The 72,089-nt window shown below is 43.0% G+C and overlaps 1 protein-coding gene across 1 annotated transcript; it reads left to right on the top strand.

Annotated features, from left to right (window-relative positions):
• Nucleotides 1-17,977: 17,977 nt before the first annotated feature.
• Nucleotides 17,978-65,500, top strand: LOC126235218 (uncharacterized). Its single transcript, XM_049943949.1, has 2 exons — nucleotides 17,978-18,622; nucleotides 64,307-65,500. The coding sequence occupies exons 1-2, from the start codon at nucleotides 17,978-17,980 to the stop codon at nucleotides 65,498-65,500; spliced, it is 1,839 nt and encodes a 612-aa protein (XP_049799906.1).
• Nucleotides 65,501-72,089: the final 6,589 nt, after the last annotated feature.

Below are 72,089 nucleotides of genomic sequence, written 5' to 3'. Positions count from 1 at the left end.
AAAGCGCGCTTTCTCAGCAACGAGTATCTCCGATTTCGTGACTTCCATATGTTTAAGAAATGAAAGATGAAATTACTGTATGTGAAACAACTGACAATGACATTTATATTACTTCTTGTCACGAATAATTCATCATTTTTTTCGGGATACGTATGTAGCGATTTCCGATAGTGTGGTCAGACAGCAATCTAAGAGCACAACGTAAATTACTGCGAATGAAACTAGCAGCAATCGTCTTTATACTCTAGTTTGTCACAAGTATTTATGTGTGATCGAATCCTTAACAACAGTAGAGAGAAAAGAAAGGTTCCTGCCACAGTATTTTCAGACTATACCACCATATATGAAACATTTTGATTCGTCAGACGCATGTTATAAACTACAACGAACTTCTATGGCTGCACATTTTATTTTTATGAACCAAGTCGTTGATGTATCGGACAGGGAAGTGGGCTACTTCATCAGTTGGATCTCTAGAAGCGAGCTACAACCACATTCTATGCATCTTCTTATTCTTTGACACTCTCTTAAAAGAATTTTTCGGGTTCATGGATATGTGTTCCGTCTATGTAACTAATTGAAGGCAGTTTATTCCCATACGCGTTTCGCTTCTTTTATTTGTGATGCATCACACGAATAAAGGAAGCGAAATGTGTATGGCAATAAACAAACTGCCTTCAATTAGTTGCATAGACGGAACGTACCTCCATGAATTTTGAAGCAACTAAGGAACGACGGAAAACAGAAAAAATAACGAATTTTTCTGGTGTTTCATTAGATGTATTTGTACAATGAGGTAGTACACTCCATTCCTAACTCATATTCCGAAACGTAAAATCCAAAACAAGACGTCGATGTAAATGAGAATAAAATGACATAATGTGACATTTACGACAGTTCCCAGAACACAGTCAATATTCTATCATTATCATGCATTCATGAAAGCCCATGGTCAGCGAAATTTGAACAGTATTACATACTCTAACCACACTTTTCGGTACTGTAGCCTCACAATATATATATACTCACTTATGAAATTTGTTATTAACAATCCGAACGAATTCAAAAGTAATAGCAGTGTACATGGCTACAACACTACGAGAAAGGATGATCTTCACTACTCAACGTTAAATCTAACTTTGGCTCAGAAGGGGGTAAAATATAATGCCACAAAAGTCTTTGGTCACTTACCTAATAGCATCAAAAGTCTGATAGATAGCCATATAGCATTTAAAAGGAAACTAAAACAATTTCTTAATGGCAACTCCTCCTACTCATTAGATGAATTTTTGGATATAGTAAGTGGGTAATTTCCCAACCACCACAAAAAAAAAAAGAAATTTAGTGTCATATAATATTTTGTCTAATGTAATATCTTGTATAGACACCTTTTATTAACCTGACACGTTCCACATCATTACGAAAAGTCGTATTCACAAGCACTAATCTAATCTAATCTCCACTCTGAAGAATGGCATGCCTGTGTCGGCTGTTAGCCGCTTCAAGTTCGTGCCGCTGTGGCACTGCAGTGCGCATGCACAGATCTGAGGAAGATTGATTCTCATTAGTTGGCGCGAGAACTGACAACAGCGTTTCGGTTCGCTAGGACCGTTCGCCATCGCTTTCGAAATCGTTACTGAATAATGTTGGCGCTCTGTTTCGAAAACAAGACTGTTCGGTGTGCTCGCGTGCCGAAACAATCGGCAAAATGGCGGAAAGATACAGAATAGGGCCCCTGGAGGAGGAGGACCAGAGAGTACCCTAACGAAGTCTTCTGACCTCGATAACCTCTTTGACATCGTTTGTTGTAGCTGGAGGAGGTTCTGACTTGTCAGTGATCTTTATTGCTGCTTGTGTCTCGGTGCTCGTCGCAATTGCTGGCTTTTTGTTGCACTTCAATGACAGTGTTGGGGTCTGGCCACTGCTATTGCTGCACTTCTGTTTCTCGTGCTTCGTAGCGGGACAATAGGTGAATCCCGATGCAGAATGACCCCTGACTTTTAAATTATAACTTCTGGTGCGGAGATTGAAGCTGGGTATTTCCTACTTTGTACAGGCTGGGGTGGGAGGAGTTCAGACAACTAAGTTCATTTCCTTTTCAGATTGATTTGTATGCCATATCAGAGGAGGCAGTCGACCACTGTCCTTTTATATATCAATCATGAACATCATGGTGGGCTCTTGTCGTTTGTCTGGGAAATGCTCCAGGTGCAATGAAAGTCAACCCCTGTTGTTGCAGTTTCACCTTCAGCAAGTCTTCACTTATTTTGTGTGAGACAGCCTTGATGATGGCACTAAAGATGATTTTTGGACTTTGGATGCGAGGAGATTTGAGTTTCACATGGGGTACCAAGGTAGGGGGTATGGGATACTGTTATGGCAGTAATAAACTTTACCTAAGGGTTCCTGTAGTTGTAACAATAGCCCTGATTCCATTATTTTCATAATAGCTACTGAACTTTCCACCTTCGCCGTGAGATCCATAATGAACTTCCAGATTGCCTCTTCCATGTAGGTTTTTAGGACAGTCACTAGATTTCGCTAGCTGGTACCCGCTGGGAGACTTTTAATCCTGTAGATGGTGGTCCTTCTTGCCATGTACCTGAGTGTAAGGGTAGCAGGACATCTTTCTGCTGATGTTGGTAATGGTGATGCGAAAGCTGACCCACATGAGTAGGAGCTATCATCATACATTTGATTTAGTGGGGGAAGGGGGGGGGGGGAGTGCACTAGAGGACCATACATCATCATCTTATCAGGGATTTCTACTGCCTTGGAGCCACTCATTTGGTTTCACCAGTCTTGTTCTTGGATGTCACCTTGAATCAGAGCTACAAGTCACTGTGAAAGTATCCACACAGCATTCTGATCCTAGTGTACATGCATGCAGGTGATGGGGCAGTGCTGCTGGCCCAGATGTGGATGATGACCTGCACTAGTGGGCAGGAGACAGAAACTGCTCACCTGAGCAAGTTCTAGATGTTGGCGGACCAACAGTAGTGCTAGCAACTACTATGTGTCATGTTGTGAGTCCACTGACCAAAGGTTCAAGAGGATTTTCACGACAAATTTTGGTGTGACAATTTTGCTATTACAGATTACCTTTCAGACGCTTTCCAACTATCACTTTTGGGGCACTGAGCTCACTTCTGCACTGCTGCCCGTAACTCCTGGTCATAGGTGCTGCAGATGGATGCATCATTGAGTGTTCTGTGTCTGTTCTCCTTAGCTGCTGTGGTGTTACTAGTGCACTGATGCAGCATCACACTGAAGAGCCCTCAGTGGCTTCGTGATGGGGAAAACTGCTGCTGCTCCTTGCTTTCGCTCTGTTGACTGTTCCCAAACACCTCTGCGCCACTTGTATAATTTTATTACCATATCACTTGCTCGCAGCTCCACCAGGCGACATTCAGTCTCATGGTGGACAGTATTTATTTTGGTATGGTTCATCAGTTTATGTCCAGAAGCAGCAGTTAACAACAGTGCATCAAAGTTATAGAGGCTAACACCTGCAACTAGGCTGCCCCTTCACCAACACACTTGAATTTGGACGTTGATGAACCACAAGTGGAACTTCTTACAATGGATCTGGCAGCATTTAGCACAGGAGATGGCACTGAATGTGTGCACTTCTGTCACAACCACCCTGTAAGCAAGGAGCTCCTTGTGGGGTGGGGGAGCGGCCATGTACGTAAAAAAGATTATTCCACTTGAGTCCATAGATGTCTCACAATACTGCACTAAACAGATATTTGAATGTTGTGCAGGGGCAGTTGAATTTAGTGGAACTAAACTTCTAATTATTGTTTATAGTTACTGTAAATCTGACTTCAGAGCATTTCTGCTCAAGCTAGAAAGGGTTCTTGTTCACTTTATAGAAGGTACCAGAAATTAGTTGTATATGGTGACTTCAATATTTATTTTGTAGATGATGGTGTAAAAAAAAAAAGATGTTGGTAGATCTCCTAAATTCATATGATTGGATGCATACTGTGTTTTTACCAACTGTGTTGCAGGGGAACAGTAGTACAGCCATAGACAATATTTCATTCATTCTTCATTACTAGATGGGCATTCTGTTAGTAAAATGGTGAATGGCTTTTCAGACCATGATGCACAAATTTTAACACTAAAAGGCTTTTGTACTCAAACAAATGTCACATATAATTACAAACTATGTAGGAAACTTAATCCAACAGCAGTAGAGAGTTTTTTAAACCTTGCAAAAGAACAACATTGGCAGGATGTTTATAGTGAAGATAACATAGATGACAAATATAATGCTTTTCTTAACACATTTCTCATGCTCTTTGAGTGTTGCTTTCGATCAGAACATTCATGGGGTACTAGCAGTAAAAGGCAGTCCGGGTGGCAGACTAGTGGGATAAGGATATCATGTAGAACAAAGCAGGAATTATATCAAATGGTTAGAAGTAGTCCCAATCAAACTACAGTAGCCCATTCCAAACAATACTCTAAGATGCTTAAAAATGTTATTAGGAAGGCAATGAGTATGTGGTATGCAAATAGAATAGCTAATTAACAGGATAAAATTAAAACTGTAAGGTCAGTTGTGAAGGAAGTGTTTGGTCAGCAGCACAAGGTCGACAATATAAAGTCAGTTCATAGTAAAAATATTTCTGTTAATGATAAATCAGATATATGTAAATTATTTAACAATCATTTTCTTAGCATGGCTGGTAAATTAAATAAAAATTTAGTTTCTACAAGGAGTCATCTAACTCTCTTGGCAAATGCCTTTGCGAGAGTGATGTCTGAAATACTCCTCTGTGATACTAACAAGGGAGAGATTGAGTCAATAATTAAATCACTGAAAACTAAGGACTCTTATGGATATGATGGAGTGCTTAGCAGAATATTTAAGTATTGTGCTGCACATGTTAGCCCTGTATGTAGCCATGTTTGTAACTTTTTCCTTTAGGAATGGTCAGTTTCCTGAACGATTAAAGTACTCAGCAGTAAAGCAGCTTTATAAAAAGGGAGAAAGGGATGATGTAGACAATTTTAGACATATTTCTATGCCATCAGTGTTTGCTAAAGTTATTGAAAAGGTTGTATATGTAAAGATAATTGATAATTTTATACCACATGATTTGCTATCAAATGTACAGTTCAGCTTTAGAAGTCGTTTAACAACTGAAAATGGTATATTCTCTTTTCTCTGTGAGGTACCGGATGGGTTAAACAAAAGATTTCGAACACTAGGCATATTTTTTTTTTTTTTAATTTAACTAAGGTCTTTGTGTTGTTACAAAATATTGCTCCAGAAGTTGAACCATTACGGAATATGGGGAGTAGCTCACAACTGGTTCACCTCTTACTTTAGCAACAGACAGCAAAAGGTAATTATTCACAGTGTTGAGAATGGCCATGATGTGGAGTCTGAGTGGGGTACAGTCAAGTAGGGGGTGTCCCAGGGATCAGTGTTGGAGCCACTCCTGTTCCTTATTTATATTAATGATATGCCCTCTAGTATTATGGGTAACTCTAAAATATTTATGTTTGCTGATGACACTAGCTTGCTAGTAAAGGATGTTGTGTGCAACACTGGCTCGGTTTCAAATATTGCAGTTAATGACATAAGTTCATGGCTTGTACAAAATAAACTAATGCCAAATCACAGTAAGACTCAGTTTTTACAGTTTCTAACACACAATTCAACAAAACCTGACATTTTAATTTCACAGGATGGGCATATGATTAGTGAAACTGGACAGTTCAAATTTCTAGGTGTTCAGATAAATAGTCAACTGTCGTGGAAAGCCTATGTTCAGGATGACATTCGAAGACCTAATGCTGCCATTTTTACTATTCGAATGGTATCTGAAGTGAGTGATCATTCAACACGAAAATTAGTCTACTTTGCGTGTTTTCATTTGCTTATGTTGTATAGTATATATTTTGGGGTGACTCTTTCCATTCTAAAAGAATATTTTTGACTCATATATATATATATATATATATATATATATATATATATATATATATATATATACTGAACGAAAGTGCTGGCAGGTCGATACACACACAAACATACACATGAAATTCAAGCTTTCGCAACAAACTGTTGCTTCATCAGGAAAGAGGGAAGGAGTGGGAAAGACGAAAGGATGTGGGTTTTAATCCTATATATATATATATATATATATATATATTCCCTACTGTAATTTCTTGTTAACAATATTAGCTTCTTCCCAAGAATAAGCAGCTTTCACTCAGTCAATACTCAGCAGAAATCAAACCTGCTTTTGGTTCAGGCTTCCTCAAATCTTGTGCAGAAAGGTGTGTATCCATTTTCAATAAATTACCACTACAATTCAAAAATCTTAGCAGTAATCCACACACTTTCAAATCGAAACTGAAGAGTTTTCTCATGAGTCACTCCTCCTATTCTATTGAAGAGTTCCTTGAAAAATTAAGCTGATTCTTGTTGTATTGTTTGTTGACTGCGTTTACTTAAACTTATGGCTTGAATTTTTTCTGGTTCATAAAAATGTTACTTTTATCTGTTATTACTTTTATGTTGTACTTTCATGTACTGACACGTTCCATGACCTTGGAGATTTGCTCCTCAATTTGGTCCTACAGAATTTGATGTGTAAATAAATAAATAAATAAATAAATAAATAAACTGCCAAAAGGATGACCTAATGCTAGGAGTTTGCCTCTATTGCTTCAATGCTCTGTAGTGATGTTGAGTAATATATCTGGACATGGGTTTCTAACCTCAGTTTGTTCCTACAGGCTTTCTCTACAGCACCTCGAAATTTTTCGGTATCTTTTTTTGACACCCAAGATTTTTCTATAATCATGTCTGGTTGTCCATGGCTACAGGTAAAAGAAAATTAATGGATGCAATATTATTATGGATAGATGTCATTTTGTTGTGTGGCAATGTAAATTATCAAGAGAAACTGTGATAGCACAGTTTGAAAATGTGGAGTGGCAGCATGAAACATCAATAGATGCTGTTCTCTTTGAAATAAGTATCAATAAGTGACAGTACAAACAGAGGTACTGTTGTCCCCATCCAAGGGTATAAGATCTATTCACATGCACACTGGAAATTCCTCCAGTTTTGTATTTAACTGTCTCCTGGTATCCAAGTCAAAGAAAACAAACAACTGGATAGTAGTGGTACACAACAAATAAGTACAGGTGCGGATTTGGGGAATTCATGTAAATTTCGCACAGTTATGGCTGGAAGGCAGTAAGTAGTTAAGGGACCATTCGGCACATTGGATGACAGGCATGGGCTGTATTGGTATTTTGCAAACAAATGTGTAAGGCAGGTTTAAGACACCGCTTGAAGGCTAGAAGGCATGGCCAGGCAGGCACTGTATACAAATGTCACGTAATCAGAGCAGCATAGAGCACCAACATGCTGTGAAGAACCCATATGTTGCAGTTACAATAGCGCCTAGTGACCTGTGAATGGGGGCCAAAGCAGGCCAAGGAAAGCTGACGCTGTAATTACCAAGGAGCACTCCACTTGTCCCCTCCATAGAAACTATGTCAGAGGTGTAGAAAAACATGTATAAATAATTGAGCCCAGTGGCTCAAAGCAAACAGTCGTGTCGTCATTTTGTCCTTATTTAGAACTGGAGAGAAAGACGATTGTTTAGGTGTAGGCCAACCACGACGACCGTTTGGTGATGGAGATCGGTGGCCAACTGGCCTGTTGAAGCTACCTCCAACCTTTACTGCAAGGACGCGTCATTGCTGTGATGGGGCACGTCGCACCCTAGAGCTGCGTGGTGCCATCACCAAGTTCAGTGCAAGGCTGGCTGTGTACCTTCGATGCAATAATGACACACCTGCCTAAGTTTCTCTGCACTCTTCAGTGAGAGTCATCCCTCTCTCCTGAACCACATCTTTCAGTTGTTCTGACATTACAACCCCTGAGCTCTGCGGGGTGTAACACTACAAATTTTTGTGACATATTCCATAATTTTGTGCCACACAGTAAAACATCATGTCACATCATTTCCAAACGCCAGATCTGCTTCGTGCTATGTGGTGGATGCTAAAAGCCTAACACTGAGACAACTAGCAGGAGAGAATGAGAACCATGAAATATCTGTATGGGTCAAATATTAAATCACACATAAGAACTGTACGAAAATGTGTTAAAACATGGTAGAAGATGAACACACTGTAGCACTAAGTCAGTTAGGCAATCACTAGCCTTCATTCAAAAGAACTGTGAGCACATCAGTCCCCTATGCTGCCCTGATTATTGACAATTGTTTACAGTGGCCACTAGGCCCTGCCTTCTAGCCTGTAAGCAGTGTCTTAAACCTGCCTTACACAATCGTTTACAAAATACCAGTATCACCTGCGTCTGCCGTCCAATGTGTCAAATGGTCCCTTAACTGCCTTCCAGCCACATCCGCGTGAAATTTACAAGAACTCCCCAAATCCATGCCTGTACTTATTTGTGGTGCAGCACTATCATACTGTTTTGCTTTTTAATACCAGGAGACAGTTAAATATAAAACTGGAGGAAGTGGCAGTGTGCACGTGATTAGCTCTTATACCCTTGGATGTTGTTCCCATCAGCACAACAACAGTACCTCTGTATGTACTGTCACTTGTTCAGACTTACCTCAAAGAGAATAGCATCTACTGATGTTTCATGCTGCCGCTCAACATCTCCAAACTGTGCTGCCACAGTTTCTCTTCATAATTTACATTTCCCCATAACAATATGACATCCTTCCATAATAATACTGCACCCACCAGTTTTCTTGTATCTGTAACTATGGATTGCCAGATATGGGAGTACTGGTTTTTGGCTGTTTCACTGAGTGACATATGTCATCTGGAGTAAGTGCGTATAAGTATCGATTTTGAGGACACAAATAATTTCTGTGGATAATATTGTGGCACAAGTTCATAATGATACACAACAGATCACAGTGTAAGAGACCATGCAAATTAAACTCTTATACCAAATTATTAATATGTAAAATTCAGTTCAGTTAAGTAGATTTATGGCGAATGTCTTCATATCCTCAAAAATACACATAAATCTATGTCACTGAAATTTATGTCACTGATCTGTTATTTCCATTGCTTTAAAAGTACTGAGTTATATGAGTAAACTGCCTCTGCAATGTACAGCTAATGACAAATTTAAATAAGTCATCTGTACTGCATGGGTACTGCACCATAGCACTCAATTACTAAAGATAAAACTCTGACAATGGCAACAAGCAGAACATGACCACAATGAGTGATGGACTAATGTTACATTCACACATAAAAGAAATGTTCAAGACGCGTGAAAAGGGAAGTGAGGACAGAAAGTTTGGTATCTGCACAGCCGTGACCATGTTTTACACTACACTGTCGGTCCATGTACTTCATAGACCAACAGTGGCTTGATAACAACTGGAGAACAGAATCCCATGAGTGAAAACGAAACTCACCCTACAAGTCAATCTGAGGGAAGCAGAAAAACTGAAACCACTTAGAGACCTGCAGCACACAAAACTCAACGGGCGGCTGGCACAGGCTGCTGATGACTATGCACCTGGCAACAATGCTCGGCAGGAAGGGCAAGATGAGGTTCACAGTGGCTGAACTCAGTGTAAGCACAGGTCCATTCGGCTTACTTCCACCCACAGTTAAACACTTCTGTCAGCGAGTATGCCCATAGCATGTCACATGTACCCTTCATGGGAATTTCCACACTATTCTTCTGCATGACCATGCCACCTCAGCTGCCTCCATTGCAATGTCCACTGATAGGGATACTAAATCCGTCCTGTCTGAAATGGCCAAATAAAGCTGAAAATGGACGGACTTGGGTCACAACCTTCGTGCAGAACTGAAGAGAACACCAGAGAACCCGGCAGCAGACTAGCCACTGAAGGAGGCAAGTCAAACCTAATGGCTCCACCAGAAGAGGGAAGGACATGCAAGCCGAGGCAATGGCAGGTCCACATAAGGCAGTGGGGTCAATGCCACCTTCATCAGCAAAGCTGGGGGAGGAGGCGGAGGGTGGTTTGAAATCCATGAGCTAATCAGCAGGCAAGGGTATGAGCATCACTAGGGCCCAAGGCAGAGGGCACGGAATGAGAGGCAATTGGGAGGTGTGCTGTTGCAAGTGAGAGCCCATCCTTGAAACACTGTCGTGACCAACCCTGCAGCTCAGCTGACTGGAAAGCTATGGCGGCAATGCTCCAAGAGGATATGTACACAACTGCTTTGCATGACAGGTCAGCTACACCCTTGCGACATCCATTACAAATAATGGCCGACCTTTGTTGCCCACCACGACAGGCATCTGCCACCCATGCTGCCAGCCAATGTACTGGACACATGCAGTTGCCCCAAGAAGAAAAATGCAGTGGACCAAAGTGGTCTGGGGCACATGAGTCACAGTGCAGCAGATCCCACAGACCCCATAGCTGGTGCCCTTGCAGACATTCTGCCAGACTGTACCCAATGACTGGTGTTGCCCAGTTTGTACATCTTCATTTGGGTCTTGGATGTATGCACAAAGCACACCACCTCTGAGTTGGAGGCCAGGTGAAAAGGAGCAGTGGTCTGATGGTGAATACCTTTGTGAACACAAAAGCCTTGAAACTCCCATGACACAAACTGCCTACTGTTATTGGACAGGAGGGTCCTGAGGAGTCCCTCAATCACAAAAATGACCAACAATGAGTGAACAGCAGCAGTCAACAAGTGGAAGGAGAACTTGGCAATGTATGGTAAATTAGACAATGTGTCAACCACCAGCAGCCACATGCTGCCCAAGAACAGACTTGCAAAAATCGAAATTCAGTAAGTCCCAAGTATGCTTCTGGACCAATCAAGGGCAAAACTGGCACAGCGATGCAACCTGGTCCTGTTCACGTGCGCCACAAGCCTGCGGCATATGTTCAGTGTCATAATCAATCACCAGCCAGTAAACATGATGTCACACCAGTGCCCTCAGACAAGTCATACTCCAGAGGGACGCATAGAGCAAGTGGAGTATGCAAGGACACAATACTGAGGGAACAACCACTCAATAGCATTGCTCCTCTGTGGCAAGCATGACAACCTCCTGGACATCACAGAGTCCATAATGAAGGAGAAAAAATTATGCCTTGCTGGAACCATCCTCCCAAGTAACGCACTCCATTCAACCCATCTGGACAGCTGAAACAATTTTCCAGAAAAGCAGTTCAGCAGCCATTGTGGTCACAATCTTTCAAGATGTCAACAGAAAATCCAAAATGTTTGCTGCAAGGTGTCATCAAAGACGAAAATCAGAGCTTCAGATCAGGCCCCCCTGGTAACCCTGGAAGTGCATCAGCATTTTCATGAGGGGCAGTGGAGTGCTAAGGAATGTTACAGCAATAGCTACTGAGAAAGAGAGTCCACCTCTGTAATTGATGGGCAGTCCTATCTGGCAGCTTGGAATGAGTGCCAAATAAGGAAATCGACTGCTTGTGATCGATGATGAGGAGTAACCTCGAACCTTACAGGAAAATTTGACACTTTTTAAATCTGAAAATAATAGCAGTGCCTCCTTTTCCACCTGTGAATAATTACACTGTGCAGTAGAAAGCGTTGTTAATGCATTAAGTGATGGGTTGTTTGGTGCCATCCAGTTCCAATGGAACAGGACCATACCAATGCCATACTAGGATGCATTGCAGACAGGAGTTAAAGGTTTATCTAGCATAAAAGAAGCCAGACAGTGAGTAGAGCACCGACACTGCTTGAGAGACTGGAAAGCCCCTTGAAAATCTGCAGACCAGACAAATTTAATGACCTTTTGACAAAGCCCATTAAGACGATGGCAGATGTGTGCTGCCCAGGGAATGAACTTAGCATAACAAGAAATCTTCCCCAAATAAGACTGGAGCTCCTTCCATTTCTTGGATGCCAGCAGTTTGATGATGGCTTTGATGTTGTCATCCCTAGGGACAAGGACATCTTTGCTAAGCACATCCTCCAAAAAATGCACCTTTGGAGAGAAAAACTCGAATTTTCCAGCTGGCAACAAAGGCAATTCTCCAGGATGTGTTGGAAAGCCCACTGCACATTTAGTAAATGCCCCCCCCCCCCCCTTGTAGAGTCCATTACCCAGACATCATTGAGGTAATTGACACAACAGGAAATGTCCTGAACCACCTGCATCAAATACTGTTGATAGATTCCCAGTACAGATGAGATTCCAAAAGGCAACAATTAACCTTGTAAAACCTAAAGTGGATGTTGAGGACCAAGAAAGTCCAAGAAACTGCATCCAATGGCAACTGCAAGTGGGTATCGTGCACTTTGATGTGTGGAAAAAACTGAACCTCGTCACAACTTCACCAACAGCTCTGCCAGCCATGGAATCAGATGGGAAACTGCGAAGCAGTGCACATTAATCAGCTGTTTAAAATCACTGCAAAGGCACATAGCACCATTCGGCTTCTGAATCACCACCACCAAGGTGGCCCGTTGACCCATCGAAATAGGAAAAACAACGTCTTGGTCCTGACAATGCTGCAGCTCAGTCTTTAGCTTGGAGAATCACCCCCACAAAGGAATGCACTGTTTATTGCAGGACACAATCTGATGTAGTGACTGTTGCAACTCCAGGCACCCCAGGAGCCTGCAGTATCTAAATTAATAAATCTGACTGTTGCTCCTATGCCTATTTGAAATTCGATCACTGGCCCATCCACAACCAAGTCAGAAAAATACACTGGGACAGCACATGCTGGTTGTTGAAGATCACCCCAGCATCCAGGGAAAACACAGAGATGTCTGATGGCTAATTCGTGGCTCACTGACTGTCACCAACAGTTGCCAAATGGCCTATCTGATAGATTACCCCATACATAGCCTCCACATCTGGGCAATCTCGTCAAACAAGCAACAATTGACAATCGCGGCAGGACTGCTAGCTTGCCCAATAAATGAAAGGAGAACAACATTGAGGACATGAAAACCATTGTGGGTGGGAATGGCAATGCTCCAGCCAATGTGAACCTGCCAAGCTCAGTGTGGGTGAAGACTGACAGGACCGCAATGCCACTGCACCAGAATCATCAACAGCATCAACACATGGCTACTTGTCATGAGGCAATGCCACGTTAAGTACCCCGAGGGCACCAGGAGCTGTTTAACATGGACACCGAATTGAACCACCTGCCAGTTATCAGAAAGGACTTCCCTTGCCACCGCCATCAATTCATGCGATTTTGCAATCTGCACTATGTCAGCTAAAGAAGATCAGTAAAGGTCAATGTCCTAGCCTGAACTTCAGGATGAGGTGTTAACCAGACAATCAACTACCACTTTAAGGAGTCTACATGACAGGTATGCACATCTGGGATACTTAAAATGACAGTTGCACGAGAGGTGCTATAAACTGGCGAACCAGGTCACATGTGACTGCCCAGGAAGCTTGTGGTACTGGTTAAACTGCAACTTTCCTATCACTACATGGGTCTGATGTCTGAAATGCTGCATCAGTGACCAATAAAGTTCATCAAAGGCAAGTTTCTCGTGATGAGCGGAGGGCTTCAGATCTTGGACAACCCCATATAAACCTGCACTGCTGGACAACAACAAGACAGCCTTATCAACTGGATCGATAATAATTCGTTATCACGCAATGCAGCAAGAATCAGCACAGGTAACTCTCACATCTTTCTGTAGACTCGTCAAAACTGGCAAATGGCAGCAGCGACAAAGAAGAAACTGTGCAATGGGCACTTGGCCCATCACTGGTGGGGGAAGGGCATGAAGCAACACTATTCTCCTTCATCAGCATCTACATTTAATTCTGCTGCTGTTGCTGCTGCTTTTCCTTTCGTAGGTGCAACTGTTCATCCCAGCATTGCAGAGATGTTGGGTCCATATGGCGGCCCAAAATTAATGCTAGGAAAAGGGAAACACAAAGAAAGTGGGCATTGCATGCATAAGAACATCCTTCATCACTACTCTAGCACCTGCAATGGAGTGACAAACGCCACTACACTACACTATCAGCCCACTTCATGGGCCATTGGTGGCTTGATAATAACTGGGGAACAGAACGCCAGTTGTGGAAACGAAAACTTGTCAAGTGACTCAACCTATGGGAAACAGAAGGTCTGTACCTACATAGAGACAAGCACAGGCATAACTCAGGATGTGGCTGGCGTGACTGGCAGGAGAATGAGCCCTTGGTAATAACACATGGGCGATTTGCAAGGTGAGGTCCATGGTAATTGAATACTGCAGAAACGCTATCCTCTTTGGCTTATTGTCACCCACAGGTAAACACCTGCATCAGTAGGCATGCCCCAACTATGCATCGCGTGCATCTCCATGGCAGTTTCTGTACTATTCTGCTGCACTATCCATGGCTACACTTGTGTGAGCTGGTAGTCCTGTCTCGATTGTCATTTGTTGCTTGTTCAATGAGACTGCCCAGGGGGTGAGCCATGTGTGGGGTATGTCATCAATTAGGCCATTTGGCAACTGTTAATGACAATCAGCGAGCCACAAGTCAGCCATCAGACTTCCCTGTGTTTACCCTGGATGCTGGGGAAATCTCTAAAACCCTGCTTATGTCATCCCAGTGTATTTTTCTGATGTTTGTTGTGGATGGGCCACTGATCGAATTTCAAGAAGTCAGATTCATTAATTCAGATACTGCAGGCTTTTGGGGTGCCTGGAGTTGTAACAGTCACTATGACAGGCTGTGACTTATCGTAAGCAATGCACTCCTTTGTGGGGCCAATTCTCCAAGGTAAAGGCTGAGCTGCAGTGTTGGCCGGACCAAGACATCATTTTTCCTGTTTCTTTGGGTCAGTGGGCCACCCTGTCGATGGCGATTCAGAAGCCAGACAGCACCATGTGCCTATGCAGCAATTTTGAACAGATGGTCAACGAGCACTGTTTCATGGTTTTGCATCCACTTTCATGGCTGGCAGAGTTGTTGGCTGCCTCCATTGTGATGTATGCTGGGAGGGATATTAAAGAAAGTAATGTAGAAGCAAATTTTGTTAACTTTCTCACAGATCATAGCACATCAATCCATAGGACGTCAATGACAGTGTTAGTGGAAGAAGTGACCTAAAATTAAGTGGCATTTATATTCTGCTGTAAATTGGTGTGTCTTTACTGTAATTGGTACTGTTGTGAATTTTTAATGAGTGACTGTTATTGAATTACAAGTTCTCTCGTATTCCTTTCAAGAACTATCCTGCACAAAAATTACATACAACATACCTGTTCTGTACTGAACTTGATGGTAAGGTAAAAGACATGTTCTGTTACCAGTTAGTTAATATGTTTTTCTTTTCACTAGGTGGTCGAGTGGTGATGCATAAACAAGAAAATGAAAAGTTGTGGGATCAAATACTCGTCAGACACTGAAATTTTTCAGTCTGCCTTTATCCTAGGCTTAATCTTTCAATGATGTAAAGATGCATCAAAAGCCACGAGCTGATTCGGTTCCATGTTAACCTGTTGGTTCCCTTTTGCTGGTAGAGTTACTGCTGTAGAGTAGGGACATGTAAGTTGCCGAATTGACATACTTGCAGCAGCTGGATTGAGGAACTCCCAGCCAATCATGCAATACGACTATTTTTATTAGATAGTTAATAACATCAAAATGATATGGTATGATTTACACAAGAAGTCATTCCTTAAAGTTATAAGGTTAATATTATCCCAAAAAGCAAACTCCATATTTCTTGTTAATGTAGAGCATGTGAACATATTCAGCATGTAATCACACAGCTGTTGCTGTTACAGCCATACTGTGGATGTCAGAAACAAATTGAATCAGTTCCTTCCATATTTGATTGTGTTGAATCTACTACATTACTCCTTACATTTTCACAGAGGTTGAAAATACCACTTCAGTTGTAAATTACTTTATTTTCACATGACCGGTTTTGGACTGTTATAAGCCCATCCTCAGGTGTCGTAGCTGTGCTGTGGTCCCCAAATGCCGCGTGTACCAAGCGCGGTGTGCTGCCTATGAGCGCTGCCTGTTCTGCGCTTATAGGAAGCACACCGTCCCTGGTACACATGGCGCTCAGGGACCACAGCACAGCTATGACACTTGAGAGTGGGCTTATAACAATCTGAAACCAGTCATGTGAAAATAAAGTAATTTACAACTGAAGTGATATTTTCAAGCTTTGCTATAATGGTCAGTTGCGGATGTTCTTCCAACAGGATTGTTTGCCTTACATTTTCAATTGCACTTATCTAACAATCACTTCTTTTATAATGCATGTACAGGGAAAAATATGGCCCATTTCATATTATCTTCCTCAAGCTACCTAGTTCTGTCTGAGGGCATCTGCACAGAGTTCTCACCATTTCTGCTAGAAAAAGCTTAACTTTTACCGGTAGTATCTTAAGTGAAATTGGCAATATGAAAGTGTACTTCAGGAACTATGAAGTGACATCCACATGGAGACCAGTATACAGAGAAATTATTTTTACTTCTTAGCATTAGGATACTCACATTAATTTATTCTACTGATTTTATAAATGAGAGCAGTAATAAAGTAGGTTTAGAATGTCTAGTTGAGTCTTTTAATCTCATGGCATCAGTAGATTTTCTGAGTAGTGTTACTGATAACTGTCAAAATCAGATACACAATATATTTACAGATAAATCAAATGTCAACAGTATTAGTGCATGTCCAATAGTTAATGGCCTTTCTGGCGATGATAGTCAACTGCTTGCACTCACTGACATCAATCTGTGCAACAGTTTTGTGTGTTATTGAAATCTTTTATGGCAATAAATGACGAGACACTTAAAAATTTCAACTACAGCCAGAAAGAGGTAGACTAGAGTCCAGTTTTCAGTTAAAAGTATAATACATTTTTAAATGAATTTATGTCTCTCTTTGAAGCTACCATTCCCAAAGGACTAATTAGAAACCACCGTGTAGGCACTGACAAGAAGACATGTAATTTCAAGATGGTGGCCATTAAAGGTGTACAATTTGTAGCTCCGCTTTTAACGAAAAAACGCGTTATTTAAGTGTTCCCTGTGTGAGAAATATAATGCTGTATATGATAATCTGTGTGTGCCGTGCCATATTTTAATAAAACGCACTGGAAGTCGAGATGAATTACCGGATAAACCACATGTAAGTACAAGGAACTCATATCCACTTGCAAAATGTGTGTCCTTGCAGTGAAATATTGAAGAAATCTGTTGTGAAATAGCTACAAAAGAAAAAGTAATCAACACTCTGTGTGACGACATAATTAAGCTGCAAAAGAACTTAATTTATTTGGAATCTTCAAATTGTGCAAATATTTTGCAAGCTTTACCGGTAACAAATAAGAGTTAGTATGACAATCATTTTAGGCCTAAGAAGTTCACTCACCCATTTCAAAGCGAAACAGTGTTTCAAGTTACCGATACACCAATAAACATTCACAGTGAGTTAGAGACTATCAAAAGTGCAGAAGATAAGTGTGCAAATGAAACTACAAACACAAGTGAGTCAACAGAAGTGACAAGAATGATAGGAAAGCAATCTTTTAATGTAAATATTCACTCGGATAGTCACAGACGCGGACTTGCGAAAGTTCTGCGTTCGGGTTATGGTGTTAACTCTTGTAGCTGTGTTAAACCTGGGGCACCTATGTGTGAAATCACAAATAATATAAAAGCTGGAACTTCACAAAATGCAAATGAGTTTACAGTAATGATGGGGGCGGGGGGGGGGGGGGGGGGGGGGGGTGTCAATGATGTCTACAGCAATGAATTATCTCGTGCTGTTCTAAACTTAAAGTTAGTGTTGGAATCTAATGAAAAAAAACAAGCTCATCATCATTGGAATACCTCACAGACACGGTCTTATAAATGACTCGTGTGTTAATAAAGAAATCAATGAAGCCAACACACAGTTTGAGATGCTCTGTACAATGCATCAAAACACCCAGTTCTTGCCTCTGAACTATCTGGAGAGAAAATGCTTTATCAGACATGGACTGCACCTTAAACGGTAAGGGCAAGAAACTTCTCAGTTATAAAATTATGGAATTGTTGGTTGCAGCTCACAGAAATAATATTAACAATGTGCTGATAGCAGGAGAACCACGTTTAGCTTGCCAGCCACATGCAATAGCTCAACAAACCTTATCAACTGTAGCAGCAGAACCGACACTATCTACTGATAAAACAAAGATGTCACCAACTCCAACAGCAATGTTACCTTCTCTAGAAACAACAGCAGTTACAGAAGAAGGTTTATTGTCACCCCAACAAACATCACAACTACTATTACAAGAGTCAGTTGTTATGCCAGCATCACCAATGACAGAAGCATCAGCCTCCACAACTTTGGTAAAAGAAGAAACTATAGCAATAGCAGCACCAATAGAAGACTCCTGTGCCCCACCATCAACATCTCAACAGGCCACAACCATAGTCACCAAGGTCCCATCTCCAGCATCATCTGAAGGAGCAGAAAAAGAAGAGATGAACAATGAGACACTTTTTTCAAAGCTTATACCATCAACTGAAATGTCTGCTTCCACTTATCCAAGAAAAAGCCATAGAAGTAGAAGACCTGCTGTTCACAAAGACATATGGGATCAGAGCCGCATCAAGAAACAGAAGAAAGCACAAGTTAAATCCTAAGTAATGTGTGCACAAGCAGGCCCCTTAACAGGGAACCGATCAGTAAATCGAGTATCAATCCTGATGTATTGAGAGATTCTAATTTCACCCATAAACTGCAACTTTAAATCTGTATTGAACGATAGATTCTGTATATTCCTCCAAAATATCATAAGCCTTAGAGGAAAATTGGAGCTTTTGGGTCTCATGTTAAATGAAACCCAACCTCACATATTGTGCTTTACAGAACACCATGTAAGGTCTGCCATACTGATGCCCCATCTGGAAGGTTATGTTTTAGCTGATAGTTACTGTAGATTAAACAGAGAGAAAGGTGGATCTGTAATTTATGTCAAAGAGGGTATACCTCATAAATCACTTGACTTAAGTATGTACTGTGAAGATTTTAATTTTGAAGCATGTGGATCTGAAATTTTTGCTGATAATAAGTCTATTATAGTGGTAAAAATTTATACGAAAACCTGTATTTTCTTAAAACAGCTTGAATCAGTTTTGGTAAAAATATATTCAAAGGCTAAGCAGTTAGTCATTATGGGTGACTTTAATGTAAACTTCCTTAAAGACAACACCAGTAGAAGAGAATTAGAAAATTTATTGGAAACCTTTAAATTAACTCCAATAGTTCATTTCCTACCCGAGTGACAGATACAAGTGTAAGCCTTATTGACAACATCTTTATTGATAAGTTTAGTAGTAGTCTTAGTACTGTGTCAAATTCTTAATGGTCTGTCAGACCATGATGGGCAGTTGCTAACTCTTAATGACTCAAGTTCTGGCATTAATAATAATAATAATAATAATAATGATAATAATGATAATAATAATAATAATAATAATAACATATTGGATAACCACAGCGACTGCATAGAAGCGATGGAAAAAACGGATGCCTATAAATATCTAGGATACAGACAAAAAATAGGAATAGATAATACAAATATTAAAGAAGAACTAAAAGAAAAATATAGACAAAGACTAACAAAAATACTGAAAACAGAATTGACAGCAAGAAACAAGACCAAAGCTATAAATACTTATGCCATACCAATATTGACCTACTCATTTGGAGTAGTGAAATGGAGTAACACAGACCTAGAAGCACTCAATACACTTACACGATCACAATGCCATAAATATAGAATACATCACATACATTCAGCAACAGAAAGATTCACATTAAGCAGAAAGGAAGGAGGAAGGGGATTTATCGATATAAAAAACCTACATTATGGACAGGTAGACAATTTAAGAAAATTCTTTATAGAATGAGCAGAAACTAGCAAAATACACAAAGCAATCACTCATATAAATACATCGGCTACACCACTACAATTTCATAACCACCTCTACAACCCTTTAGACCACATAACATCAACAGATATGAAGAAAGTAAATTGGAAAAAGAAAACACTTCATGGCAAGCACCCGTATCATCTAACACAGACACACATCGATCAAGACGCATCCAACACATGGCTAAGAAAAGGCAATATATACAGTGAGACAGAAGGATTCATGATTGCAATACAGGATCAAACAATAAACACCAGGTATTACAGCAAGCATATTATTAAAGATCCCAATACCACAACAGATAAATGCAGACTTTGTAAACAACAAATAGAAACAGTAGATCACATCACAAGCGGATGTACAATACTAGCAAATACAGAATACCCCAGAAGACATGACAATGTCGCAAAAATAATACATCAACAGCTTGCCTTACAACATAAACTTTTAAAACAACAAGTTCCTACATACAAGTATGCACCACAAAATGTACTGGAGAATGATGAATACAAATTATACTGGAACAGAACCATTATAACAGATAAAACAACGCCACATAACAAACCTGACATCATACTCACCAATAAAAAGAAGAAATTAACACAACTAATCGAAATATCCATACCCAATACAACAAATATACAAAAGAAAACAGGAGAAAAAATTGAAAAATACATCCAACTGGCTGAGGAAGTCAAAGACATGTGGCATCAGGATAAAGTTGACATCATACCAATTATAGTATCAACTACAGGAGTCATACCACACAATATCCACCAGCACATCAATGCAATACAGCTACATCCAAACACATATATACAACTACAGAAATCCGTAATTATTGATACATGTTCAATTACCCGAAAGTTCCTAAATGCAATATAACACATACCGTACAGTTAATAGGAAGTGACGCTTGATCAAGGTCCGCATCACTTTCCATTCTCAACCAGACTTAACGTCTGAGAAAGTAAAGAAATAATAATAATAATAATAACAGTTTTTAGATCCTTCAGAACAATCAATGTGGAAACTTTAAAAAATTTCAATCAGCTCTTGCAGCAGACTGACTGGAGCCCAATAGACAAAGAAACAAATGTTAATATTAAATTCAACCTACTCACAGATGAATTCATGTCCCTCTTTGAGGCAGTATTTCACAAGAAATACTATTAAAATTAACCCCCAGAATTGCAAAATCAAACCCTGGATTCCAAAACGGATAAAAAATTGTATGTAATACAAAAACTGGTTATATATGTCACAGAGATGTTCTGAAGACCCTGCAATAAAAGAACGCTACAGATTATCTTGTAAAATCCTCCAAAACCTTACATATTAAAAGTCAAATAGACAACTCTAACAACAAAATAAAAACCATCTGGGATGTCATCAAAAGGGAGCTGGGAAAAAAAGAGAAGAGTGTATCCAGCATAGAAATAAGACAGTGCGGTAATTTAATTAAAGAAACGAATGCAGTTGTAACAGTCTTAAATGAGCACTTTCTAACAGCTTCTGAAAAAACTGGCTGTAAGGGTTCAGTCAACGAGGCTATGGACCTTCTGAAAGGATCTGGTCTGTGCAAAATTAATCAAATGCTCATAGCCCCAGTTACAGTCAGTGAAGTGAAAAGGATCATCACTAAAATGCAAACCAAAATGTCATCTGGCTTTGATAATATCTCCACTAAGGTACTTAAGCACTGTCATAATGCCATTTGTGTAATACTTTGCCATATATTTAATGAATCCCTTCAACAAGGTATTGTCCCTGATAGAATGAAGTATGCCAATGTGAAACCATTGTTCAAGTAGGGGGAAAAACTGATGCTTCTAACTACCACCCTTTATCCCTTTTAACATGCTTCTCCAAAGTTTTTGAGAAAATGATGCACAGGAGTACTGTATAACACCTGAATTTCCACATGGCTCTTAGTCAATGCCAATTTGGTTTCCAATCAGGCCTGTCAACTGATGATGCCATCTTCTCCTTTACTAATAATGTTCTAGAGGCACTGAACAATAAATTGCCTTCAGTTGGTATTTTTTCGACTTAACCAAAGCCTTTGACTGCGAGAGCCACAAAATCCTCCTTTCAAAAGCAGCCTATTATGGTTTAACTGACACAGTGGGAATGTGGCTCAGATCATACCTGACTGACAGAAAGCAGAGGGTACTGCTGAATCATGAAGATGGCTCAATAGCTTCATCTGGTTGGAAAACAGTTAGTGTAGGCGTGCCATAAGGTTTGGTGCTTGGCCCTTTGCTCTTTCTTATTTTTATTGATGACCTTCCTCACTGTTCTAAGACTACCATCAAATTTACTCTTTTCACAGATGATACATCCCTTGTAATTGAAAAAACACCTGAAAATGATATCATATCATCTGCCAACTTGGTGTTCCATGACCTCCATAAGTGGTTCAGATGCAACGGCCTAACTTTAAATCTAAAAAAAAGAAAAAAAAAAACAGTTTATAAATTTCCATGGGTCTCACAAAGTTCAGGATGACGTAAGTCTAAGCTGTAATGATCAAGATAGACATCAAGTTTATTCAACAAAATTTTTTGGGCTCCACATTGACAATAAATTAAATTGGTCTTGCCATATTTTGGACTTGAGAAAAAGACTTAGTTCAGCAACTTATGCTCTATGTATTATAGCAGCAACTGCTAATAGTGATGCCATTAAGGCTGCTTATTTTGGCTATTTCCATTCATTGTTATCCTATGTCTTAATATTCTGGGGTAACCAACCCATGGCAAATAAAGTATTTGTAACTCAGAATAGAGCAATTCGGATTATAAGTGGAGTTAACAGGAATCATTCATGCAGAAATCTTTTTAAAACACACAAAATATTAACAATGACCTCACAATATATCTTATCCCTTACGTGCTTTTCAGCTAAGAACCTACACATGTACAAAACCAATACTTCTTATCATGACTATGACAGAAGAACAAAACATGACTTTCATGTTGACAAAAAACTTGAGTCTGATACAAAAGGGATTATACTACTCAACCATAAAGGTGTTTAATGCACTCCCGTCTGACATAAAAAATCTTACCAGTGAAATGCCAAAATTTAAGAGCAAATTGAAGGAATAGCATCTGGAAAAAGCATTTTACTCTCTTAATCAATTCTTTAACGTAAAATTGTAACTTAGATGAAATACTTTACTTGTAATATTTGCTATTGCCACTATGTAACTTAATACATCTTACACCAGTACAGGAATTCGTGTTCAGGCAATTGGCACTATCAAATTCCTGCTAATGTATAGTTAGTTTGTAATATCGAAAATTTTAATTTATTATTTGATCATTTTATACCTCTGTTTTACCATAGAAAATGCTTAAGCCTGTAACTATTAACATACTTTGTTTCTTATACACCAACTGCAATTTACATTTGTTAGCATATACAAGTAGGCTACTGTGTTGATTTATATTGTGACTCATTCCATATCCATGCAATTCTTTTGTATACCGAATCTACGGAATACAAATAAATAAATAAATAAATAAAATGACCCACTGCAGGAATAAAAACATCATCAGAACAAAAAGAATAACATATAGGTCTCTCAGAACTTGGAATGACCTAAAGAAAAAGCAGCACCACAAACTTCAAAGTAGCACACTAAAGAAGCTAATACATAAATTTAAAACTATGTGCATAAAATCTGGAATTCAGAAATCAGTAAACAAAATAAAAACTATTTGGAATGTGATGAAGAAGGAAACGCAGAGAAACAGGGCATGTAATACCTACATATTAAACAAGATAACTATAGTGTAAAGAAACCTGAAGTAGTTGAAGAGATCTTGAACAAACATTTTTGACAGCAGCAATAATGCAGGCTATAAAGGATCCGTGGCTGTAGCAGTTGTTGTTCTACAGAAAAACAACAGTCATTAAAAATGAAAATTCTGTTGGTTTGGACAACATTTCCAGTAAAATATTGTTATAAATATACACAGGGTGTATACGTGGACAAGGAAAAAAAATTCCCGGAATTTTCCCATGTTTCCCGGTTAAAAATACACTTCCTCCCAGGTGAAAATACACTTTTTCTGTGTTAAGTGACAGCATACTCTTCCTCGGCACTGTAAAACTCATAAATCCTTTGAATGTTTATGGTTTATATACCGACGTAGTATATCCCGGCACTTTAGAAAACGAAACTCAGGGGAGAAAAACACGTTTTGAAAGACCTTTGGTCTGCAGCAACATATACGCTACATATTTTCGTATTATGAAGGTATAAATCTGAATTCCAACAAACACCGCATGTCACTTTCCGAAGCATTGAAATCGAGATTGTGATGCGCCTTTGTAAGCCAGTCATAGCTCACGTCATGTGATCTCTCCAGCTGATGACAGCATAATACACGTGATGCAGTCAGTCAATAGCAAGATCACTTTTAAGTAGCGCGAACACACAAATAAGGAAAGTTAATGGTTTAAATTAATATACATAGCATTCACATAAGAAGATTAATAATCTGGAAGAGAAGCTAAGCCTCCACATATAACATTGATCTTTTTTCCGCATGTTACACTTTAAGATACATCACACAAATCTGCCAGTAAATTTAAAATAATGATGTAAATGTCTGATCTTCTGGGCTCAAAATTCTTCTAAATGGTCGTCCTTGTAGGGTTGATTTTTAAATGAGAGCGAAACACTTTGTGATTTAAGAAATTCATCGTACATAATAGCACATAGTTCATCTTGTGTAAACGGAAATTTACTTTGAATGTAACGCTTTTCAAACAACCAATTGCAACATTTTCCCGTGACCTGTTAGAAATAGGTTCGTTTCAGCAGTTGCCAGGGAGCGCCAGGTAACGGGCGTCACCGCACTTGCGCAGCTACGATGACGCAGGAAGCCCAATGTTCCTTCGTGTAAAACATTAAAAGCTCTTACATTATGACATAAAAGAAACAAGACATCACAAGATACTTCAAGAGCATCCGAATTTCGTTAACCATACTAAAATGCATAGTTCGCCTTAAAGTGCACATTCGAGATTCAGATGCAAATTTTCTTGGAGTACCAATACTGTATTACCTCATGTTTGGTTCTTTATTATGGTATAATGCCATATGTGCACTTGAAATGCAGCGAACAGTTGAAACTAGCCAACAATGTGAAATTAAACACTTTGTTTTAAATAAATTGACTGCCTCAGCGGAAAATATTTAATAACAGCCATATCATTTTAGCAAATTGACAAAAATAACTTCATTGTTCTGCAAGGCAATCAATGCTTGGTTGTCAGAAAGATGGACATAAAATCTGAAACTAATAACATATTTTAGCCTTCTGTAATTATGCGAATGGATTTTTAATTCATTTACTAGCTCCCAGCCACAAAAATCCATTTTGTTTTCATTTAACGTGAGAGCAAGAAACAAGGAGGAAAGAACAAAACCACTGAACGTAAACACGGGTCACGTGGAGGGGACCCACCTCCCCACCACAACTCAGTCTGCTCTGTGCATCAGCCCCGGATCTTCGATATTTCCGAACCAGGACAATACTAGATAGTGGCACCCAGCCACACTTCTGTAACCAGAAGCAACTGCGCATGCCCAAGAGCCCACCCGCAACTGCACAAATGAATCTAATTTAAACAGTTGTCACGTCACGCTCATCGGAGGCAATTTGTTGTTAAGAAGTATTGCATAGTCTTTCTAAAGCCTTTGACACACTTTGCTGTTGGCAGACGCTTGTCTGAGCACTTGTTTTGCTGTTGTATATGGCTTATTTCCTTTGCAACTTAAATTTCATTTCAGTTTTCTTTTTCTCTCTCATTCATGTTCTGTTGCTGCAGAATTATTCTGTAGTAGCAGGACAGAGTAATATCCTTTGTTAGAGTATCAGTTCTTACCAGCCAAAATCACAAAAATTTAACTGAAAACTACAACAATGAAAAATTCCCGGAATTCTGAACAATTCCTGAGTTTTTCCCGGATCTCCCGGTTGCCCCAGGTTGTATACACACTGTACATAGATCAAGTCTGTTGCAACATATTAAATGCATCTCTGAAAGAAGAAATAGTCCCTGACAGATTAAAACTGGCTATAGTAATTATTCTCTTTAAAAAAGACCTAAAAGTAATGTCACAAACTATTCCCCAATATTCCTTCTAATTTGTCTTCTCAAAAATTCTTGAAAATCTCATGCACAGATTGACTGTTGATCTCCTAACTTCCTCTACATTTTCGACAACAGTCAATCTGGGTTTCATATTGGTCTTTGTACAGAACAAGCAATAGTCTCTTTCAACAATCAAGTTTCAGAAGCCACTAACAAAAAGAATCTGTGGTAGGTATTTTTTGTGATCTCTCAAGCTATGGCCCACAGGCTGGATCCCGCCTGCAGCATCAGTTCATCCAGCCCACTGATGGTAATTAAATTTGCATGATAGAGAGTACAGATCACAAGACATTTTGATACAATTAAAATTTAAATATCTTGTCTACGATACTAGAAGGTCATTGCAGGAGCCACACTTTCTGCTATGTATCTCAAATTTACCATGTTCATTTTTCAAATGTTGTATCTAGATTTTCAAGTTTATTGTAATGCTCACTTATTTCGTGCCATCCGAAGACTTCAATTATGTTTATAAGTCAATGTCTTTTTCATGCTCAGATCTTGTTTATTTCACCCTTAATTATGGCTAAGAAAGTAATGAAAAGTGGACACTGACTATTGAGTTTTCACTAAAGAATAGGGAGTAAAGTACTGATTTCTGGAAACAAAAGACTAGAAAGCTACAGTGGTGTCCAAAATTAAAGCAAAAAAACGCTATTTCCCTGACTGGTGTATAATTCATGATATAATCATACACACTGTGAACAGATGTCTGTATGATTATGGAAGATGGCAGTGCGGTCAACAAACAACAATGTCAGTGATGATGTCAGGGCACCTATCAAATGGGGTGGTGTTTGCTGGGTAGTCCCACATCCACAATCGCTTTGTACATAGTCACAGATGGTACAATATGGCAGAGAGAAATCACCTACCAGACTCTCTGCAGTGTAGGACTGTAGGAAGAAAAGAAGCAAGACAGTTTCAAACTGATGAGGCCCAATGGCTCAATGTGAATCATTTTGTTGTTTCTCAGATGTGGCAACATTTTACAGATACCAAAACCGTGTCCCAACCACCAGTGCAGGGCTGAGTGCACATGGCATCAGAAAGAGAGGACCATTATTTGGCTGTAAGTGCAGAACTGTACGGTCTTAGTATTGCACGGCAACTGGCATCTGACCTCTCAGCATCCACTGGACATGTTGTATTGAGGTTAACAGTGTTTAGTAGACCTCGACAGAGTGGCCTTTATTGTGAGAGACCTGCTGTACGTGTATCTCTGATGCGTCTTCACAGGAGGAAACGCACAGAGTGGAGTCTTCAACATGCCACATGGATGGCCAAACAGTGGGCCAATGTCCTTTTTCACAGATGAATGCTGATTTGGTCTGGGGTTTTTCCCGACAGATTCACTACTGGAGCAAACATGGAACTTGATTTAGGGATCCAAACGTTGTGGAAAGAGACTGATATTGAGCAGGATTCCTAATGGTGTAGGCAAGTATGATGCTGACCACTCAAACGTTTCTTCATGAAAGTGTATGAGTGAATCAGCAAGGTTTAACTGCTGTCAGGTATCGTGACAAGATGTTAGGAATTCATGTGTGGTTGTTGTGAGGTGCTGTGGCCCAGACTCTGTATTAATGGGCAATAATTCTCGACCTCATAGAGCATAGGTGGAGGATGTTTCCTTGGAAATGGAAAATATTGCATGCATAGCATGGCCTGCTGACTCCCCCAATTTGAATCCCATAGAGCAGGTCTGCAATGCACTAGGGAGATGAGCTGCATCAAGTCCAGCATCCACCAACCACTCTCTAAGACTTTTGAGGAGCTGAACATGAATAATGGGCATTATTGCTTCAACATGACACTGATAACATCATTCACCGTATTCTCGGTCTTTGTCAGACCTGTACTGCTGCCAGAGGTGGTCAAACCACATACTGAAAACATTAACCAGTTGTTAGAATTGTGTGTGTGTGGGGGCGCGCGTGCACACATTCATCAAGTTGGAAAAAACAAAGAACATTTTTGTCTCCCATTATGCATATTGCAATTGTTTACGTTCTGTATTCTTTGCATTATTTCTACTTTACTGTCACCTGTTTATACTGTTTTGTGGCAAAACAAATGTAACCTTGCAACATTTCTGTTTGTTGCTTCAATTTTGGACACCAGTGTACTTGCATAGTATGCAGTGAAAACATTGTCATTTTGAAAGAAATAAAGCTTTGACATTAGTATGGAGAAAAAAACATCAATCAAGACATTCACAGTCTTCTGGAAAGTTAAACTCTGAGAAATATGAGTTCACAAAACGAAATTTAGAAACCAAAAGAAATCTCTTCACAGGAAAGTTGGTGAACCTGTCACTTGCACAAGTTACAAAATAGTGCACAAGATGGTAGAATGAGGAAACTGTTTACCAATTGCAGTATTGTCAAAGAATTTATGATGGCAACAGCACATGACACTTGTCCTAAGAAAGCTGCTTCATTTGGAAGTATCAGCTTTTCAGCAAGTTCAATTGAGCAGCAAACAGAGGGAATTGGAGAGAACATAGTGTTACAGTTACGCAAGAAAGCTAGGAACTTCTTGTGGTATTCTCTGGCAGTGGATGAATTTACTAATCTCCAGAGAACTCACCCCTGTGGTGTGGTGGCCAGTGAGAGCTGAGGAAAGAAGCTGTAATGAGCTCTTGGGATCTCTTTGGTGGTGTTAGCTGTTGGTGGATGATCAATATTGGTCTCATGTTACCCAGTGTAAGTTATTGAGTACCAACATGACTTGTGTGATTTTATCAGGAGGGCACTGAGCTATTAGGGCAGTGTTCACTGTCATTTTGGCCTGTCTTCCTTCTGTTTGTTAGGTATGGATACCCTTGCCTCTATGGTATTTGAAGGGCAATGTGACTGCAAGGTATTACAGACATTTTCAACTGATTCACTGTCTTATATCTCATTTTACTTTGTTTTGTATGGTAACTTATGCATCCATGGTGTTCGTGAAGCTTTAGCCAGTGTAAAGCACCAACTTCCAGAAGGAAGTTTGTTTTGAAGGTTGGTGGTGTGCATTAGTATACACATTATCTGTTTTTGTCCACCTTCCCTTAATTCTTCTGATTTTTAAAGTAAATGGTCAAGTAATTTTCAGGTGGAGGTGTAGTGAAATGTTAAGTATTACCAGTTAACATAGACGATTAATTGTTCATCGCAGAATGTGTGTCAGTATTGCAAGTTATTGGCCTATTAATAATTTGCTTTTGTTGCTCTGCTTCCTTTGAAGCTACTGCTGAAGATGTATGCTGTCTAAGAAATTATATAGTGTGTCTATTCTATTTAGTGGCATGGATACATTTCAGTCTGTTCCAGGATGCATTTATTCCCTCCGAACCACTATGGACTAATGTGTGTACTGATGAGCTTTTAATTTCATGATATGTGAGTGTCCTTGTGGCTGCTTTAATGGTTTGTTAGAATGGAAAATTTTTCTGATATTACTATCTAATTGCTAAATTTATTTTTTTTTTAATTTGTAGCTGGTTTCTTAAATCTTTTGGTTAAGTTATTAAAAAGCAGTGAAGTAGTTGTGGTTTTTGGTAAGAGCTCAGTTTAATTAATTCTACCCTAAGAGTTATTTATTTGATGCAAGGCTTAATTCTACCCTAAGAGTTATTTATTTGATGCAAGGCTGTGTGTTGAAATTGTGTAATTAAAATTATTTGTGCTGAAGGAAACTCATTAATAATCTCTTGTACTCCATTGCTGGTAAGTGTTACCCAGGATCGGGCTCCACTTACTCATGCCCCATCAGCTTGCTTAACCGACTGTTTATGTCAGTTGGATTGCATACACACTGTGGCTCTCGACACTGTCTGTCTTCATACTGTTTCCTCCATCCACAGCCATGCTAACGTTCCTTTTCAAGTTAAGGTTATACTTGGAACATTTCTGAATTTGGATCCATTAGCAAGTGGCCTTCACCTAAAACAAATTTTGATGTGCATTGGGATCCCAGCATGTACCTTAATCTGTTGTAGCTTTATTATTATTATGTTATTGGAAAATGTGTTAAATCTTTAATTGAAGGGTTTTTCTGGGTTTAAAACTGCCTTGCCTAGATATTGGTGTTAAATTGTTTTGCACTGTTTTAAGCGTGGTTTTAGGATTTTTTAATCAGTCACATTTAAATCATGTTTTATTCTCACCATGTGGTAATTAAGGCCATTCTGATCTGTTATGGTGCTGTTGTTAATCTTAACATCTGCCTTTATTATGGCTTTAGCCTATTACGTTCTGTGCCTTATATAGGGCGTGTCTTACCTTGAAGAATATTAAGTCACCTTGGGTCAAACTTAACTTTAAATTTTCTGTAAATTATTTACATTGGCATTGAATTTTAAATGTGTTTGTCACTTCTTGGCCTTTTAATTACTTTTTAAAAATAAATAAAAGTACAATTGGTTGCTATGTGATTGAAACTATGTAAAATAAAGTTTTGTTCTACCAGTGAATGAAGAATGTAAAATCTCCACTGGTCCAGCCCTTCCCAGTTTTCCTTCCTGACTGATTTAAGAGGCTGTAATAATCACCATTTCAACTGGTTTACACAGAGCATGGTTGCGCACTGGTTATGTGGAAATTTTTTGCCTAAGCACCTTCATACACTGGCCTTTTCTTTTCTCTGACTTTGTATTAATTATTGTACTGTTTAAGGTAAATATTATTGTACTATTGAGGCTCAGGTGTAACTTGAAATAGCTCTGCTTTGCCATGAGTACCCCCAATATGAATCTAAAATACGTGGCCAGGAAACTGATGGGAATGTAAATGAATTGGCAGCACATTATGTCTTACTACTGAACACCTGGTGAACATCACTCCTGACAGCATCAGTGAGGTAGGTTCAGCTATTATTTTTTAATCTTCAGTCCTTTTAAAATTGCCTCAAAATATTGCCTTTCTTAATGACAATCAACCTACCCGTAGACAGTGATGACAGATGCAAGCACTACTGGTGTACTGGAATAACCCAGTGTCTGACTTAAAGCAATTAGAGCTAACAACTGAGCAAGGTAGTTCAGTGGAACAAAAGCTTAGCCAAATTAAAGAGTTGCAAGTTAAGGTTAGTCTTCTTGAATTGGAAGAGGGAGGAAGTCCTATTCAGGATGAGGGTGGAATTGCTAGAGAGGTTTAGCAGAATACCATCGATGTTGTGGAATTACCGACAACATTGTCAGTTGGTAAAGAGGATGCTAAATTACCAAATCCTCTGGTTCAGCCATTGAGAGGGGTCATTGATGCTTCAGTAGAGCAGCTTAGGCAGCTTGATAGTTTTTTGTAGATAACAGTCCACTTGATCATCATGTGCATGTGTTAGGCGTTTCACAAAAAATTATTATGGAGTCATTATATCCATTATATCGGGGGTTTTACGTAAGATTTTTTTCTAGGTACTCTCAAATCAGGCTTCATTAAGTGCACTCAGGAAAAAAATTATAAAGCTTAAATTACCCCCTCAAATTAAGAGAGAACTTGAGAATAAATATTTTGTGTGTGCAATCTACTGATAAGAACTTAGCTGATTATATAGAGAGTGTTCGCACCACCTTAGAGCTTCCAGTCACAGAGTTAGGTATTGTTCATAATGTTCTTGGAGGGATGAAACTGGAGGACAGTTTGTGGGTTGCCTTTTCTACTAAACCCACTTCTCTGGCTGAACTTGATCATTTGCTTGTCTCTGTTGAAGAAATGTGGTTGGCTGATGAATGCCGTGACAAAATTGGGAATGCCCATCCTAGCGTTTGCCAGAATCTTGAGAGTTTTGAAAGAGTTCCTTTTATTCAACTTAGTGTCAAGAACTGTTATTGATGTGATAATCCACATTCAGTGAGAGACTGCATGGCCAAGCAGGGTCCAGGTCTGAGCAGCTGATGCCAGAAAAACACGGGCATGGATAACGCCCCTAAACCACCTAAACTGTGTACCCATATTAGACCGGCACTGTGTGGAAGACTTCCTTATGTCTCTCTGCAGTTTAATCAGGAGCCTGTCCATGCTCTTCTTGTCTCTGGTAGTACCTTTTCCTTGCTTATCAATGGTATCTTGAGTTTTGTGCTATTTGCAGGTTGCCCTTCTTGTGTGCTTCAAATTGGGGAAGTTGTGCTGTCAATGGGCAAATATTGCCTTTGATAGGTACAAAGAGAGGTAACTTAGTATCCTGGGGTTTTCATGGCCCATTAATCTGTTAGTAGTTGACGGTCTCACTGTTAATTTACTTTTTGGGTACGATTTTATATGCCGTAATGGACTTGTCCTTGATTATGAGTATAACATGTTTTATTTCAAGTTTTGTTCTAGTGTACGTATTGCTCTTTGCTCATCAGGTACATTTTCTTGTTAATATGGTGCACAAGCAAGGAAGGTCGCGGTTTCAATCCGGACGTTGACCAAGATAGTAAAAGTGCAGGTCCTTCAGGGTTTCCTCGAAGTTCTAACTGACAGACTTGGTGGTACTAACAGAACTGAGTATAAGATCCATTTGAAAGATAATGTACCTATTAGAAAAACTCCTTATAGATTATCCCCTTCTAAGAGGAAAGCCCTTATGGGAGTAATCAGTGGTTTGATTCATGAAGGGGTTATTACTGCGTCCACCTCCCCTTATGCCTCCTCTGTCTTTTTTGTTCCCAAGAGGCAGGGAGGCTATTATACGGATGTTCTTGATTACAGGCTTCTCAATGAAAAAGGTCACCTTACAGTCTCTGCCTTTCCCAGATCTATTTAGTTGTTTTACTTGGTTTCCATGGGCACACTGTTTTACTGTTTTAGATGTAAACCAAACTTAATGTGCATGGTGTCATTAAATTTAAGTACGTCTACAACTACCTGGATGATGATGTTATCTACAGTGTGAGCTTTGATGAGCATTTTGTTCATCTTCAGCAAGTGTTACTTTATTTTAGAGAGGCAGATCTTACCGTCGAACTATTTGAGATCAATTTAGCTAGATTGCAGGTTTCCTTTTTGGGTCATTTAGTTTCTCCTGATGGAATCATAATAGACCAAGGGCATATGCGTGATCAGCACAACTTTCCACTACCTAAGAATAAGAAGGACAAAACCAGATTTATTGTCACGGTCAATTATTTTCAGAATTCGTCTCAAATTTTCCTCAGCTGGCTGCTCCCCTCAATAAGTTATGTAAGAAAGGAGAAGTCTTTGTTCGGGGTGAAAGCCAACAAGCCTCCTTTGAAGCCATTATGGAAGGTCTGGCCAACCCTCCCATTTCAGAAATTCTACATTTTGAACTTCCTTTTATCATGCAAACTGATGCTTGATACTCTGGTGTGGCCACTGTACTTTTGCAGGAGTCTGAGGGGCAAAGATGTCTGTACTTTATGCCTCAAGAGGATTATCACCTGTGGAATTAAAATATTCGGTGTATGTATGGGAACTCCTCACTGTTCTCTTCATCCTAGAGAAGTTCAATTTTGTATAGAGCATAGGCAGCTTCAGCTTGAAACAGATTCAGGCATTAAGCTAGGTCAGAAAAATGGGAAGAATCGCCCACTGGGTCCGTATATCCGCATTTAAGTTGACGGTGTTAGGCATGTTAACGGCACTGACAATAAAGTCACTGATGCCCTTAGCATAATGTTTGAAGAATGTGACTATACTGACCCAGAGGATGTTGTTCAAAAGTCAGGCATATGGGAGCCATGATCACGGAAATTCCACAGTTATTTGCAGGTCGTAAACTTCAGCAAGACCAAAAACCAATTATTCGACCTATTAAATGCCACTTACAAGAGGGAGAGGCGGTTAATCATTATGTTCTATGCAAGGGCATTCATTGTTTGTCATAAGGGTAGCCAAGGCAAGGGACTAAAGATTTATCTCCCTCGAGAGTTAATACTCACTGAGTTTCATTATTTTATTAACTCTGTTATAGGGGGACACTTGGGACTATATAAAGCACTTGTTAAGATTAGGGAACACGTTACCTGGCCTTCGTTGTACAAGTATGTTCGGCATTTGGTGGGGAGTGGAAAAAATGCAAAATAGCTAAGCCTAATCCTAATTCTCAGGAAGGTTTTTGCATTCTACTTGCAAACATTGCCCCATGGACAAAAATTATATTAATTATATAGGTCCCTTCCCTTGTAGCAGTAAAAGGTATTGTTATATTCTTGTGGTAGTAGATGCATTTATCCATTTTACTTGGTCGTTTCCTAGTCAAGGTGACACTGTTGGCTAGACCATTCAATATCTGTCTAAAATATTTTCCATTTTTAGTCCATCTAAGAGCTTGGTTTATGACAATGCACCATATTGTCCCTAAGGCATGCACAAAATTATATTTTCAAAATGGCATTTAGCATGCTACAACTCCTCCTTCTTATTCCCAGGGATCGTTTGCCAAGAGGGTTAATAGGAACCTTAAATCAACACTTATCATCTTCCACACTAAGGCCCAGAAGAAATGGTGCAGTTCTATCCTTTTTTCACAGTCGGGCAGATAACTGACAAATGAAGAGTGCAGGCCATACAGTTATTCCATACAATACAATACTCTCAAGCCAGAATGAAAGCTCAGAAAGAAATATAGAAAATTAAGTTCAACATTCTGTGTTAACTATCAGGTGAGTAGTTAATGTGCGATGCACAAAAGATTAGGACAATCAATATATTTATTTAATAAAAAATTAAGCGAGTTGAAAAGTTTAAATATCTCGGAGAATGGATAACAGCCACCTTAAAAGAGAAAGAAGCCTTCATGTTCTGCATGAATAAAATGGAAGTGGCATTCCATTTAACCAAAAACGTCTACAACAAAAGATCAGTATTGTTCAATGCAAAGTGAAATCATTACTGGAGTGTTATCCGTCCGGAGGTCTTGTACACTTCTGAACGCCTGGTAATGAACAAAAAAAGGCCTAATTGAAAAACTGGAGGCCACGGAAAGGAAGATTTTGAGAAAGATCTTAGGCCCAGTCAGAGAGAATGCGGAATATAGAAGACGTCATAATCATGAACTGTATTCCCACATAGAGAAGATAACCAATACCATATGGAAAAGAAGAATTATGTTTTATGGACATATAACCTGAATGAGCCCTGGAAGACTCATCAATCGTATGATCACCTACTTTCAGGAGAAGAAAACAAAAGAGGCCTGGTTCACAGAGGTGGAGAAATATCTTAAAGAAGTGGGGATCACCCATTATGACATCTTGGAGCATGTCCCACTCAAGGAGAAAGTTACGGCATGGCAGGATTTCCAAGAAAAGCCAAAACTAAAAACAGGAAAGGCTTGGGCCCAAGAGAGGAAGGGGCAACACCGAAAACGAATGTGGGAGCACTGGGCAAACATCAGAACACGTAAAGCAAGACAGTTGACATAACTTGGTCAACGGATGGCCTATACGAAATGAATGAAAAATAATAACAATTCACTGAAAAAAAATAGAAAAAAACCTTCAGAATAATGAATGGTGTCCATCATACACTCTTGCAGGTAGTTGTTTTGAAAGACGGAGATCACTATCGCCACCTCACACTATATGTTTTCCTTGTTAATTTTTGTTTGTAGTAACTATTTCCTCGACAAAGACAACAGCAAATAAAACACAAGAACCAAACACAGTCTACACACTAAACTGAAAATTTCTTTAATCTGGTTCATAAAGAAGATTATTATTCCACCATTAAGCTGTTCAATACACTCTCACCACATATCAAATGTCTTCATAATCAACTGCCAAAATTCAAACAAATTCTCAAAAAGAGTATCTCTTTAAAAAATCTATTCATATGGTCAATGACTTAGAAAATGAATGTAATCACTAAACTTGAAATATTGTTGTGCTAGTTTTAATTAATTTCATGTAGAGCACCTTCATAGAAATGCAGAAATTTGGTTTTTGGTATTCATATACACTTAGTTACTGTAATATTTAACTCAATTTTGCTTCCTGTAATTATTACTCCTCCTTCCACTGTGTAACATAATTTTCTGTTAATTGGATATACATTGCATAATTGATATCTTATTTACATTGTATCTTTTACTGCACTTACATTAATTATATTTGAATGATATACAATTTGACACATTCCATGTCCTTGCGATTCACTGACTGTCTGGATCTACAGAACAAGAGAAAAATAAGTTAATAATTTCTAGACCATATAACATTCTGAAAGTTACAGAATACATCTATTATGTGCTTCTAACAAACAGTGCACTCTAAAATTTAAAACTTTTCCATTATCAATTTTCACTGGAAATTAATCACCTCTCCATTTTTCATGTTAAGGTTGATTGGTTTGGGGGATTAAAGGGACCAGACTGCTACGGTCATCGGTCCCTTTTTCCAAATACAAAGAACACCCACAGAGAATAAAAACGAGGAACAGAATAGATCACAGACGATACAGAACAAGGGAAACTTAGACAAAGACAAGACAAAACGAACTAAAATCACACAGAGCGTGACGGTGGTTGGCCGACCATAGGAAAAAAAAAAAAAGGAAAAGCCAACCACTTAGAACCACATTAAAAAATCAGTTTAAAATCATAGGCCAAAGGCCAGAATCAACACAAAACAATAAAATAAAACAGAAACACTCAGATTAAATGATAAAATCCCCCTGCCCGAATAAAACGCAAAACGAAGCCAGCCAGAGCAGGGTCATCAGATAAAAGGGCAGGGAGCGTGTCAGGCAGTGCGAACGTCTGCCTGAGCACAGCTAAAAGCGGACACTCCAATAAAATGTGCACCACAGATAAAACGGAGCCGCAGCGACACAGAGGTGGGTCCTCACGGCGCAATAAGTGGCCGTGTGTCAGCCGAGTGTGACCAATGCGCAGCCGGCAGAGGACAACAGACTCCTGGCGGGAGACCCGAATGGACGACCGCCACACAGTCGTCGACGCCTTGATGCAACGGAGTTTGTTCAGTACGGGCAGGTTGCGCCATTCAGCGTCCCATAAAGCGAAAATTTTGCGGCGTAATAGTGCCCGCAAATCAGTCGCTGGGAGTCGCTACAGATAACAAAGGACTCACCTGAGCAGGAGCGGATATACTCTAGTGCTCGAAAGATGGCGACCAGCTCAGCAGTGTAAACGCTGCAGCCAGCAGACAAGGAACGTTGTTCAGACCGGTCCCCTAGAGTGAGCGCATAACCGACACTACCAGCAACCATCGAACCGTCAGAGTAAACAATTCCAGAGCCCTGATACATGGCCAGGATGGAAGAAAAGTGGCGGCGGAAGGCCTCTGGAGGGACTGAGTCCATCGGGCCCTGTGCCAAGTCGAGCCGAATGTAAGGGCGAGGAACACACCATGGGGGTGTACGCAAAGTGGCCCGGAAAGGAGGTGGAACAGGGAAAAATCCAAGCCCGGAGAGAAACTCCTTGACGCGCACGGCGATCGGACAACCCGACCGGGGCCAACGCTCTGGCAGATGGACGACCGACTGCGGGAACAGCACACGGTAATTTGGATGCCCAGGCAAGCTAAAAACATGGGCAGCATAAGCAGCCAGTAATTGTTGGCGTCTGAACCGCAGTGGAGGGACACCTGCCTCCACTAGTAAGCTGTCCACAGGGCTGGTGCGGAATGCACCAGTGGCAAGGCGTATCCCACTGTGGAGAATTGGGTCCAGCACCCGCAACGCAGATGGGGATGCTGAGCCATATGCCAGGCACCCATAATCCAGACGGGACTGGATTAACGCCTGGTAGAGCCGTAACAGGGTAGAGCGGTCGGCGCCCCAGCAGGTGTGGCTCAAACATCGCAGAGCATTGAGATGCCGCCAACACACCTGTTTGAGCTGCCGGATATGAGGCAGCCAAGTCAACCGGGCATCGAAAACCACCCCCAAAAACCTGTTTGATTCCACCAACGAAAGAAGTTCGCCGTTAAGAGAAAGCTGCGGCTCCGGGTGGACAGTATGTCGCCGGCAGAAATGCATAACGCAAGTCTTGGCTGCCGAAAACTGGAACCCATGAGCTACAGCCCAAGACTGCGCCTTGCGGATAGCGCCCTGTAGCTGACGTTCAGCAGCTGCAATGCCAGTAGAGCTGTAGTAAAGGCAGAAGTCGTCAGCATACAGGGAAGCGGAGACTGAATTTCCCACGGCCGCAGCGAGCCCGTTAATGGCTATTAAAAACAGGCAGACACTTAAAACAGAACCCTGTGGCACGCCGTTTTCCTGGACGTGGGAGGAACTATATGAGGCTGCGACTTGCACGCGGAAGGTACGATACGACAGGAAATTGCAGATAAAGATCGGCAAAGGGCCCCGAAGACCCCATCCATGAAGCGTAGAAAGGATGTGATGATGCCATGGCGTATCGTACGCCTTCCGCATGTCGAAAAAGACAGCGACCAGGTGCTGACGGCGGGCAAAGGCAGTACGGATAGCCGACTCCAGGCTCACCAGATTGTCGGCTGCGGAGCGGCCTTTACGGAACCCACCCTGAGATGGAGCCAGAAGGCCCCGAGACTCCAGTACCCAATGCAAGCGCCGGCTCACCATCCGTTCGAGAAGCTTGCAAAGAACGTTGGTGAGGCTAATGGGGCGGTAGCTGTCCACCTCCAAAGGGCTCTTGCCCGGTTTCAAAACGGGGATGACAATGCTCTCCCGCCATTGTGACGGAAACTCACCCTCGATCCAGAGACGGTTGTACAGGTCGAGGAGGCGTCGCTTGCAGTCCACTGAAAGGTGTTTCAGCATCTGACAGTGGATGCTATCTGGCCCAGGAGCGGTATCAGGGCAAGCGGCAAGGGCACTGAGAAATTCCCACTCACTGAATGGAGCGTTGTAGGATTCAGAAGTGTGGGTGCGAAAAGAAAGGATCCGACATTCCATCCGCTCTTTAATGGAGCGGAAGGCCTGGGGGTAATTCGCAGAAGCGGAACTCATAGCAAAATGCTCCGCTAAGCGATTTGCAATGACGTCGGAGTCAGTACAAACTGTTCCATTCAGTGAGAGCGCAGGGACACTGACAGGGGTCCAATAGCCGTAGAGGCGTCGGATCTTGGCCCAGACCTGCGATGGAGAGACATGGAGTCCAATGGTGGACACATATCGCTCCCAGCACTCCAGCTTGCTTTGGTGGATAAGGAGGCGGGCTTGTGCACGCAGCCGTTTGAAGGCGATAAGGTGGTCTATGGATGGATGTCGCTTATGACGCTGTAGCGCCCGCCGACGATCTTTAATCGCTTCAGCGATCTCAGGCGACCACCAAGGCACAGTCCGCCGCCGAGGGGACCCAGAGGAATGGGGAATGGCAGATTCGGCGGCAGTAACGATGCCAGTGGTGACTGATTGAACCACCGCATCAATGTCATCATTAGAGAGAGGCTCAATAGCGGCAGTGGAGGAGAACAAGTCCCAGTCAGCCTTATTCATAGCCCATCTGCTAGGGCGCCCAGAAGAGTGGCGCTGTGGTAGTGACAAAAAGATCGGAAAGTGGTCACTACCACACAGGTCGTCATGCACACTCCATTGGACAGACGGTAAGAGGCTAGGGCTGCAGATGGAAAGGTCAATGGCAGAGTAAGCGCCATGCGCCACGCTTAAGTGCATGGAGGAACCATCATTTAAAAGCGAAAGGTCAAGCTGTGCTAATAAATGTTCAATGGTGGTGCCTCGACCTGTTGCCACTGACCCACCCCATAGAGGGTTATGGGCGTTAAAGTCGCCCAGTAACAAGAAAAGCGGCGGCAATTGGGCTATCAGCGCAGCCAGGACATGCTGCGCGACATCACCCTACGGTGGAAGGTAAAGACTGCAGACGGTAATAGCCTGCGGCGTCCACACCCTAACAGCGACAGCCTCTAAAGGTGTTTGGAGAGGGACAGACTCGCTGTGAAGAGAGTTAAGGACATAGATGAAGACGCCACCAGACACCCTTTCATAAGCTGCTCGGTTCTTATAATAACCCCGATAGCCACGGAGGGCGGGGGTTTGCATTGCTGGAAACCAAGTTTCCTGCAGAGCAATGCAGAGAAAAGGGTGAAGGCTGATAAGGTGGCGGAGCTCAGCTAGATGGTGGAAGAAACCGCTACAGTTCCACTGGAGAATGGTTTTGTCCATGGCTGAGAAAGGCGTGACGGGACTGGGAAGGCAGATTACACCGCTGGGTCACCTGCTGCCTCCGATTGAGCACCTGCGCTAGTGCTATTCATGGCGTCTGAGGGACCGGCGAGATCGAGGTCCTCAGCGGACGCCAGAATCTCCACCTCGTCCTCAGACGCAGAGCTGGAAGGTTGCGGTGGGGTGGCTGCCACCGCGAGTTCCTTGGGCTTAGAGCTCTTCTTCTTTGGTTTCTCACACTGCTCCTTGGGTTTAACTGGCTGGGAGGGCTTCACCGATTCAGTCTCCGGGACTGAGGAGGATCGTGAAGCCCTTCGACCAGCTGATTGTGGGCACTTATGCCACTGTCAGTCGTCAGCCTTCCCGCTGGCGGAAACCTGGGAAGGGAGGGACCCAAGGGACCCCTTGCGAGCATAAGAAGCCGAAGAAGTTTGACACTTCTCCGGCTTAGAAGGGGGGACCGACGTCCCCGATGGGGGGGATGGTGTTGCTCCTGAGGTAGGTGGCACAGGAGCAACCCGGTGGGTAGAGCCCCCCCCCCACTGGCAAAGGGGCAGGAGGAGTTGTACCACTCGTCGATCCGGCCGGAAGTCGCGAAACTGATGGGGCGAGCACAGGTGTTGTAGCAGCAGCATAGGAAGATGTCATTCTCACTGGATGTAATCGGTCGTATTTCCTTTTGGCCTCAGTATAAGTCAGTCGGTCCAGGGTCTTATATTCCATGATTATGCGCTCTTTCTGGAATATTCTGCAGTCTGGCGAGCAAGGTGAATGGTGCTCCCCGCAGTTGACGCAGATGGGAGTCGGGGCACATGGAGTATCGGGATGAGATGGGCGTCCGCAATCTCGACATGTGAGGCTGGAAGTGCAGTGGGATGACATGCGGCCGAACTTCCAGCACTTGAAGCACCGCATCGGGGGGAGGGATATAGGGCTTGACGTCACATCGGTAGACCATCACCTTGACCTTGAGACCATCACCTTGACCTTGTCCGGTAACGTATCACCCTCGAAGGCCAAGATGAAGGCACCGGTAGCAACCTGATTGTCCCTCGAACCCCGATGAACGCGCCGGACGAAATGAACACCTCTACGCTCTAAGTTGGCGCGCAGCTCGTCATCAGACTGCAAAAGGAGGTCCCTATGGAAAATAACACCCTGGACCATATTTAAACTCTTATGTGGTGTAATAGTAACGTTAACATCCCCCAACTTGTCACAAGCAAGTAACCTGCGTGACTGGGCGGAGGATGCCGTTTGTATCAGTACTGACCCAGAGCGCATTTTAGACAAGCCCTCCACCTCCCCAAACTTGTCCTCTAAATGCTCGACAAAGAACTGAGGCTTTGTGGAGAGAAAAGACTCCCCATCAGCTCTCGTGCAAACTAAGAATCGGGGCGAATAACTGTTACCTCCATCCTGAGACTTACGCTCTTCCCACGGCGTGGCCAGGGAGGGGAACGTTTTTGGATTGTACTTCTGAGCATTAAATAGAGCCCGAGAACGCTTAGAGACTGCTGGCGGCTGGCCGCCAGCGAGAGATGATGTACCACGCTTCATTGCGGGTCATCCGCCCTGATGCCACCTACTCCAACCAAGGGCCCTCCCCACGGGCGCCACCCAGCCACAGCAAAGGCCACCTGGCAGGATGGCCATTGCCGGGAGTCCCGATACCCCAAGGAGATAGGCATCTACTCCTTGGCATACGTGGGGAGTTAACGGCGCAGGCATCAGTAGAGCGATCCCTGTGTTGTCAGGGGGCTACAACCAAGAGGGTACATGGCGGCCCCACCACAACGGACTGGCTACCGTGCTGGATCTTAGGTGCAAAACTGTCCAAGGTCGTCGTCGCAGTTAAAAGCAACACTGCAGAGTGCAGCATGGTAATCATACCCAGGGACATATCCTCGCCCAAGAGATGGAAAACGAGCGGGACACCATTGCAACGACGAAAAAGCCGGCTAAAGGTCTCAATGCACGACGGATACAGTGCACCATGTAAGGCGCCCTTCCCCAATTGGGTCGCTCTTCGGAAAAATTTAGAAAGATGGAGGTCAAACCTGAGAGGGGACCATCACATAAGGCCGAAACATGTGAGACTCCTTTTAGTCGCCTCTTACGACAGGCAGGAATACCGCGGGCCTATTCTAACCCCCGAACCCGCAGGGGGTTTTCATGTTAAAAGGTTCCCTTTCCCCACATGACAGTAATTTTCACACTAAATGTCCATGAAATGAACTAGACTCTATTCTCCACTTCTGAGTACCAGAATTGCCGTATAACCTCATCAAGCTACATTGATCTAAAAAACATCATAATTCCATCGAAGAAGTCTGGCAGAAAACATGTAGAGCCCACTGGATCATAATACAAAGGAGTGAGCTAATCTGCTAGATATGCTGCCAGGCATTATATATTTCACATAAGACTAGGCTTATTATATGGGAACAAATCTTTATTGCTCTAATGGAAACACCACCAAAAACAGATGATATTTTATACTTGAAAGAATGTGTAATTTTTTTTAATTTCAGAGGAGAAATTGATGACACATTCAAATTATCAAATTTTATGAGTTACTTTTCAACATACTGATATGACTTTTCTCTTGAATTTTTTTGTCCTTATAGTTTCTACTATATTTAAGAAATTATTATTAAAATATATATTTGCTACCTGTGACTCATCGTTTATTTTATAACTTTGTTTCTTAGAGTAGTACAATCATCGATTGGACCAGTTGCCATTCTGTAATGACGCACACGTATGTGGGAATGAAAGTTGGCCAAGTTCTAATAAGAATGCCCTCCAAAACTCAAATTTATTTCATGGAGCCTATTCTTCTTGAGCAATATGCTCTCATGAAATTATAGGAGCAGCAATATAATTAGTTATACAAACACCAGAGATGCACAATGATTGTAGGCTATGGCTTCCCATACCATGGCACCCAAAGTTTGTACTATAATTTGCTGCCTAGTGCAAGACAGTAGCTGCCAGTCTCCTGGATGACATATTCACCAACAATCACCACTGATTTAAAAATACAATCTGATCTGATCACTGAACACAACATTGAACCATTCATTCATCTAGTTGTACCATTTTCTTACCATAAGGTGAACAATACTTGAAGAGGTGTGACAGCAAGCCCAGCAAGTTGTGCCCTTGCTCATGGCCCAGCTTTCACTAAAGCGTTACTGATAGCCTTAAAAAGAGGTTCTGGATGCAACAATGCCCCTAAATTGTGCTGCAAACACTGTGTATTCAGTGATGCAAGGCAGTGAACTCTTTCAGGAAGTCATTACAGGAGGTTTCTTGATATTTCCGTAGTATGACAATTTGGATCATTGTTTTTACTGCCCTCTGCAGTGCCTGCTGCAAATATAATATACAGTTTTCTGAGCTGTTCAATTTCATTAATGTATTTCTATTTTATTATGTACATATTTGTAACTGAATATATCCCTGTAATGTAAGTCTGATGTTATCAGTCCAGTAACGACTGGTGAATAGTGATTATGATGTGTAATAAATGGAAATATACGGCATAAATAACTGAATGAAATCTTATAAGAAATGCAAAAGAGTATTTTGCTTAGTCTGAATATTTATCAAAGGGACTAACTTTCTAAGCTTGCATAAATGTTACTTCTATTATGTGATCTGAAATCTACAAAACATTTATTACACTTACCATGGATTGACTATATGACTTGCTTTAAGATTTTTATACATAATTTCTGCTTATTAGCATTTTTTTTAAAGAGACAGTCAACCACTATAAAAATTAAATTATCTGCAGAAGCTTTTGGTTCAATGCCACATTGTCATGATTAATATCAACTGTCATTACAACAGTAATTTTTATAGGAAATCTTTATTTGATAATTCTTGTTGTTCCTCAATTTCAGCTTCTTTGTGTATGATGTAGCCACTGATAGTTGAGCTTGTCAAACTTATCACATACATAAATGCAGTGATTTTTAAATGTAATTATCCAAATTGGAACAAAAATACCTGATCTTTATTGAGATGTCAAAAAATGCAAGAAATGAAAGTAACAAAACAAATATCCTACACTTAAAAATGACTGAAAGCAACAGAGCTCCACACATTTAAAACATCTTTTGCTACAGGAGTGAAAACTTCAGTAGTTAAAATGGCAGACTCAGTCATTAGAAGAACCAGGTCTCTCACACTTGCAAATATATCCATAAAAGGAGGCCCAATATTACATTTGTTGACATGTACAAGGCCAATGGCCTAGGACTGATGACTGACTAGCTAACCCAGCCCCATTGGTCAAAAATGTATTGCATCCCAGATAGTGCCAACTTCGGATAATCTGGTGCTTACAGCGACACAATCATGTAACCTGTCTTGGAAACAATAAAACATACAGACAAGTTCCAGCGTGGTTTCAGAAAGCACTGATACACTTTTGATAATTTGAAACTATTGTGTGTAACTGTACAAGAATCAATTCTATGAGGTAAGGGGCTATGGGAAGAGAGGAGGGAGGAGGCAAAGAAATACTGCAGGGGTCTTTTCAACATTCTCTGAGCATACAAAATTCTTTGGAGGCATATAATCATGTTTTAGTTCGCATTAATGGGGCTGTGGACACTATCTATTTAGTACGAGGGTCACTCCAAAAGAAATGCACACTATTTTTTTTTTAATCCATATTTTATTCTACTTGTTTGAAAGTTTTACAGTGTGTAGATACAGGGTGTTTCAAAAATGACCGGTATATTTGAAACGGCAATAAAAACTAAACGAGCAGCGATAGAAATACACCGTTTGTTGCAATATGCTTGGGACAACAGTACATTTTCAGGCGGACAAACTTTCGAAATTACAGTAGTTACAATTTTCAACAACAGATGGCGCTGCAAGTGATGTGAAAGATATAGACGACAACGCAGTCTGTGGGTGCGCCATTCTGTACGTCGTCTTTCTGCTGTAAGCGTGTGCTGTTCACAACGTGCAAGTGTGCTGTGGACAACATGGTTTATTCCTTAGAACAGAGGATTTTTCTGGTGTTGGAATTCCACCGCCTAGAACACAGTGTTGTTGCAACAAGACGAAGTTTTCAACGGAGGTTTAATGTAACCAAAGGACCGAAAAGCAAAGCAATAAAGGGTCTGTTTGAAAAATTTCAACGGACTGGGAACGTTACGGATGAACGTGCTGGAAAGGTAGGGCGACCACAGAGGGCAACGCGCAGCTAGTGCAGCAGGTGATCCAACAGCGGCCTCGGGTTTCCGTTCGCCGTGTTGCAGCTGCGGTCCAAATGACGCCAACGTCCACGTATCGTCTCATGCGCCAGAGTTTACACCTCTATCCATACAAAATTCAAACGCGGCAACCCCTCAGCGCCGCTACCATTGCTGCACGAGAGACATTCGCTAACGATATAGTGCACAGGATTGATGACGGCGATATGCATGTGGGCAGCATTTGGTTTACTGACGAAGCTTATTTTTACCTGGACGGCTTCGTCAATAAACAGAACTGGCGCATATGGGGAACCGAAAAGCCCCATGTTGCAGTCCCATCATCCCTGCATCCTCAAAAAGTACTGGTCTGGACCGCCATTTCTTCCAAAGGAATCATTGGCCCATTTTTCAGATCCGAAACGATTACTGCATCACGCTATCTGGACATTCTTCGTGAATTTGTGGCGGTATAAACTGCCTTAGACGACACTGCGAACACCTCGTGGTTTATGCAAGATGGTGCCCGGCCACATCGCACGGCCGACGTCTTTAATTTCCTGAATGAATATTTCGATGATCGTGTGATTGCTTTGGGCTATCCGAAACATACAGGAGGCGGCATGGATTGGCCTCCCTACTCGCCAGACATGAACCCCTGTGACGTCTTTCTGTGGAGACACTTGAAAGACCAGGTGTACCGCCAGAATCCAGAAACAATTGAACAGCTGAAGCAGTACATCTCATCTGCATATGAAGCCATTCCGCCAGACACGTTGTCAAAGGTTTCGGGTAATTTCATTCAGAGACTACGCCATATTATTGCTACGCATGGTGGATATGTGGAAAATATCGTACTATAGAGTTTCCCAGACCGCAGCGCCATCTGTTGTTGACAATTGTAACTACTGTAATTTCGAAAGTTTGTCTGCCTGAAAATGTACTGTTGTCCCAAGCATATTGCAACAAATGGTGTATTTCTATCGCTGCTCGTTTAGTTTGTATTGCCGTTTCAAATATACCGGTCATTTTTGAAACACCCTGTACATCCTTTAGGAACAATATTTTCATTTCTCCACATAATTTCCATCCCTCTCAACCGCCTTACACCATCTTGGAACCAGAACCCGTATATCCGCACGGTAAAATTCTGGACCAACGTGTTGGAGCCACTGTTTGGCAGCGTGCACAAGGGAGTCATCATCTTCAAACCTTGTTCCACAAAGAGAGTCTTTCAGTTTCCCAAAGAGATGATAGTCACTTGGAGCCAGGTCAGGATTGTAAGGCGGGTGTTTCAGTGTTGTCCATCCGAGTTTCGTGATCGCTTCCATTGTTTTCTGACTGACCTGTGGCCTTGCATTGGCATGCAACAGCAAAACATCCTGCTTTTGCCAATGTGGTCGAACATGACTCAGTCGAGCATGAAGTTTCTTCAGTGTCATCACATATCCATCAGAATTTATGGTGGTTCCACTTGGCGTGACGTCCACAAGCAAGAGTCCTTCGGAATCTAAAAACACCGTAGCCATAACTTTTCCAGCGGAAGGTGTGGTTTTGAATTTTTTTTTTTGGGTGAATTTGCTTGATGCCACTCCACTGATTCCTCTTCGTCTCTGGTGAAAAATGATGGAGCCATGTTCCACCACCTGTCACAGTTCTTCCAAGAAATTCATCTCCACCCTTCTCGTACTGTTCCAAAAGTTTGCTGCATACCGTTTTTCTTGTTTCTTTGTAAGCCACTGTCAACATCCTGGGAACCCACCTGGCACAAACCTTTTTTAATGCCAACACTTTCAGTATTCTGCAAACACTTCCTTCCCGTATCCCAACGTAGTGTGACAATTCGTTCACTGTCATGTGTCTGTCGCACTCACCAATTCGTTAACTCTCTGCACATTGTCTGGAGCGTGTGCAGTATGAGGTCTGCCACTGCGAGGACAATCCTCAATATTGCCATGCCCGCTTTCATCACATAACCTGCTTGCCCACCGACTAACTGTACTGCGATCAACAGCAGCATCTCCATACACCTTTTTCAACCTCTTGTGGATGTTTCCCACTGTTTCATTTTCACAGCACTGGAATTCTATGACAGCACGTTGCTTCTGACGAACGTCAAGTGCAGCAGCCATCTTGAAGACATGCTGTGATGGTGCCATTCACTGGAACAGGTTGAACTAAGTTTGAAAACAAGCGGGAAGGATGTATCTACACACTATAAAACTTTCACACATGCAGAATGAAAACTGTATTTTTACAAAAATAGTGTGCATTTCTTTTGGAGTGACCCTTGTAAGACTCTTTCCCAGAAACTACTACTTCGGAATGATTTTACATTGGTGGAGCATGATAAGTCCTGTATTCTAAATTTATGATATTCCAAGTAAGTGCCACTAGTTTAATGTTGTGAACATTGATGAGCCCAAAAGGGGAAACTTTTGACTGCTTCATCATTTTCTCTAAATTCCCTTCATGATAATCTATCGCAAATGAATATATTCTGTTCAGTGCCTAACTGAAACCAATCCTGAGACCACAGGAAGGATGAGATTTGATCAGGTGTGCATATTCCTTAGCTTTTTTTAATTCCCTGGGAATGCTCCAGGCCATTCAGCAATTGTACCCACTGAACACATAATTCCACAGCATCTTGCACACCCTTTTCCTATCTCAAATACAGGGCTGGATTTTGTACTTCTACTGGGTAAAGGGGAACCTAAGAATCGTATAAAATGAACTACTAGATATAGCAGCTGAAGCCACCCTCCTGCACACTGCAACACCCCTATTGAGAATGTATCATGCATCAGTGGGAGAGAGTGGATTGTAGTGACATAACAGACTGCTGTTGAAGTCAGTATCATGGCTGTGGTCTATGTTTCTGCATACAAAGTGTCTTGATGAAATTGTTTTTAGCAGACTTTGAATACAGCATTATCTGTTGACATGTGACCTTATTCTTCTCTGATGACAAAAACAGCCAGTTTATCAAAACTGTGTACACAACCAATGAAAATATTTTGTAACTAGTATGAGTAAAACACACCACTATCAGTGTGCCTTTTTTTAATCACTGTATTTTATTTTATTGCAAGTGGACATGTCTACAATAGTTATGGACTTTCCTGTTTTCGGTTAGTGTAATGGAGGCTTTCAAATTTATATGTTATCAGACTCCTCTCTAAGAGTTTAGGGCATGTATTTTAAAATATTTCACAATCCCCATTCTTTTTATGCTCTTGGTCAGCCAGCCACAAAAAAAAAAAAAACAACCATGCATCCAAAACATTCAGGGTGCATCATATCTGTATCTGCATTTTTCTTTTCTTGTACATGAACTATTAAAAAAAGTGTTACATTAATGTGCAAGCTGTATACCTGCAGTGTGCAAACTTGGATTCAAAGAGAGATGGGGATGAAAGAAAAAGTCTTACGGAATTGAAAATAAACTTTATTCAGAAGAGAGAGAAAAAAAAAAGTAGAGTAACACATACAAATTGCACCTCTGTGAATCGAACTTAATGCTGGGTAACATTCAGTATTGTGTTGCCCACCTCAAGCATAGTAGCATCCTTCAGCACTCCTAGGCATGGTGTTCACAAGGTGGTTGAGAGTGATTTCTCAGGTTTGTCCCAATCTTTCACACCAGCCGCCATGAGATCACCCAGTGCGCAAAGAGGGTTCATGCAATGACACAATGGAAGTTTCCATTGGTTCCATGCAAATGAAATTCAGTTCTACCAGCATATACCACATACCATACAGTCAATTACAGTCTCTCAGAGGAAAGTATTCATGGGGAAGGTTGACGTGCTCATGAATTATTATCCTGAAAGATGGGCCCCATTTCCAAAATGGGGACTGTAGGGTTGAACTGTAAGCTGGAAGATTCTGTTCCAGTTCTGAACAGCCATAAAATTACACTCAGCAGTAATGAGAGGTAACCAACATCTATACATGTTACTGGCCCAAAACATGACTGAACCATAACCATGTTGAATTTGTGAAGCTGTGTACCTGGGACACACACTGGTACCTGGTGACCTCCATAGAGTTCTGTTATAATCGTCAGGTATTAGACAAATCCTCCACTTGTAGGTGAGAGGAACTGATGCCTTTCATCCAGGTCTAACTGCCCATCGCATGTAAGGGGGGTTTGTACGACTGTTCATAACAGATGCTTAGAGGCCAAACAGATCATTACAGACAAGTAGGTACTGTTCACGTCAACATTGTCATTCCAGTTGCCTTCAAACAGACTGGTGTGCAGTCTTATAGCTTTCTCCTTAGGATATCTACAAGTAATTATATCCAAGTATCAGTAATGGTTTGGTGTTATTGATCTTTGACAACTACTAGAAGACAGATCTTAAAAATTTTCTCTCTCATGATAGGGAATGATTGAATGACATCACTGTGGTCTAGGCCATTTCAACGTTAACATCCTGTGGTGACAAGCCTTGTCCTAAACAGGCAATTTTTTTTTTGTTATGGTTTTAGGGCGCAAAACTGCTACGGTCATTAGCACCCGGTTTGTGACTTAGCTAAAGGTAAAAAACAAAACTGGAAACCAGCAGCAATGGGAACGAAACCCAAAAAATTGGGGAAACTAAAAACAGAAGGAAAGCTTAAAAAACCACTATAGAAGGGGGTTGGTTGTCCCCAAAAAGAGCTTCAAATGACTGACGTCATCTCACTGGCACTAATAAACTCGAGAACGCGATCGGCTCAGAGCGTTACATCTGCTATAATGGAAGATACATCAGGCAACACGCTGTATATGGGCACGTAACGGAGTAAAATAGGGGCACTCAAGTAAAAAGTGTCTTACCGTCCACAGCTGAGAGCAGTGGGGACAGGGTGAGGGAGGATCGCCACTTAAAAGATGTCAATGGTCAAAGAGATAGTGCCCTATCCGGAGTCTAGGTAAAATTACCTCCTCCCGACGACGCGTTCGGGAGGAAGAGGTCCAAGCACAGGGAAGAACTTTCATGTCGCGCAATTTATTATAGGTAAGTGTCGACCAATGTGCGTGCCATAAAAGAGCAACATGACGACATAAAACACTCCATAGATCGGCGAAGGGAATCGTGCAAATAGCTGGCTGAAGAAGAGAGTGCAGCCTTGGTCGCTATATCGGCCGCCTCATTTCCACAGATACCAACGTGTCCTGGGATCCAGAGGAACGTCACAGGGAATCCCCCCAAGTAGAGCAAGTGGAGGCAGTCCTGAATCTGGTGGACCAGAGGGTGGACAGGGTAGATAGCTTGGAGACTGAGGAGAGAGCTGAGAGAATCTGAACAGATAACATACTGTATCCGCTGATGGCGACGAATGTATTGGACAGCCTGGAGAACAGCGTAAAGATCCGCAGTAGAAACCGAACGCTGGTCGGGAAGCTGAAATCAATTTGGGGTGTCGCCAACAATATAGGCACTCCCTACACCAAACGATGTTTTGGAGCCATCAGTGTAAATAAATGTGGCTTCCTTCATTTGTGCACATAGAGCAGCAAATGCCCGATGATACACAATTGAAGGGGTATCATCCTTGGGAAACTGACAAAGGTCACGGAGCAGGCAGGTCCAGGGACGGAGCCAAGGTGGTACTGTACCCAAAGTGGTCAAGAAAGTTTTAGGAAAGCAGAAGGAAAGAGAATGGAGCAGTTGACGGAAGCGGACTCCCATTGGTAGTAGGGAGGAAGGGTGGACTGCATACCCTAAATCCAAGGAGGCGTCAAAAAAAATGTCATGGGCCAGATTAGCAGGCATGGAAGACAGATGGCTCAGAACGACAGCTTGCCGACTGGACAGCGGAGGTTCAGCAGTCTCAGCATAAAGGCTTTCCACAGGGCTGGTGCAAAAAGCTCCAGACACTAAACGTAATCCACGGAGGTGGATAGAGTCGAGACGCCGAAGAATAGACGGCCGAGCAGAGGAGTAAACTATGCTTCCATAGTCCAATTTCGAGCGCACTAAGGCTCGATAGAGGTGAAGAAGGACCACTCAGTCCGCTCCCCAGGAGGTACCATTCAGGACACGGAGGGTGTTGAGGGATCACAGACAGCGAGCCAACAGATAGGAAACGTGAGTGGATCAGCACAGTTTTCTGTCAAACATAAGACCCAAGAATTTAGGGCGTCCGAAAATGGAAGGTTGACAGGTCCTAGATGTAAGGAAGGTGGAAGAAACTCCATACAATGCCAAAAATTAACAAAAAACGGTCTTACTAGGAGAAAAGCAGAAGCCTGTTTCGATGCTCCAAGAGTGGAGGCGATCGAGATATCCTTGAAGACGTCATTCAAGAAGGCTGGTCCGTTGAGAGCTGTAGTAGATCGCAAAGTCGTCCACAAAGAGGGAGCCCAAGACATCAGGAAGGAGACAATCCATAATAGGATTTATGGCAATGGCAAACAGTACAACACTTAGCACGGAGCCCTGGGGTACCCCGTTTTCTTGGGAGAAAGTACGGGAGAGAGTAGTGTTCACCCGCACTCTAAATGTGCGCTCTGCCATAAATTCGCAAAGAAAAAGGGGCAGCCGACCTCGAAAGCCCCAAGAGAAGTGTGCGGAGGACGCCTGTCCTCCAACAGGTATCGTATGCTCTCTCCAGATCAAAAAATATTACTACTGTTTGGCGTTTCTGGAGAAAATTGTTCATGATATAAGTGGAGAGAGCAACAAGATGGTCAACTGCAGAACAATGCTTTCGGAAACTGCATTGGGCAGGTGTTAAAAGACTGCGGGACTCCAGCCACCAAGCTAAATGACAATTCACCATACGCTCCAAAACCTTACATACACCACTCGTGAGAGAGATGGGGCAATAGCTACAAGGGAGATGTTTGTCCTTTCCAGGTTTCGGAACAGGAACGACGATAGCTTCCCGCCATCGTCTGGGAAAAGTACTGTCAGTCCAAATTCGATTATAAAGGCGAAGGAGGTAACGCAGACTATGGTATGATAAATGCAACAACATTTGGATGTGGATACCTACAAGTGTAGGGCTGTGATGGATGAAAATGGCAATTTGTTGGATAATGATGATGAAGTTGCAAGAAGATGGAAACAATGTATAGGAAAACTGTACAGCGGACCAGAACTGCCTGAAAACATCATGGAAGAAGAAACAGAAGTAGATGCACACAACATAGGTGAACCTATATTAAAGCAAGAGTTTGAACTAGCTCTGAAAAAATTGGAAAACAACAAATCGCCTGGTATAGACAATATCCCAGTCGAACTTCTGAAATCTGGAGCAGCAAAACTGAATCAGGAGTTGTATAATCTTGTTTTCGACATGTACGAGCAGGGTAAAAATCCTACAGACTTTGAGAAAAACATTATGATCCCCATTCCAAAGAATGGCAAATGCTACAAGATGTGAAAATTATAGGACGCTCAGCCTAGTTACTCACGCCTCTAAAATAGTAACCTCAATTATCCTAAAATGCATAGAACAAAAAGTCGAAGCTACACTCTTCGAAGACCAGTTTGGATTCCGGAAAGATAGAGGAACCAGAGAAGCAATATTTGCTCTAAAACTAATAATAGAGAAACGACTAGATAAGGACCTGACAACATACATAGCTTTCGTAGATGTAGAGAAAGCCTTTGATAATGTTAAATGGGATAAGATGTTTGAGGTACTCAAATAAGTAGGAATGGACTATAAATATAGAAAAATGATATGGAACCTGTACAAAAACGAGACAGCTGTTATCCGTGAACGGACAAAACAAGAAGAGGTACAGATACGGAAAGGTGTCCGACAAGATTGCGCACTATCCCGTTATCTTTAACCTATACATTGAAGAGGTGCTGAAAAAAGTAAGGGAAAATTCACAGACAGGTGTAGTAATTCATGGCCAACAAATAGATACGATAAGATATGCCGATGAAATAGCTGTCATGGCTGAAAGTGAAGATCTTGTAGTCCTACTGAATAGAATGGATAAAGTTATAGAGGAAGAATATAATATGAGAATTAATAAAGCAAAAACAAAAGTAATGGCATGCGACAGAAAAGATCAAGTGAAAGTCCAAGTTCATGTAGGCAATGAACCGCTTGAACAAGTTGATAAATTTACTTACATGGGCAGTAATATTACCAGGGATGGAAGGAGCAAGGCAGAAGTGAGAAGTAGAACTGCTCAAGCAAAGGCTGCTTTAAACAAGAAGAAAAATATCTTAACATCTAAGAGCACCAGCCTTGAAACCAGGAAAAGATTTTTGAAATCATATGTTTGGAGTGTGGCATGCTATGGGAGTGAAACATGGACTCTCGGGAGAGAGGAAGACCAGAAGCTAAATTATTTTGAAATGTGGTGCTATAGACGCATGCTCAAAATAAAATGTATCGACAAGGTCACAAATGAAGTAGTTCTGGATAGAGATATTAAGACATAAAGAACTCCTGAACACAATCATAGAGGGATATGTCGAGGGAAAAAGACCAAGAAGTACATGGATCAAATCGTGAGAAGATGTGGCATGTAACCCCTATAAAGAAATGAAGAGAAAAGCTGAAAGACGCACAGAATGGAGACAAGCTGCCATTGTAGCTGTTGCAAACCAATCCTTGGATTGACCACTACAGAGGAAGACCATCCGGTCCTGGGGCAGAGGAGCGAGAAGAACAGAGTACATGTTGGAGTTCCCGCATGGAGAAAACAGTATTATAGCTTTCGCGATTTTGAGAGGAGAAAGCAAGAGGTTGCGTTTCCGCTCCACGTTTCTTCGGGAGAAACGCTGGCGGGTAATTTGAAGAGCTCGAAATCTCAGCAAAGTGTTGACCCAATGAGTTAGAAATTGCAACGGGGTCCACTAACGTATCACGCGCGACAGTGAGCCCAGAGGCCAGGGAGAAACTAGGCGCACCTGATAACCGTCGAATCAGACTCCAAACTTCCGAGGAGGGAGTGAAGGTGTTAAATAAGCTAGTAAAGAAGTCCCAGCTTGCCTTCTTGCTATCGCGGATGACGCGACGGCATCGCGCACGGAACTGCTTATAGCGGATACAGTTGGCCAAAGTAGGATGGTGGCGGAAAACGCGAAGAGCACGGCGCCGCTCACGTATTGCGTCACGGCATGCCTCGTTCCACCAAGGAACTGGGGGGCGCCAGGGCAATTCAGAGGTGCGTGGTATTGAACGGTCCGCAGCTGTAAGAATAACGTCTGTAATATGAGTGACCTCATCGTCGATGCTAGGAAAGTGACGATCATCAAATGTCGCTAGAGACGAGAAAAGTGTCCATTCGGCTTGGGCAAACTTCCAGTGTCACGGGCGCATATATGGCAGTTATGGCTGCAATCAAAGGACACATGGAAAATGGTCACTCGAGTGTGTATCAGCAAGGGCGAACCATTCGAAGCGCCGAGCTAGTGGAACAGTACCAACCGAAAGGTCCAAATGAGAGAAATTTGTCGTGGAGGCAGACAAAAATGTAGGGTCCCCAGTGTTGAGGGAAACAAGATCCGCTTGGTGGAAGACGTCAATCAACAGTGAGCCAAGCAGACAAGCATGTGGAGATCCCCAAAGTGGGTGGTGGGCATTGAAGTCCCCAACCAGCAAATAGGGGGGCGGAAGCTGACCAAGAAGATGAAGGAGATCAGCTCGTGCCATTGGTGTGGACGATGGAATGTATACAGTATAAAGAGAGAAAGTGTATCCAGAAAGTGAAATACGGACAGCGACAGCTTGGAAGGAAGGGTTTAAGGGGATTGCGTGATAATGGAGAGTATCATGGAGAAGAATCATGAGGAGTCCATGTGCTGGAGTGCCTTCAACAGAGGGGTGGTCAAATTGGACTGACTGAAAATTGAGGAAAACAAAGCAGTCGTGGGGATGCAGCTTTGTTTCCTGAAAACAGAAGATTACCGGTGAGTAGGATCGTAAGAGGATCGACAATTCATCCCGATTGGCTCGAATGCTGCGGATATTCCAATGGATAATGGACATTTGGTGGACAGAAAATGGAAGAATGTGACCAAGGGTGCCCTCAACTCAACAAATGCTCAGAGCTTGCGACCGACAGTGTGGAACAGCATTCAGCCGAAGGCAGAAGATCCTGATCCATAGGTTGTTGAGGAGCACCTCCTGCTACCAGCGATCGGCTGCCTGCAGTGCGCCTCGGCGACACGGAAGACGGCCGAGGGTGGCTACCGCCAGGTGGTGCCGTAGATGACACACGCCGTAGTGGAGGAGGAGAGGGACTGGGTTTCTTATTAGCCTTCTTGGAAACAGAATGTTTAGATGAAGGAGGAACCGATGGTTGTGAAGTTGGGGTACGTAAAAAATCTTCACGAGTAGGCTCTTTTTTGGAGGTCCAGGTGTCTGACTTTTGGGCTCGAGATTTAGCAGAACCCGATGAAGGTTGAGTCATAGAGTGAGCAGGCAAGAGTGGGGAGGTTGAACGGGCGATCTTTGCGCTGGCCGATCTGACGAACGTGGCACTAAAAGTGAGATCACAGGTCTGTGTGGCTGCCTCCTTTGTTGCCCGAGGAGAGGCAAGGACAGTGCTGTATTTACCTGTCTGAGGCACAGTGGGCTTTCGACTGGCGAATAATTTTCGTGCAGCAAAGGTCGACACCTTTTCCTTCACTCTGATTTCCTGAATGAGCTTTTCGTCTTTAAAAATGGGGCAATCTCTAGAGGAAGCTGCGTCGTCACCCATACAGTTGATGCAATGTGGGGATGGAGGTGGACAAGGACCCTCACTCATGGGCATCCTTGCCACACGTAACACATTTGGCCGGATTGGAACAGGACTGGCTGGTATCATTGAACCGCTGACACTGATAGCAACGCGTAGGGTTTGGGATGTAAGGGCGAACGGAAATTATCTCATAGCCCGCTTTTATGTTCGATGGGAGTTGAACTCTGTCAAATGTCAAGAAGACAGTACGGGTTGGAACGACCCTTTTCATGACTATGAACAGCCGTTACGCCCTGGTCAGACAGGTAGTTTTGAATTTCCTCGTCGGACAATCTGTCGAGGGAGTGTGTACAAACGACCCCACGTGATGAATTTTAAGTGCTGTGCGCTTCAACCCGGACAGGGAACATGTGTAGCAGTGAAGTACGCAGCAATTTTTGTGCCTGGAGGGCACCGACTTTCGAACAACAAGGTGCCATTTCGTAATCTGGAACAAGACTTCACAGCACCCGCAATTGCGTCGACACCTTTCTGAATAATGAAAGGGTTCACCGTGGAGAAGTCGTGACCTTCATCAGACCAAGAAACAACAAGGAACTGTGGCAACGATGGAAGAACTGTCTGTGGCTGAGACTCTGTGAACTTGCACTTGTGAGCAGACATAGTAGAAGATGAGGAAACCATTGCGGAAGTATCCCCACGATTACCAGCGTCTCCGATGGCACGCTCCTCCCTTCTGGGGACCCTCTCTCAGGGCACTCCCGCCTTAGGTGATTGTTCACACCTCAGGTCACACCTCCCGAGAAATGGACGGAGGGACCATTCGGCACTTTCGGAAGGTATCAAGCTCGGGTAATCACCCCTCCCTGGGCCTGGCCATTACCAGGGGGTATGTACGCGTCCTACCTGTCTACCCGGGGTGGGGAATTACGCGTTACCCCGTCACCGGCTACACATGGAAATGCGTGGGTCGGCCTTCAGACACGCACAGGGAGGAAAAAAAGAGGAAGGGAAAAACAAAGAAAGGGAAAGGAAAGAAGAGAGGTCTCAAACGCCACAGCGGAGAAAAGAGCAAAGAAAAGAGGTAAGGAAAAGAGAAGGACAAAGGAAGGACGAAGACTTGCAAGCAGAGAAAGCGAATAATGTGTTACATTTTTGAGCGTCCATCTCTGGACGTAGGCACAAAACATACTCCCAGAGGGGGAGAAAAGGAAGGGAAGAGGCGGAGGTGGGGGGGGGCGAAGATGGGGGATGGGAAAGGATGCGGAAAAGGAAGGTATGTAGCCCGGAAAGGAAGGAGAGCCACGTTAGCTTGGGTTCCCATGCTCGCTACACATGTATCCACAAAAGAGTTGTGGACCCCCTGGGGGGAACAGGCAATGTGTGCAAGGTAAGGTTTCATACGACACTCCGGAGCATTTTGATAGCCCTAACAGTGTACAAAACTGCATTGTTTCATTCATGGAGTCACAACATGCTCTACTCAACTGCACTGAGAGAACACAGGTTAAGTTTTACCTCATAACTATGTAGGCTTCCACAGCAGGTGTCAAGAATATTAAAGTAGTGCTGGTTGTTTGGTTGGTTTGTTTATTGTTCCCAGTAGAATAATTACACAGCAGAAAGAAGAAAATAAAGGAGACGTACAGCACAATAACAAGAGAAATGAAGAACCAGAAGAATGACAGGACAACCAACACTACTATGGACAAAAACAGGGAAAGAAAACCAGAGGGAGAAGCAAGAAACAGGTAGAAGCGATGAAAGCAAGAAACAGGTAGAAGCAATAAAAGCAAGAAACAGGTAGAAGCGATAAAAGCAAGAAACAGGTAGAAGCGATAAAAGCAAGAGACCAGATGACCTTGGCTGGCCGACCATGAGAATAAAAAGAAAAAGCCAGCCACTCTGACACATTAAAACATCCACCCTAACAGCATTAGAGTGGAGAACACAGAGACAAAGGACATACGTCAAAAATTATATAGAAGAATAAAATCAATTGTCGCATATAAAACTTAAAACTAAATTAGCCAGTGAGGTGTTGTCAACTAAAATCAATGGCAATGAGTCTGGTAACTGAAGAGTCCATCGCACGGCAGCCAAAGGAGAACAGCTCACCAAGATATGGGCCACTGTCAGCGGGGCGCTACACCAACACTGAGGTGGGTCATCACGGTGTAGGAGGCAGCCGTGTGTCACACAAGCATGACCAATGCGGAGCCGGCAGAGAACCACAGAGTCCCGGTAAAAGGCCCACATGGAGGACTGCCACGTATTCGTAGTCTTCTTAATGGCACGCAGTTCGTTGTGCGTGCTGAGGTTATGCCATTTCATTTCCCAAAGCTGAAAAATCTTGCAGCATAGTACTGAACACATGTCAGTTGCAGAGAAGGCAATCTCCATAAGCAGTTTCCACGTAGCCTGTTTGGCCAGCCTGTCGGCAAGTTCTTTGCCTGGGATTCCGACATGACCTGGGGTCCAGACAAACATCACTGAATGACTGGACCATTCCATGGCATAGATGGACTTCTGGATGGGTAGCACTAGCTGAGAGCTTGTAGGCTCCTCGTTGAGACAGTACACAGAAGAAATGCCTCCCCTGGGCATCAACAGATGTGCTCAAAGAGCACGAGATATAGCCACCAGCTTGGCAGTGAAAATACTGCAGCCATCAGGCAAGCAATGATGTTCAATATGTTCTCCATGGACATACACGAAGCCGATGTGAGCATCAGCCAACGAGCCGTCATTGTAATCCACTTCGTGGCCTCATTACTTGTCAAGAATCGATAGGAAGTGGCAGTGGACGGCTGCGGGGTTAACTGAGTCCTTATGGCCATGTGAAAGGTCCAGGCAAAGCTGCGGCCTAGGTGTACATCATGCAGGTGTATGTGAATGGACCTCAAGTATAGGTGGTAAAGGCAAGGACTCCAGTTCAGAAAGAGGGGATCGGACACGAACTGCAATTAGAAGCCCTGACCTGGGCTGCCGATGGGGAAGATCAACCAATGTGGGTGGGAAAAGGAGACGGTGATTAAGAAGTGCAGGAGAACTACGAATGTGTGCTACGTAACTGGCCAGCAGTTGTGCACGCCTACCCCGCAATGGAGGCACTCTGGCTTCCACAAGGACGCTGGTCACCGGACTCATCCTAAAAGCTCCTGTCGCTAGGCAAATGCCACAGTGGTGCACTGGGTTGAGGAAACAACGCTGAGGGCACCGCCGAACCATAAACCAGACTCCCATAGTCAAGGCGGGATTGAACAAGGGCACTGTAGAGCTGCAGCAGCATAGAGCGATCTGCACCCCAGTACCTTTGCTAAGGCAGCAGAGGGTATTGAGGTGCTGCCAGCACTTCCACTTAAGCTGACGAAGGTGAGAAAACCAAGTCAATTGAGCATCGAAAACCAGTCCTAAGAATCGATATGTCTCCAGTACACTGAGTGGATCGCCATTAAGGTAAAGTTCTGGTTCTGGATGAATGGTACGACACCGACAGAAATGCATAACACACGACTTTGCAGCCAAAACCTGTAAACCATGGGCTAGAGCCCATGACTGCAACTTGCACGTGTAGGTGTCACTCAGTAATAGTACTGATGGAGCAGTATGAAATGCGGAAGTTGTCTGCATACAGAGGTGAGACCAACGGCCCTACAGCTGCTGCTAGACCATTAATGGCCACTAAAAATAGACACACTCAAATACAGAGACCTGTGAGACACCATTCTCCTGGATATGGGGGAGCTATGGGAGGCACCAACTTGGATAAGAGAGTACGAAGCAACAGGAAAATCTGGATAAAAATCTGGAGTGGGCCTCTGAGAACCCACTCGTATAATGTGGCAAGAATATGATGTCGCCAGGTTGTGTCATACACTTTTCTTAAATAAAAAGCGATGAGAACCAGGTGTTGGCATCTGGAAAAGACTGTCCGGATGGTAGACTCGAGGGACACAAGATTATCAGTGGTAGAGTAACCCTCACAGAAACCGCCCTGACATGTAGCCAGTAGGCCACGTGACTCCAGGACCCAAGCCAACCGCCGACACACCATGCGTTCACATCAAACCCACCAACAAGCAACAGTACCTCCATTATGACAGCTGCCACCTATTCCATATCAAACGGTCCCTTCCCTACAGCCTAGGTCTTCGTGGCAAACGAATCTGCTCCAGTCCTGAATCCCTGAATCATTACACCAGCAACCTGAAAACAACTTTCGCATCCCTCAACTACCCTGCCGACCTGGTACAGAAGCAAATAACCAGAGCCACTTCCTCATCCCCTCTTTGTCTTTCTGCCGTCCACCTAACCTTTGTAACCTCTTGGTTCATCCCTATGAAATCCCCAAACCACCTTCCCTACCCTCTGGCTCCTACCCTTTGTAACCGCCCCCGGTGTAAAACCTGTCCCATGCACCCTCCCTCCACCACCTACTCCAGTCCTGTAACCCAGAAGGTGTACACGATCAAAGGCAGAGCCACGTGTGAAAGCACCCATGTGATTTACCAACTGACCTGCCTACACTGTGAAGCTTCCTATGTGGGAATGACCAGCAACAAACTGTCCATTCGCATGAACGAACACAGGCAGACAGTGTTTGTTGGTAATGAGGATCACCCTGTGGCTAAATATGCCTTGGTGCACAGCCAGCACATCTTGGCACAGTGTTACACCGTCCGGGTTATCTGGATACTTCCCACTGACACCAACATATCAGAACTCCGGAGATGGGAACTTGCCTTTCAATATATCCTCTCTTCCCATGCCACTCATACCTCACCTGTCATTCCACAACATCTTTGCCTCTGTACTTCCGCCTCGACTGACATCTCTGCCCAAACTCTTTGCCTTTGTGTGTGTGTGTGTGTGTGTGTGTGTGTGTGTGTGTGTGTGTGTGTGTGTGTGTGTGTGGGTGGGTGGGTGTGTGTGTGTGTGTGTATTTGTTATCGTCCCTATCAACATACCAATGCTTTCGTTTGGTAAGTTGCAGCACTTTGTTTTTCGATATATTTTTCCCACGCGGAATGTTTCCCTCTATTATATTCATATCAGTTACTATGTTACATTGATACTGAGACTACTACTCGGGATGACTGACCAACCGAGCTCTCTTTGATGAGGGGGTGTAGGTACTACCTGATGGTACACCCATCCCGTCACTAGTAGTAGTAGTAGTAGCAGCACAAGTTTGACAAGACCATTCCATACAGATCCCATGAAATGCACAGCATTCCACTGCCGTACCACACAGTGGTTGCTGAAGCATTCCTGGAGCTTATGGTAACAGAGGACTGGTGGCACTTACCAGTCCCAAGCTCAAAGAATCCTGGGTCACCAAGCCCATACCCAGCAAACAAATGCTGAGGTCCTGGGTGGGAACAACCACTCGTCGCCCATTGGTCCGAGAAAGCCAGCATCCAGGATGCTAGAAGTCTGTAGCCATGCTCACTATTGATGATGTCTGGCTGCTTAATAATTTTAATTGCCTCCCAAATTGTACGCAGCTGTGTCCACAACTTTCACTAGCACATGGGCTTCCTGGAAGAAGACAGGCTGTCTACTCATGGTCGTGTTCTGCAATCACTGATTTTTTTTATTCTGTGTTAATCGCACATAGCATTCATGCTTGGCTACCCATGTGCTAATGAGTCTCCCTGTCCCCCTATGTAGGAAGCTCTGCACTCACAACATTGTTCATATATTCCTGCAGTATTTAGTTTTAACTGCAACCTTAGTGGGACCTATCATGTTGTGGATCCTGTAGCTGCTGCAGAAAATCTGTTTCAAACCTCTTCTGCAGAGGACATTATCTGCCATTCACTGACACCCTTCACATATGGCAATTGCACTAATGGAAGCTTCTATTCATTGCCCTATTTTCTTTTTATTTGTGTTGGCTTTGGTCACTTTCCTTATAACGCTTTTGTCATAACTGTTGGCATGAAGTTTGTGGCATAGCTCCGTCAATTCTTCTTTAATGTTTTTAGTGTAGCTTATCCAGTAGGCATGGGCAGTGTAAAGAGTGCTGAACTGTATACTTCTTGTCTTCCAGTGTACCATTAACAGGGCTATGTTTTTCCGTGTTAACACATCACTGTTTTTGGTTTTGTGGGTGAACCGTATATTTTTATGCACACTATTTAAATGCTGAAGAAAGCTGACCAATTCCACCACCCTTTGTAGCCAGATAAAAGTGCTGACTACATACCGTAGCCAGTGCAGAAGCTAGGGCCATTTGCTCGAAAGCATGTCTGCCAGGATTGGGAAGAGGGGGGAGCCCATTGCCACTAACTGCTTGTAATATTTTCCTCGGCAGGTGAAGTGCATTTATGATACCTTTAAGCGCACCAAATCACACGTCTCCTTTTTTGATATGTTAGTAGACTTCATATCTAAACTAACCGTAGTGTCAGTTGACTGTATCCATTGCTCCATAATTATTTTACAAAATGGGGTGAATCCTTCACATACGAGTGTCTGTCCCACAAGATGGCACAATTTAGATGCTGGCAAAAAGAGTCACACTGCAATGCAAAATTCGAGAGGCTACTGAAATTATTAAACACCCTGACAACATCAATAGAGAGGACAGTTAGAAACTTCTGGCTTCTTGGCCACTGGCTATCAGAGTTCAACAGGTCATGAGTGGTTGTGAGGCAGAAACCTCACTGGGCACGGGCATAACAGCTTAAACAAACAACTGTTGGGAGACGTTAGTGCATTTCCACACATACCAGGAAGAAAACATGCCCACCAGAAGTCAAGGGCTGATTCGCAGACAGTCGCAAATCATTGATGAGCTGGCTAGGAATGAGTATCTTCTTTCCTATCCTCCCTCTTCTGTCCCGACTACCCTATTATATTCTAAGGCCAATGTTTCTGATGTATGATGTACTGACACCAATCTTCTACAATAAATACAGCCACCTTTCCACCACCAAAACCAGTCTTGCCCTGGCCCTGAGGAAGACCGTTGTAATACAGTTAGAACATTGGTTTTAAGTTTATAATTAAAGTATTTTATACAATGACACAGTACAACACCAAGAAGAATTTTAAACTTCGTAACCTATACTTTGATTACACAGATCAATACCAATGTCTTTCAATACCAATGTCTTGTGTCCAAAGGAGTACTGCTAAAGAGGTTCCTGATCAAAGGAATACGTATTACGCAAGTGATTAGGGACAGGAACATTATCGAGAGAGCAATTTGGTAGGTTTTTTCCCACTGTTTTGTGTGTGTAGGGGGGGGGGGGAGTGCGCACGCACCACCTGTAGGTTAAACAGTGTTAAATGCTTTTAATTGATTATTGAAAATTTAAGTGCCAAATATTTTATGTAATAGCTGCTACACTTGTTATAGGACACAAAGTTAACCAGCTTTACTGTCAAACACATGCACCATTTTCAGGTTGTAATACACTATGGTGAAAGTAACTTATGAGTATGTTTGCCAAATAATGCATTTTATTTGCCATAAGTGACTACATGATCAAGCGACAGGAATTTCAGTTTGTAATGTCTATGCACTGATGATAATGTAATTCCACTAATTAGGGTTAGCCTGAGTTCTGCTCTAGCATTGATCCTGGAGGGTACACACTCAGTGATAAGCATATCAACCGACAGTGTTGATCAGTCAGTCGATTAGAGGGACCAAACTACTACGTCATTAGTCACTTTAGCCACAGACAGACTGGTTCATATGATTGTAGATCAGAGAGAGCCAAAGGTCTAACCATATCAGCGAAGCTGAGGTAAGGAGACAGGGAGACAGAGGAAAAAAGGTGCTCCTTCAAGGGAACAGCAGTCCCTGAAAGCAGAGAGCAATGAGGGGGCATAACATTCCCAGCCCCCGCCACTTACCAGAGGTACTCAACTGCAAGAATGCCTTGGAAAAAATAGCAACATTGAGAGGGCAAGAGAAGAACAAGTCCAACAAACTATGCGAGGGTAGGGGAGGAGCGGTGTCAGTGTAAAAGAGCATGCAGGGTGGGGACCGGACTGGACCACCAAGCCTAGACAGCTGCAACCCAGTCTGGTCACAGGAGGCAACAGTGTTCCGCCAACCCCCCAATGGGCCAATAAGGTTAAACTGCCCTCCCTTAAAGAGATTCATCAAAGCCCACTTCACGAATAAAACTAAGTCATCTGCTGGGGTATTGTCTCCCAGCACCAGGGGATGGTGAGTTTGGTTTGTGGGACATTCAACTGTGCAGTCATCAGTGCCCATACAAAGTCCCAACCTCCTCGCCAGTGCCCAACCTCCTCGCCAGTGCCCAACCTCCTCGCCAGTGCCCAACCTCCTCGCCAGTGCCCAACCTCCTCGCCAGTGCCCAACCTCCTCGCCAGTGCCCAACCTCCTCGCCAGTGCCCAACCTCCTCGCCAGTGCCCAACCTCCTCGCCAGTGCCCAACCTCCTCGCCAGTGCCCAACCTCCTCGCCAGTGCCCAACCTCCTCGCCAGTGCCCAACCTCCTCGCCAGTGCCCAACCTCCTCGCCAGTGCCCAACCTCCTCGCCAGTGCCCAACCTCCTCGCCAGTGCCCAACCTCCTCGCCAGTGCCCAACCTCCTCGCCAGTGCCCAACCTCCTCGCCAGTGCCCAACCTCCTCGCCAGTGCCCAACCTCCTCGCCAGTGCCCAACCTCCTCGCCAGTGCCCAACCTCCTCGCCAGTGCCCAACCTCCTCGCCAGTGCCCAACCTCCTCGCCAGTGCCCAACCTCCTCGCCAGTGCCCAACCTCCTCGCCAGTGCCCAACCTCCTCGCCAGTGCCCAACCTCCTCGCCAGTGCCCAACCTCCTCGCCAGTGCCCAACCTCCTCGCCAGTGCCCAACCTCCTCGCCAGTGCCCAACCTCCTCGCCAGTGCCCAACCTCCTCGCCAGTGCCCAACCTCCTCGCCAGTGCCCAACCTCCTCGCCAGTGCCCAACCTCCTCGCCAGTGCCCAACCTCCTCGCCAGTGCCCAACCTCCTCGCCAGTGCCCAACCTCCTCGCCAGTGCCCAACCTCCTCGCCAGTGCCCAACCTCCTCGCCAGTGCCCAACCTCCTCGCCAGTGCCCAACCTCCTCGCCAGTGCCCAACCTCCTCGCCAGTGCCCAACCTCCTCGCCAGTGCCCAACCTCCTCGCCAGTGCCCAACCTCCTCGCCAGTGCCCAACCTCCTCGCCAGTGCCCAACCTCCTCGCCAGTGCCCAACCTCCTCGCCAGTGCCCAACCTCCTCGCCAGTGCCCAACCTCCTCGCCAGTGCCCAACCTCCTCGCCAGTGCCCAACCTCCTCGCCAGTGCCCAACCTCCTCGCCAGTGCCCAACCTCCTCGCCAGTGCCCAACCTCCTCGCCAGTGCCCAACTTCCTCGCCAGTGCCCAACTTCCTCGCCAGTGCCCAACTTCCTCGCCAGTGCCCAACTTCCTCGCCAGTGCCCAACTTCCTCGCCAGTCCAGCAGCAGGTTAAGCAAGACAAGGAGATTAAAAGAGTACCGCAGGGTGACTCGGTTAGGACAGTCCAGCAAAATGTAGACAACTGTCAAACGCGAACCACAAGTGGGATGGGTCCTCACTCTGGAGAAGTCAGCCAAGTATGGCTGATGCAGGGCTAGCAAAGGACGGTAGTGCCTTGTGACATGCCTGGACAGAGGATCTCAGCAAATTGTAGTCTCTTTCATCACTTGTTAGTTTGCTGAAATCTAAAGTGAGCCATTCCATATTCTACGCACCTAAAACATGACAGCATAATACCAATCTGAAGAGTCAGTTTACTGATAGCCAGTTTGGCCAAGCTATCAGCAATTCATTCCCCAGGATCCCGACGCAGCCAAGGGTCCCAGATGGAGGTCTCTGAGCATCCACACTGTTAAAAGGCATACAGGGAATCCCAGATAGCAATGACCAAGGGATGGCAAGGGTAGCACTGGTCAAGAGCTTGCAAACTGCTCAAGGACACACTGTTGATAGAAATCACCCACCAGTATAGGAACGCATATGCTCAAGAGCACAAGAGATGGCTACCTACTGCACAGTGAAAGCACTACAACCATCTGGCAAGGAGAGCAGTTCAGTATGTCCCATATGAGTATAAGCAATGCCTACACGACCAGCAACCATCGAGCCATCTGTGTACTATCACTGACTCCTAAGATGCGCCAAGGACAGAGAAATATTGGCAGCAGAGGGCCTCAGGATAAACAGTCTCTCAGAGCATGTGATAGGTCAAGATGAAGCCGCGGCTGATGTATGCACCATGGAGGTGTACGGGAGTGGGTCCAGAGGAGGGGTTAAAGGGGAAACAACTGAAGTTCAGAGAGGATCGATTGGATGTGGACTGCAATCGTAATCTCTTATCAGGGCTGCCATTGTGGGAGATGGATTATGTTTGGAAAGAGGAGATGGTAGTTTGAATGCTTAGAGGAGCTTTGAATGCAGGCAGTATAATTTACAAGCTGTTGTTGGCACCTGATCCCCAATAGAGGGACATCAGCCTCCACGAGCAAGCTGTTCACAGGGTTATTTCAAAAGGCTGCTTCACTAGTCGAAATCCACAGTGCTGTATTAGAACCAGTATCCGCAATGCTGAGGCAATGCCAAACCGTATGCCAGATGCCCATAATCAAGGCAGGCTTATATCAGGGTTTTATAAAGCTGCAAAAGGGTAGTGTGATCTGCACCCAGCTGGTGTTACTCAAACACCAAAGTGTATCAGGTGCAGATACAAAGTGTATAAGGTGCAGATATGGAACATACAGTGCGACATGAGGCTCTGGATGAAAATCTGGAGAGGACTCCAGAGACCCCACTCACATAAGATAGCAAGGATTTGGTGTCCCTACGTAGTGGTATAAGCCTGCTTCAGATCAAAGAGACAGATATAAGGTGTTGACGTTGGGCAAAAGTTGTTCAGATGGCAGCCTCCAGGTAACCCAAATTATCAGTAGTGGAGCAGCCTTGGGGAAAAACAACTGTGGGAAGGAGCCAAAAGACCCCTAGACTCAAGGAGATGGTGCTTACCCAGTTTCAGTACTGGGACAATGATGCTTTCTTGCCATTGTGATGGGAACTTTCCCTCGCTGCAGATGCAGCTAAAGATGGCAAACATATGATGCTGACAATCTACCAGTAGGTGCTTGATCATTTGGTTGTGGATGCAGTCTGGCCCCGGGGCTGTGTCGGGGCAGTGGGCAAGGATACTGAGGTATTCCCACTCATCAAGTGAAGCATTATGTGGCTCCAGGTGGCGTGTAGTAAAAGATAATTGCTTTTGTGATTCTTCAATTTCTCCAGGCGTATTTTATGACAAAATAAATCTCGGGTGAACAGCCTCGTATGAGTGTGCATAGGACACATTTAACATTTCGGCAATCGACTACGTTGCCATCATCAGGGCCCTAATGCACTGACCGATGGTGGGCCGGCGTCAGGCAACTCGTAGGAAGTCGCCTGTGGGAGGAGGGGTATTGTCCTATATATACCTGGCGCCGGCCCACCACCGGTCAGTACATCAGCGCACCTGATGATGGCGATGTGGTTGATTGCTGAAATATTCTGTCCTATGCACACTCATACCAGGCTGTTCACCTGAGATTTGTCAGAATTGCTTTTGCTCCAATTGCTGTTTTAGGACATGAAAGGCAGATTGATAATTCTTAGACACTTAAACTTGAGCATAGTGCAGAGCAAAATGTTCGGCAAAGGCGTCTGGGTCAGTGTAGACAATGTCACTCAAGATAATGCCAAGTACACCTGCAGGTGTGTGGTATCCACAGAGACATCTGATCTTCGCCGAAACCTGTCAGAGAGGAACATAGTTCGATGGTTGAAACTTACTGTACCCAGAATTCTCACTTCCATTGCTTTATTAAATGGAATACCCGGGCACGGGGCAGTTTAAAGGCAATGAAGTGCCCTGTTGATGGGTGCCACTCATGGCATTGGAGAGCCAGCCTACGATCTCAATTGGCTTCTGTGATTTCAGAGGACCACTGAGATACTGTCTTCCATCAGGGCAGGCCCAAGGAACAGTGGATCACTATATCGGCCGCCAAAAGAATGGCTGTAGCTGTATTCTGGACTGCCTATATCTCCTTGTAGTGGAAAGCCAAGGTCAACAGCAGAGGCAAAAGCATCCCAGTCAGCACTATTGAGAGCCCATCTGGGAAGGCATCCAGGGGAAGGAAACACAGACAGATGTGAAGATCAGGAAGTGGTCACTACCACACAGGTCATTGTGGACGCACCAGTGGATGGATGGTGAAGCCATGGGCTGCAAATAGAAAGGTCAAGGACTGAGAAGGCTCTGTGCACCATACTGATGAGTGTGGGGATACCAGTATTCGAAGAGGCGAAGGTCAAGTTGTGCTAGTAAATTGACAGTCTTTACCCCAGTCACTAACCAAGGTTTCACCCAAGAAAACAGTTATGGGAGTTGAAATCGCTGAAGATTACGAAAGGTGGGGGGAGCTGAGAAACCAATGCAAACAATGTTCTGAAACAAGTAACCATCAGGAAGGAGGTAACATTGCAGATGGTATTGTCATAAAGTGCCTTTACCCAAACAGTCACAGCCTCCAAAAGTGCATTTATAGGTATGAGTTCACAACACAGACTGTCTAGAACAAATGTGTAACCTCCACTTCACACCCTGTCGTATGTAGCATGATTCTTATAATATTCCCAATACACATGAAGGGCTGGAGTCCATATAGACAGGTATCATGCTTAAAAGATGTTTTAGCTCAGCCAAGTTCTGGAAACAACCACCACAATTCCACTGAGGAATGATGTTGTTGATGTAGTGAGGCCATAAAGGGAGTACCTGAGGGGCAGTTTATACCTTTGGGTCAGCTGCTGCTACTGGTTGAGGGATTATGGCATCTAATACATAGATTCCAGGTTCCGTTGTGTGGTGCATACCACAGCCTTGGGCCACCAGAATCTCCACCTCGGCCAAAGTAAGTGGAACAGGCATGATCTGGTGGCAAGAGGTCTGCCAAAGTGTCCTCCCCCTTGGGCGACATTTTCTTGTCTTTCCTCTCCTTAAAGGATTTCGATGATTGTGAGGTGGTCTCTGAATCAGTTTCAGGTAAAGATGATGATCGCAAAGCCCTGTGACCGGCAGCCTGTGGCTGCCCCCCCCCCCCTGCCCCCCTTTTTTTTAAGGTGCAAAAACAACTAGTGCCGTAAGTGCCCATTCAGAACCATACAACACTAAGACAAAAAAGGAATTAAAAACAACTACATGTTAAGCGCAATCAATGGAAGGAAAGACAGGAATGGAGTCCTAAACTAAAGATTACACTGGTCAACACTCATTTTCTTGCCAGGGATATTTGAGTGGCTTTAGGATGGGTTAGTGGTGCTGAGGACGAATATAGCAACCATTTATGCAGTTTGGCTCTAGTTTTTGAGATAATGCATGATTTATTCAAAAAATTAGAAAAAATTGCTAATACTGAACTCGAGCGCTACAAACTACAATGAAAAAAGAAAATAATCTTTATAAATAGCTTATATGAAAACCTGATAGGCATTTGTCCACATATAAAACATAATTGAAAAGTTTCTCTATAAGTATATCATTTTCCGTCCATGACGAACCGCTTCCTGCACGCTTTCCTTTTATAGGTCTCTTCAGAACAGTCACGTTGCAGATTCCAGCAATAATCTGCCATCATATGCCTGTCCCATCTTCCTTTATATCTTTCCTCTATTCCTTTCATATCTTGATGGAACCGCTCTCCTTGTTCCTCACTGAAATCACCTAGATTACGAGGAAATCGATCCAAGTGGCTGTGAAGGAAGTGCAATTTTATTCTCATGTTAGCTCCTAAGTTTTGAAAGTTAGTGAGCATGTTTTTGACCAGTTCCTCGTAATTGGGAGCTTTATGATTGCCCAAAAAACATAAAAACATTTTACAACAGTGACAAAACTGTTCCAGGCCGATGCTTCAGTGACAAGTCATGACACTTGTAAAATTGGTATCGTTGATGAGCCTGCGAATTTGAGGACCATCAAATATTCCTGCCTTAAGTTTTTCACTACTGAGTCCAGGGAACGTATTGCAGATGTATGCAAAGCAATTACCATTTCTGTCTAAAGCTTTGGTGAATTGCTTCATTAGTCCTAACTTAATATGTAATGGTGGAAGAACAATCTTGTCCCTACTAACCAGAGGTTCATTAATGATGTTTGCTTCACCAACAGCCCTATGTTCCCTTGGAGGCCATGTTTTCTGCTTCCAATGTTCGTGCTTTGCCCTACTATCCCACTTGCAGATAAAACATGGGTGCTTTGTGTATCCACTTTGTTGTCCAAGCAAGAAGTTCACCATTTTCAAATCAACACAAATCAACCACTGGTGCTGCATATACTGAATTTTCTGCAGAACCATCTTGATGTTAGCATATGCTTCACAAAGTTTTGTTGAGTGGGCAATTGGAATAGATGTGTAACGATTGCCATTGTTTAGGAGAACACATTTTAAACTTCTAGTGGAACTGTCTATGAAGAGACGCCAGTCCTCTGGTCTATATTCCGGCAGCCTCAATTCTAGTAAAAGTCCAGGTATATTGCTGCAATACACTATAAGCTCTTCTTGGTTGAAGTATGGAAGAAGGTTTTCTTCTCACTTGGATGAAGACAGTTCTTTTCCTTAAGCCTGGATGCCGAGTTCTGATGCTTGCTTTGAAAGATTGAGTTCTCGTATCAAGTCACTGAGCTCCTTCTGGTCGAACTGCTGGGGTTGTGTCTCACGTCCTTCGTATTCCGAACCACTACTTGTACATTCCTCACCGTGCACATCGTCATCTGATGATGTTAGCGTGGGTAATGTTGTGAAGGTTGGTACAGGAACATCGTTGCTGTGCACCACCGGTCTTCTTGCTGACTCCAAATCGGGATATTCCCACTTTCGTTTTTTGAACCTATTAAAACCTTTCACATTAACAATGCAAAAATAGCAATCATCTGTATGGTTCTTCTGCTCTCGCCATACCATAGGCACTCTGAAGTTTAAGCTTTTCCTTTTTCGTTTTGTCCACTGCCGTAAGCACTCCACACAGCATTTACAAACTTTATGGGGTGCCCACGCCTTGTCTTGAGCTCCAAGTTTAATTCTGAAATATGCCAGATACGCTTCCTTCACAAAAGGAGTGATATTCTTCCTGTTCTATTGAAGAACGTATTCACCACAAATGTAGCAGAACTCATCTGGATGGTTCACGCAAAGACGGCGTGAAGAACTCATGTTTTCCTAAAACAAAATTGCACAAATACTACATATTATGCAGAACTTTCTTGTATTTGCATGTCAATCACATCCAACAAACATCATTAATTGTTTTGTGTGAAATGAATACTCACCTCTTATTTGCTACGTCACGATGAAAAGCTTCTATCTCCTTGAAGCTGCACTGCACGTGTGACTTTCGACCATCGCCATTTTTCTTGTTTACACTGAACGCTACCTATCGGCTGTTGCGGGGATTACCTCGGCCAACAAATGAATGTCGAGTACCGCCGAATTCAAATCTGCACAACCCTCAATATCTTCAACACACGCACCGCACAACAGGACTGAACACATGCTGACAGTGTGATGTTTGCATGATGTAATCCTCAACCACACAGATGCACTCCCTGGGCACAATTGTTTAATAAAGATAGTACAATATCACTAATTAAAAAACAGGTAGCAAATACATTACACCATATATGGACCCTGCAGTCGATATTATCCACATGAAACTCTCATTTCCACAAATAACCTATATCTCAAAAACCAGAGCCAATTTGGAAAAAGTACAAATATACTCGGAGTGAGTATAATAACAATATCCCATTTTCGTTCAAACTTCCCTGGCAACGAAAAAAAAATTTATTTTGTAGAGCTGTGTTATATGTCCTTTGTCATATTGCTAAGATGGATAAAAAGTAAAATGCAATTGACAACAGCCGGTAACTCCGGTGGCAAGCATAAATGTGAACATAAGGGGTTAAAAAAAGTGCAGTCTGTCAGATAATGGCGAACCGTCAAAGGTTGAGGGTAATG

This window comes from Schistocerca nitens, chromosome 2 (assembly GCF_023898315.1).
Source record: "Schistocerca nitens isolate TAMUIC-IGC-003100 chromosome 2, iqSchNite1.1, whole genome shotgun sequence".
In the NCBI taxonomy this organism is placed as follows: Eukaryota; Metazoa; Arthropoda; class Insecta; order Orthoptera; family Acrididae; genus Schistocerca; species Schistocerca nitens.
The sequence above is the reverse complement of the archived record's forward strand: the minus strand, read 5'-3'. Positions and strand labels throughout refer to the sequence as shown.

Coding starts and splice junctions, on each gene's coding strand:
- LOC126235218 (XM_049943949.1), top strand. CDS start 17,978: ATGGACTGCACCTTAAACGGTAAGGGCAAGAAACTTCTCAGTTATAAA. Junction 18,623..64,306: donor AGAAACAGAAGAAAGCACAA/GTTAAATCCTAA, acceptor CCTCCTCGCCAG/TGCCCAACCTCCTCGCCAGT.